Source organism: Heteronotia binoei, chromosome 4 (genome assembly GCF_032191835.1).
Source record: "Heteronotia binoei isolate CCM8104 ecotype False Entrance Well chromosome 4, APGP_CSIRO_Hbin_v1, whole genome shotgun sequence".
Classification (NCBI taxonomy): Eukaryota; Metazoa; Chordata; class Lepidosauria; order Squamata; family Gekkonidae; genus Heteronotia; species Heteronotia binoei.
In genome coordinates, this window is record NC_083226.1 from 53934320 (window position 1) to 54006408 (window position 72089).

At 45.2% G+C, this 72089-nt stretch overlaps 1 protein-coding gene across 1 annotated transcript; it reads right to left on the reverse strand.

The window, feature by feature from the left end:
- Nucleotides 1-22906: 22906 nt before the first annotated feature.
- Nucleotides 22907-39621, reverse strand: TYRP1 (tyrosinase related protein 1). The gene is made up of 7 exons (XM_060237316.1): nt 39204-39621; nt 34691-35013; nt 31162-31366; nt 29599-29766; nt 25872-26051; nt 24700-24846; nt 22907-23336 (listed from the first exon to the last, which is right to left on the reverse strand). The coding sequence occupies exons 1-7, from the start codon at nt 39565-39567 to the stop codon at nt 23131-23133; spliced, it is 1593 nt and encodes a 530-aa protein (XP_060093299.1). The 5' UTR covers nt 39568-39621; the 3' UTR covers nt 22907-23130.
- Nucleotides 39622-72089: the final 32468 nt, after the last annotated feature.

Sequence of the window (72089 nt, forward strand, 5' to 3'; positions counted from 1 at the left end):
ACCATATGGGTGGGCCCACCGGCTGAAATCATCTTTGGAGGTCCTTCTCCAGGATCTACCACTGCTAGGTGGGTGTCAAGTGGAGTACACACCCTTTGTATGTGAATTTGGTCAGCTGTAGAGTTTCAGGTGGGCAGCTGTGCTGGTCTGCTGAAGAAGAGCTAGATTACGGTCCAGTAGCACCTTTAGGGTGACCATAATGTCTGAAGGCCAGCCAGGGACACTGGGGGGGGGGAGGTAGGGGTGCGTGCGCGCGAAGCCGCCGGAAACAGGAAGTGACGTCACTTCCGGTGACTTCATGCCACCACCGGAAACAGGAAGTGGCATCACTTCCTGTGACATCATTTCCCCCGCGTCACCTGCCGGAAACGGGAAGTGACGTCACTTCCGGTGACTTCATGCCACCACCGGAAACAGGAAGTGGCATCACTTCCTGTGACATCATTTCCCCCACGTCACCTGCCGGAAACGGGAAGTGACATCACTTACGGTGACTTCATGCCACCACCGGAAACAGGAAGTGGCATCACTTCCTGTGACATCATTTCCCCCGCGTCACCTGCCGGAAACGGGAAGTGACATCACTTCCTGTGACATCATTTCCCCCAAATGACATCATTTCCCCCAAATGCCACTGCCGGAAACAGGAAGTGACTTCACAGCACTTCCTGTGACGTCCCCAAAAATCCCCCAAATATCACCGCCGGAAACAATTTTGTTCTCAAATCCTGTATATACTTCATCAGTATATGGGATAAGGCACTTTCTCAACTGTGCTGCATAATGCAGCCTATTTATTTTGTCCTGTTGGCTCTGTTGGCTCTATCTGCGCCACCTTAATCACTTTCGGGGTGTGGATCCCCCAGTGGGGTGGTCTCCCGACTCCCTCCGCTGACTGTTTCTGATAGCCCTGCGCCCCCTCTTTCATTTGATATGTGTCCCGTGCGGGTGCCACCCTCCCGCCGGGAGATGCCGCAAAATGAGCCCCCTTGAGGCTTATGGCGGAAGGGCTCGGGGGAAGCGAGCTAGACTGCTGTCCTTTTGAGGGGTTATAGAGTGTTTCGAGCCCGTCCCTGTGGCATTGGTCCCATCGTTGTGGGACCCAGGGGGCTGGCGCAGCGGCACGCCGAAGCAGCCTGTCACTAATAACACCGGTCGAGATGCAGGACAGGAACCCGGAAGTGACCGACAGGCTGCTTCAGCGTGCCGCTGCACCGGCCCCCTGGGCCCCACAATGATGGGACCGATGCCCCAGGGACGGGCTCGAAACACTCTATAACCCCTCAAAAGAACAGCAGTCTAGCTCGCTTCCCCCGAGCCCTGCCGCCATAAGCCTCAAGGGGGCTCATTTTGCGGCATTTCCCGGCGGGAGGGTGGCACCCACACGGGACACATATCAAATGAAAGAGGGGGCGCAGGGCTATCAGAAACAGCCGGCGGAGGGAGTCGGGAGACCACTCCACTGGGGGATCCACACCCCGAAAGTGATGAAGGTGGCGCAGATAGAGCCAACAGAGCCAACAGGACAAAATAAATAGGCTGCATTATGCAGCACAGTTGAGAAAGTGCCTTATCCCATATACTGATGAAGTAAATACAGGATCTGAGAACAAAATTGCACTAGAAGACACAAACACAAAGCTCCCTTACACTGAATCAGTGCTTGGGTCCACCAAAGTCAGTATTGTCTACTCCAGTCACAAACACAAAGCTCCCTTACACTGAATCAGTGCTTGGGTCCACCAAAGTCAGTACTGTCACATAAGAGAAGCCCTGTTGGATCAGGCCAGTGGCCCATCCAGTCCAACACTCTGCGTCACATAAGAACATAAGAGAAGCCCTGTTGGATCAGGCCAGTGGCCCATCCAGTCCAACACTCTGCATCACATAAGAACATAAGAGAAGCCCTGTTGGATCAGGCCAGTGGCCCATCCAGTCCAACACTCTGCGTCACATAAGAACATAAGAGAAGCCCTGTTGGATCAGGCCAGTGGCCCATCCAGTCCAACACTCTGCGTCACATAAGAACATAAGAGAAGCCCTGTTGGATCAGGCCAGTGGCCCATCCAGTCCAACACTCTGCGTCACATAAGAACATAAGAGAAGCCCTGTTGGATCAGGCCAGTGGCCCATCCAGTCCAACACTCTGCGTCACATAACAACATAAGAGAAGCCCTGTTGGATCAGGCCAGTGGCCCATCCAGTCCAACACTCTGCGTCACATAAGAACATAAGAGAAGCCCTGTTGGATCAGGCCAGTGGCCCATCCAGTCCAACACTCTGCGTCACATAAGAACATAAGAGAAGCCCTGTTGGATCAGGCCAGTGGCCCATCCAGTCCAACACTCTGCGTCACATAAGAACATAAGAGAAGCCCTGTTGGATCAGGCCAGTGGCCCATCTAGTCCAACACTCTGCGTCACATAACAACATAAGAGAAGCCCTGTTGGATCAGGCCAGTGGCCCATCCAGTCCAACACTCTGCGTCACATAAGAACATAAGAGAAGCCCTGTTGGATCAGGCCAGTGGCCCATCCAGTCCAACACTGCGTCACATAAGAACATAAGAGAAGCCCTGTTGGATCAGGCCAGTGGCCCATCCAGTCCAACACTCTGCGTCACATAAGAACACAAGAGAAGCCCTGTTGGATCAGGCCAGTGGCCCATCCAGTCCAACACTCTGCGTTACATAAGAACATAAGAGAAGCCCTGTTGGATCAGGCCAGTGGCCCATCCAGTCCAACACTCTGCGTCACATAACAACATAAGAGAAGCCCTGTTGGATCAGGCCAGTGGCCCATCCAGTCCAACACTCTGCGTCACATAAGAACATAAGAGAAGCCGTGTTGGATCAGGCCAGTGGCCCATCCAGTCCAACACTCTGGGTCACATAAGAACATAAGGAGGGAGGGAGGGAAGGAAGGAAGGAAGGAAGGAAGGAAGGAAGGAAGGAAGGAAGGAAGGAAGGAAGGAAGGAAGGAAGGAAGGAAAGAAGGAAGGAAGGGAAGAAGGGAGGGAAGAAGGGAAGAAAGGAAGGAGGGAGGGAGGGGGGGAGGGAGGAAGGAAGGAAGGAAGGAAGGAAGGAAGGAAGGAAGGAAGGAAGGAAGGAAGGAAGGAAGGAGGGAGGGAGGGAGGGAGGGAGGGAGGGAGGAAGGAAGGAAGGAAGGAAGGAAGGAAGGAAGGAAGGAAGGAAGGAAGGAAGGAAGGGAGGGAGGAGGGAGGGAGGAAGGAAGGAGGGAAGGCAGGAAGGAAGGAGGGAGGGAAGGAAGGCCACCCCCTCCCGCCAGCCGCCCCCCCGCTTTCGGCCCCCTTACCTACGGCGGCGGCGAGTCCAGCGGCGGCGGCGGCGAGTCCGGCGGCGGCGGAGAGGCCTTTCCGACGCCCTCCCGGGCCTCCGCCAGCACCGGGGTGGTGGTGGTAGAGGCCGGGGAAGCCTCGGAAAGGCCCGCGGTGGTCGCTGGAGGCCCTCCAGCGACCAGCGCGGGCCTTTCCGACGCCCTCCCGGGCGGAGGAGCATGGGGGGGGTGGTAGAGGCCGGGGAAGCCTCGGAAAGGCCCGCGGTGGTCGCTGGAGGCCCTCCAGCGACCAGCGCGGGCCTTTCTGACGCCCTCCCGGGCGGAGGAGCACCGGGGGGTGGTGGTAGAGGCCGGGAGGGCGTCGGAAAGGCCCGCGGTGATCGCTGGAGGCCCTCCAGCAACCAGCGCGGGCCTTTCCGACGCTTTCCCGGGCGGAGGAGCACCGGGGGGGGGTGGTAGAGGCCGGGAGGGCGTCGGAGAGGCCCGCGGTGGTCGCTGGAGGCCCTCCAGCGACCAGCGCGGGCCTTTCCGACGCCCTCCCGGGCGGAGGAGAACCGGGGGGGGGTGGTAGAGGCCGGGGAAGCCTCGGAAAGGCCCGCGGTGGTCGCTGGAGGCCCTCCAGCGACCAGCGCGGGCCTTTCCGACGCCCTCCCGTGCGGAGGAGCACCGGGGGGTGGTGGTAGAGGCCGGGAGGGCGTCGGAAAGGCCCGCGGTGGTCGCTGGAGGCCCTCCAGCGACCAGCGCGGGCCTTTCCGACGCCCTCCCGGGCGGAGGAGCACCGGGGGGGGGGTGGTAGAGCCCGGGAGGGCGTCGGAAAGGCCCGCGGTGGTCGCTGGAGGCCCTCCAGCGACCAGCGCGGGCCTTTCCGACGCCCTCCCGGGCGGAGGAGCACCGGGGGGGGGATGGTAGAGGCCGGGAGGGCATCGGAAAGGCCCGCGGTGGTCGCTGGAGGCCCTCCAGCGACCAGCGCGGGCCTTTCCGACGCCCTCCCGGGCGGAGGAGCACCGGGGGTGTGTGGTAGAGGCCGGGAGGGCGTTGGAAAGGCCCGCGGTGGTCGCTGGAGGCCCTCCAGCGACCAGCGCGGGCCTTTCCGACGCCCTCCCTGGCGGAGGAGCACCGGGGGGGGTGGTAGAGGCCGGGAGGGCGTCGGAAAGGCCCGCGCGGGCCTTTCCGATGCGGGCCTTTCCGACGCCCTCCCGGGCGGAGGAGCACCGAGGGGGGGTGTGGTAGAGGCCGGGAGGGCGTCGGAAAGGCCCGCGGTGGTCGCTGGAGGCCCTCCAGCGACCAGCGCGGGCCTTTCCGACGCCCTCCCGGGCGGAGGAGCACCGGGGGGGGGTGGTAGAGGCCGGGAGGGCGTCGGAAAGGCCCGCGGTGGTCGCTGGAGGCCCTCCAGCGACCACCGCGGGCCTTTCCGACGCCCTCCCGGGCCTCCGCCGCCACCGCCGGGCCCCGTGCACGGGCGGGGAAGGCAGCGAGTAAGGGAGGGAGCGTCCCTGCGCGTGCGCAGGGCGATCTGCGCATGCGCAGGGTCGCTCCCTCCCTCACTCGCCGCCTTCCCCGCCCGCGCGCGCGGCCCCCGGCTCTCTGGCTAGCTAAACCGGGACCTCTAATGGTCCCGGTATACCCAGCCCGGGAGCCGGGAATTGGGGGCCAGAACCGGGAAAGTCCCGGATGACCGGGACGGTCTGGCCACCCTAAGCACCTTAAAGGCCAACAAGATTTCCAGAATATAAACTTTTGCGACTCAAAGTTCCCTTTGTCAGCTACCTAAGGGTATGTTGGGAGCAACCGTTGTGTTGCCAGTGCCTCAGAAGCTTGCTTCAGATTGTTGAGTGGAGGATCAGCCCTGTGTGCCATGCAAAATTGGAATGGTGAGCCACTGTTTGCTTTAGACTGTTTTGTTTTTATGTACTATAAGTGGTCCATGATGGCAGAAAGACAGGACATAAATTTTTCAAATGAATGAATGAATAATAAATACGATACACCAGATGGTGGTGCTTATTCATTAGCAAGTCCCAATTTGTTGCTTGAAATGCTGATCTGTCCTGCTGAAGGTCTGCTACTGTTTCTCAGGTCCAGAACTGCTCTAGTTTAAGATGGCAGAATTGGATTACTTACTTGTGAGTTGTTCTATGGAGAGAAGGAATGCCTCATTCAGTCTGAAACCTTTCACAATCTGTAATTCAGCTTCATCGCATTATCACTGACTGGGAAGGATCTGCATCAGGCTGTTTCAGGACAGTTACTGGTCTGACTTCTTCTCAGACAACAATAATGGGGGAAGTGATATTGACTTTAATGAAGCACACTTTTGTCATTATCAGAACTGAAGCAAATAAGGCAAATAGGGCAAAAAACCCAAACAAACTTAAAACAATAATTAGGCGTTAAGGCCATTGCTCCAAATCTAGACCACGTTTGCACTCTTATCTCAGTAAGCTTCTTGATGGCCCTAAATGTTTTGACCTGCTGATGTGGTGAGTGGCTGGACTGTCATAATTTGCCAGGTGTTTAAAAGTGGCATCTGATTATCTCCCCTAATCCCAAATCTCCTACTAACCATCTGTGGTAAAGAAAAGCCTTTGTTTATTTGTCAAAATACTTATGCTCCATCTTTCTCATCATCTATCTGTGTGGTTACCAACTGTACTGCACAAAATACAAAAATGGCCCTAGAAATACATATATACAAAATGTGAAACTGCCTCTTACTGAATCAGACCATTATCCATCAAGGTCAGTATTGTCTACTCAGACTGTCAGTGATTTGCCAGGGGCCCACACAGAAGTCTTTCACATCACCTACCATCTGATCCTTTTAGGTAGAGATGCTGGGGATTGAACCTGGGACATTCTTCATATCAAGTGGCTGTTCTGCTCTTGAGCCACAGCCTCCATCATAGGTCCATTTGCACAGCAAGCTGTCAGCTGGGCAAATTACATGACATTTCAGTTTATTTGCCCTTAAAGCCCCCATTAAACAAGAAGATGGAACAATTTCTCTAAAATAGTATCAAACTCTTCTGTTCTGTGGGAGGCTGTGCCTTGGCCTAGTTCGGAGGAACTTGCCTTAAGTATGGCAGATGTAACAGACTTTAAGGGGCATTCAGGAGAAAGATTTGATCCAGGAGCGCACAGGTAACCAATGTAGATGGTATAATATTGGATTAATGTGGTCATACTTCCAAGCTGTAGTCACCAAATAAGCATCTGCATTTAGTACCAATTTTAACTTCTGGATGACCTTCAAGGGCAGCACCATGTAGAACACAATACAGTAATTCAGCTTTTAATGGATCAGTGTAGCCAGTCTAACAGAATCTAGGAAAGGAGTGATTTCCATAATTAAGTGCAGCTGGAAGAAAGCATTTCTTGCAATTGCATTGTACATATAACCAGTCTTTCATTTTGTTATTATACTTGTTCTAGGATTGATTCCTCACATTAGAACAGGCACTGGTTTAAATCCTGTTTCTTGCAAACTATTACATGATAGCTGTGAATATCTTTTTAAACATAATTCATTTGAAAACATGGAGTTTAATAAGAGTGTACAGGAACTCTTGGCCATAGATATGCTTTTATATTAGGCAGACCAAATGTCCTGTCAACTGCAGAACTCAAGGGGTGCTTCACCAAAGCTCCTTATTCTGACCAAACTGCTGCTGTGCATCTGAAGTAATAGAGACCATAGATCACCTGAACTTCTTCTGTGATCAATGCACATCACTCAAGAGATCTCTAGATTACAGCTATCCTGAGTAAATATTGGCTGGCAATCTGTCGACTCCCATGCAATCTCATTTTTGCTGGCAGGGACCAGCAGTCCAGAAATAATGTGTTCTGTTGCCAAATTTCTAGCAAATGGTTTCTCTCTGCCATTATAGAAATGGGTTTTAATTCACCATGTTGTATTTTAATGTTTACTGTTCTGTGTTTTATCTTATACAGAGTTTTAACGGCTCTCAGAGTTTTAACGGCTCTTCAGAGTTATACTTACTTTGACTTTGCTCAAGGCCTCGGTCAGTGTGTGTGTGTTAGGTGCCATCAAGGTGCTTCCAACTTATGGTGTCCCTAATGAATGAATGTCCTCCAGAACATTTGATCAGAGGAATAGGGATGCCAACCTCCAGGTGGGACTCAAGGATCCCCTGGAATTACAGCACATCAGCAGATTACAGAGATCAATTTCTGTGGAGAAAATGGATGCTTTGGAGGGTGGATTCTATGACTTTGTACCCCACTGAGGTCCCTGTCCTCCCCATGCTCCATCCCTAAATCTCCAAGAGTTTCCCAATTTGGATCTGGCAACTCCCCCCCCCCCCCCGCCATTGGTGGCCAGAGGAAACCTGGCAACCCAATCAAAGGAGTATACGAATAAAAGGAAAGTACACACAAGAATACCATACCTAATTTTGGCCCTGAATCTCTGTACCAATTATGTCCCTTCTTTTCATAGTGAAAATGTTTGTATTATGTATATCACCATGAATGTATATCTGAAGGAAGTGAGAACTTACTACTGTAAATATTGTGATGTACATATTGTGTACATATTGTGATGTGCATATTTCCTGTATACTCTGTGGGCTTTTATGTTTCCTGGGCAATTTGTAACACGAAGCTCAAGAGATGAATATCACATAATTGTGTTCAAGTTTTCATGTCCACTTTCCAAGAATGTGTAGGTTGGGAGACGGGTTAGATAGGCTCATCTATCATGAGACAAAGACCACAGCTGGCAAAACCTGTGGGTGCATGGATCAGACGTAAACCAAACTATAGACCACAAAGATAGAACATATGGATCAGTACAGGTGCAGAACACAGTTCTCTTCTTAGACAGGCACCGAGTTCATTATACAAGTATTGCTACTTTAACAACAAAAACAGAACAATGGGCATCAATGATGCCCATTTTTTTTTACAAACAGATTTAATAAGATGGCCACTTAAAAGAACTTTAAAAGACATGGATTTCAAGCCAAACCAAGGTGGTTTTGAAACCTGGTGCCATCCCAAGGGAAAGGCATGGGGATATGTTTGTTTGTCCCTGAGACTTCTTCTAACTAATTAGAAATAGATTGCAAATGTTTTTGAGCATAGCTGATGAATCAAAAGCGCACAAGTGACCAGCACACAACAGCTGTCATTGCTATAATTGAATTACTGATCCACTGTATTCTTCCAGGCCCACGGCTCTGTGTGGCATTAGAGACTGTGAGTGAGTATTGTATTTCTGTCACTTTTGACATATTACATCAAAAGTGCTTTCTCTGAGTTACCGCTCACATCCATTTCCTGCCCCAGTGGCAGAGGCTTCAGCATGAGAACAAAAGAGGTCCGTGTTCAGGGGCATGTATCAGTCAGATCCTTTTATTTGAGGTAGACTCACTTCAGTGTCATGAGTCTTCAAAGAATTGTCACATGAACAATGAGGGGGCTTCAGATTCAACTGTCAGAAAGGGACTCATGCTGTAATCTGAACAGAGAATTGAGGATTACTAATTCTCACACCCACTGAATTGATTAAGGGCAAGCAGGGGCACTCTGAGCTTTTATGTTTCCTGGGCAATTTGTTCCATTACACGTATAACAAATATCTGGCTTGCACAGATATTACACCAATTATGTGGCTCAGGCCTGTTTGGGAGGAGCATTTAAATGTATTTAAAGTCTCTATCTTTCTCCCAGCATAGTTGATTTCATTTGTCTCATGACTCTTGCCTGTTTGTTGTGTTTCAGAGAAATAGATGGTTATCATAAGTTCCACATCTCAGAAATGCATTTATTAAAGGGACATAGCTCTGTGTGATATTTTACCTTAACTGGATGATCAACTATACAGTTCTGAGATCTCAGTTCTTACTAAATTTTGACTACATTTCACCCACTACTAGAAAAAGTAGGTACTTGTATATAAAAATGAGTGTCATTGGAAAAACAAGAAATCTCCATGTCCAGAGGCAGTATACTTCTGCTAGGAACAACAAGAGAGCCTGGGAGGCTTTGGCCTTGATTACTGAATTGGAGGCCCTAACTCTTATCTCTGAAGAAGAAGAAGATTTTTTTAAAAAATACTGTGTGCCTTTTTCAAGGTGAGCTTTGTCTGGGTTCCATTTTGTGCAGTGGCAGAAGTCCTGTGGGCACATGACATGATGCACTGCTTCTTGGCCTTTTGGATTTACTTTCTGCCCAAACACTTGGGCTTTCTAACTGGTGCTGGTCCCTGGCTCAGCCTACAACCTAGTTGTAGATCTGTGTCTTGCTTTTCCTTTCTGTGTCTGTCGTCTTGCCTCCTGGCCTTAGTGAGGTAATATGCTTAGAGTTTGAGCATTCAAAGTAACTTACTATTCACTGGGTACTTAATGTGTTCTGAGTCTGGACAACTTGATATTATTTGATTTACAATTTGCTATCCCCTCTGTCTAGATATTTGTGTTCTTCCCCTCAATAAACCTGTATCCAGGTTTGAGCATTCCTTCCAGATTTGTAATTAACCTTCCCCTAGCCATAGGTCCCTGATTACTGGTATGAGGGTCATCTTGGTAGAACTGATATGTCTTTGATTTCTCTGAGATTAAAACCCAACTAGCAGATCCTAGACAAGGAAGGAGGGGTAGCAGATGGAAGGTTGTTTCCTTACACAATCCTATTTGGCACATGGGAAAGTGGGGCATAGTTACATGGTACAGGTGTGTTCTGACCAAATACAGAAATACCTCCACTGCCAAATCTGAACAAAAGTGATAAACAATCAGGTACTATGCCCTGTATAGTCTCTCTTTCAGACTAGGGCTGCCAACTTCCAGGTGGGGCCCAGAGTTCATCTAGAACTACAGCTGCTCTCCAGACTACAGATATCACTTTCCCTGGAGAATATGGCAATTTCGGAGGGCAGAGTCTGTGGTACACTACAGATTCTAGATGAAATCCCTCCCTAGCTTCCCTTCCCCAGGCAACACCCCAGAATTCCAGATTTCCCAGGCCAGAGCTGATAACCCTATTTCAGAATGATGAAAAGAGATGGTGTTATTAGGAAAACTCCATATAAGTAGTTGTCAGTTAAACCCATACATGTAGCCTGTCACTAGATCTGGCTGCTGTATCAAAAGACTGAAAAGAGTAGCAAATGTTATGCCAATTTTTAAAAAGTGTTCCAGAGAGGAACCAGAAAATCAGTCAGCCTAATGTCTGTCCCTGGCAAATTAGTAGAAACTATAATCAAAAATAGAATTATTAGGGTCACAGAGGGGAAAACAGCATGGCTTTTGTAAAGTGAAGGCCTGTCTCACAAACCTTTTGGAGTTCTTTGAGAAAGTGGACAAGCACTCAAATAATGATGACAAGGTACCTTACCAAAGACTCATAAGTAAACTTAGGAGTCATGGGAAAAGAGAAGTATTCCATGTGTAGTGTCCAGGCTTGCAGATGACGCAAAATTACTTAGAATGGTGAAAACCAAGAATCACTGTGAAGAGCTCTACAAGGATCTCCATAAATTAGGTGAGTGACAATGTGACAGACAAAGTTCAGTGTTGCTAAGTGTAAAGTGATGTACACTGGGAGAAAAAAATCCCAGCTTTCAGGTATAGACTAATGGGGGTCTGAATTTGCTGAGACATAAAAGATCTTGAGGTTGTAGTAGATAGCTCAATGAATTGAGCTAAATTCATCATATACTTTCCATTCTTCTGATCTTTATAAAACGTCAGTAACATTTTCCTGTCAGATGGTGACTCTCTTCTCCATTATCTGACCAGCTGTAACAATACAAAGATGGTCCAATATGATCAGTTTCTTAAATGCTCTGGATTTTGGCCAGTGGCTCTCCATGGGCCCACCAGTTGCAAAAGCTGAAATGTCTCTTTGAAAAACATCAGTCAAACATCTAGACAGCACAACATATAGCACTATGTGCCACATAAGCATTGGAGATGGTATTGAACCCTGGGGATATTTTTCTAAAATGGGACATGAAGAAGGTCATCCATTTCAGCTGCTCTTGCAAAACAAACAAACAAATGCTCACCCTCATCTCTACTGTGTTTCTGTGTGGGTGTTTGCAAAACAAATACAACTTTCCTTTTGTTCCCTCCAGCAAGATGTTGCATTGTGGATTTCAGAGGGAGTGATATTTGGGATACTATCTTAGTATATATTTTCAAAGTACCTAATAAAGATGTTATAAGAGAGTGGGGTATTTTACTAGTTAGTTGAGCTCATTTGGTCCCATGGATGATGGTGTTGGTTTGAGTCCAAGGTCTGGTGCATACAAGCTAGGGCTGCAAACCTCCAGGTGGTAGCTGGAAATCTCCTGGGATTACAATGTATCTTCAGGTGATGAAGGTCAGTTCTCCTGGAGAATATGGCCACTTTGGAAGGGGAACTCTATGGCATTAAATCCCATTGAAGTCCCTACCCTTCCCACCCTCTATGGCATTAAACCCCATTGAAGTCCTGCCCTCCTCAGGCTCCATCCCCCAAATCTCCAGGAATTTCCCAACCTGGATCTGGTAACCCTAATACAAGCATACATGGAACTTATGCTTAACTACTACATATACCAGGGGTGGCCAATGGTAGCTCTCCAGATGTTTTTTGCCTACAACTCCCATCAGCCCCAGCCAATGGCCATGCTGGCTGGGGCTGATGGGAGTTGTAGGCAAAAACATCTGGAGAGCTACTGTTGGCCACCCCTGACATATACCATGGATAAAATCCAAAGGTTCCATTCAGCTAACAGTGAATTCTTCATCCAACGCAAGGAGCATGTTTCTACCATTATAGTCATGAAATCTTGGGCTTGCCCATCATTAAAAGGTAAAGATAATCCTTTGTGCAAGCACCAGTTGTTTCTGACTCTGGGGTGACGTTGTTTTCACAATGTTTTCATGACAGACTTTTTATGGGGTGGTTTGCAATTGCCTTCCCCAGTCATCTACACTTTACCCCCAGCAAGCTGGGTACTCATTTTTCCGACCTCAGAAGGATGGAAGGCTGAGTCAACCTTGAGCCGGCTACTGAACCCAGCTTCCTCTGGGATTGAACTCAGGTTGTGAGCAGAACTTGGATGGCAGTACTGCAGCTTACCACTCTGCGCTATGGGGCTTCTTTTGCCCATCATTACTGTATTCATTTTATTTTAATCCTTTCATATGCTGCTTTGCAACCATTGTGCCTCTGTGACACATTTAATACTCATCTGTTATGTGTTCAAACTGACTCAGTGAGGTTTTAGGAAGAAATAGTTGTGTGGTTTTATCTGTGGTGTCCTGTTCACACACAAAGTGAGTCATCCCTTGAAAGTGTCATTCAATGGCAAACTTGCACCAGGTGATAAACAAGCACTGAAGCTTAACTGGATTGTTTATGGGTTAAGGGTTAAGCTTATGGGAAAGGGCAGAATAGAAATCTACCAAAATAAATAAAATAAATAAATTGTGAAAACAGCGACCAACCTCCCAGCAGAGGACCAGACTTTATTTTAAGAAGCTCTGAATCCCTGTCTCAAAGCTATAGCTTAGAATTCTTCCTTCACCATGGTATAGGCCTTAGACTTTTGTGATCTATAGAGAATTGGCCCTTTTCACCTCCAGCCGAAATTCAGACATATTTTCAGAGATAGCAGAGAGCTGACCCTCTTATCACCTGCTGTTGGCTAGCCATGAGTAAGACGTCTGGACTTCATAATCCTTGTAAGGCTGGGTCACTGTATTATAGGCCTGGGTTTTTCTTGAGATTCCCCAAAACAATTGTGATCAACATAACAATGTTTTGCAAGGAATTGACTTTTGGTGAAAGCTAATGCATTTCTTTCATCTCCTGATTGCAACAGGGTTGCTTTGTCTTTTTGTAGCCATATGTAGGCAGAAATCACAGAATAGGAGAATCTGTACCTGCTGATCTCTCTCTCCATCTCAGTTGTATAGTGAATTTTCAGAGGCAGTCGATTGTTGGCACTGGTTATACATGCACCCGTTTTGTGTTAGCACTCAATGTCTTTTCAGCTTTGGGTGTTTGCTATGTGATTTTCTGGAAATTGTCAACAGTGACTTCAGGGATGACTGAATAAGACGGAAGAATGCAAAGGCATTCCAGTTCTATATTTTATGAGTTCTTTCTGTGTTCTGCAACATAGCAACTCACTGTCCATTATTTCCTTTGAGCTGCTTAAGAAACATATGTGTGAGGGAACCCATGGTCAGATGTGTTTCTTTCCCACATGGATGGTGCAGTGTGGGAAGCGGTTCCCATACCAAAATAGCAATGTGCAAATTATCCTTCAGCCATTACATTGTGCACTGCAAGCTGATCTCTTTTTTGGACCGATTATGGCTTCAGCTGTCTTGACTGGGTACATATAGTTTTTCAGAGGTATGAAGGCAGTATATTCCCCACAAAAAACCCTAAACCACAAATCATCCCTTCCTTTTTAGATGTAATGACAGTCACCAGCTATTTTTGATGGGTATCTCAAAATATGTGTAATCATAGCACAGTCTGTGAAGTACAGAAGATACACTCATCTGAAGTACAAATTAAATGTGTCTAGTTAATGCACTTGAATGGTTGGTGAATATGATACATTTTCGTGGTTCTCTCAGGAACTGAAAATTAAAAACTGAAGATTGTATATACTGAAGAAAAAAAAAACCCTCATCTGTGTCTTTCCAGTCCTGGTTTGGATAAATGCCCAGGTTCTCAGATGCATATGCATACCAAGCCAAATCAATCTCTGTGGTATAAAGTCCTTTGACCTTATGTGAGTTACATCATCAATCAGTTTGGAGTCTGGTGCCTGTAGGTTTTGATAGAAAGCCCCCTGGGTAGAAATGGCCCTTTAAAAACTTCCTATATTAGTATGCTCTTGCAGTGTGTGGAATGGTTCCCACTGTATGTCAAGCCAGTGTCTAGCTTTGGCTGGCTTCTAAGAAGTATGCAGAACAGAGTGGAGGGAGGGAACAGACAGAGAGCAAAGGAAAAAGGCATCCTGTTAAGTGTTTGTTATTTGATTAATAGAAAATAGATTTGTGGATTGATTATGGTTTCCTTTGAAAAAAAAAACTGGAAAGGGCTCAGTGAACACTGGAATGGACCCAATGGCTTTGTAGGCCAAGCAGCGGCGTCACTGGGGCGGGGCCAAGGGGGCCATCGGCCTTCCCCCAGAGCATTTTCATTGGCCCCCTCTCCGCCTTGCGCAAGCGTTGATGGCCGCCTCTAGTTGCTGCCCGCCCGGAGCCCGTGCCTGGAGCAGTGAGTCACCCATGGAGTCGGAGGAGAGGGGGATGGCGCTGGGACGCGGCTGAGTCAAGGCCTGATGCATGGTGGTTGGCTGGCGGGCGGCTCCTCCCGGGTGCTGGCAGGCCTGTGAAGGGAAGGGGGCTTCGCGGCGTCTACCGACCGGGGCACATCCGCCCGCTCTGCCCCAGGCGCAGGCTCTGGGCAGGCAGCAACTAGAGGCGGCCGTCGATGCTTGCGCAAGGCGGAGAGGGCGCAGCTCCCTCCAAAACACGGGCGGGGAGAGAGAGGGGCTTCCTGCCTTCCCACGCTTTTGCGCAGCCAGCAGGGCGCACTTGGCCCCAGGGTGCAACCCACCCTAGTGACGCCTCTGAGGCCAAGGAGGATCAGTACCAGTTAATGCATATATTGGTTTATCTGTGTTTTCTATCATACACACTTGTATTAAGCTGCTATTATTTGTACTTGCTAAATAGGCCAAATTAGTATTTTAGTACTATGAGAGATGCTTGAGGGAGTAATCATTTTACACCCTGTAAACATATAATTTCCATAACTGATTTCAGTATCATTGTAGAACTTGTCCACCTTTGAAAGCTTCTGAATTATATGTTTTGTTCATTGCTCTTAAAATGAAGCCTGGTATACATTTATACAAATTATATGCCTTAGGATGTTGGAAGGATATGCTTTTGAAGTCTTAGGCTCAAACTACGTGTGATGGCACTAGCCTCATTTGTTTAAACTAGGGCAAACCCCAGTCTTGCATCCAGCAGTCTTTGTGTCTATGTGTCTACTATAGATTTGAGAACAAAACGTGTTATAGGTGAATGCCCAACCCCATGCCTGCAGCTCCTCATAGCCTTCCCTTGGAACTTTTCTTCTAGCTCTTTTTCTTATTCCTTGTTTCAAAGCCAGAGAAAAGTGGCACTAAGGGAAAGGCCACAGAGAGGTCAGAGAGCCAAGGACAAGGAGAGGAGAGTCTTTGGCACCCTTCCTATTCAAGCACTTTTTTGGCATATAAGATCAACAATTTAACCCTAGGCTTGTCAGAGGGGGAAGCCCTACCCTAACAGCTACAATGTGCCTTTCCACCTCACAAGACTTAGAAGAAGCTTGGAAACTTGGAAGGTGTGTGTGCCTTTAAATCTCAATAGGAGCAAAGTAAATGGGGGCAGGGCAAACTGGCAGAGCCACATGGCTGTTTTTGGTGAGCCTGTGAAGCTGTGAGAAAGGAAGAGAAGCCAGCACAGTCCTATTTGTTTTACATTTTGTTCAGATGTTATTTGCATAGTAAAATAGACAGTAAAGAGTAAACTAGAACCTTTTATTTTCCTGTGTTAGTCTGAAGAATTTGGTTGAAATACAGCAGATTACATTCAGCAACCCCTGTGACGAAAGTGCCCCAGTGAGATCACAAAAATGTATGCTTGCAGACTGGATTTATTTTAGCTACTTTGTGAGTGTGTATGTGTGTGTTCACTTTCATTTACTGAGAGTGCAGCAGCTGGGAGATGAGGAAATCAAGACTGTATTCAGGGGAACAGCACTGTTGTATTTTAAATTTTTTATTTTAGGGAATGGGAAAGTCTCTTGGCTCCACCCCCAAAGTCTCCAGGCTCCACCTCTAAGGTCCGCAGGTATTTTCTGAGTTGGACCTGGCAACCCTGTTCAACCCCTTATTTGTTCAGCAGTAGTGTAGATCTAAGTTCAAAGTAATGGCTCTACTGCAGTCACGGATCATTGTAAGCCACAAAACCACTGATAGGCAGAGTCAAAACAGTTGTCATTTTGTCATATCCATCAGTCAAGGCATGCAATCATATACCATATCAAGTAGGTGTCCTGTATATATAAAAGCACAAACATGTTGGTACTTTCCAATTCTCCCATTGACCTGTGATGCATACCACATCAGCCATTGGCCTGTCAACCACCACTCAAGTGTACTTATGTCCCGTTAGCAAGGTCCACTCCTCTCCCCTGCTCACTGTCGTCCCGGCCATGTCTTCCCTGGCCAAAAAAACCCCTGTTTGTCTCTCATTAGGTATGTCAGGTGGCAGGTGGCAACAGTCATCTGGAGGAGGCCTTGGCAACAGGCTGCTCCTTCTCCTTTCTGCTCCTTCTCCTGCTTGGCTACTGGGCAGCTGACTGGCTACTGAGGTGAGTGAACAGGCAGGAAAGCCTTTTCTTCTCATCCTCATGACAGAACAGATGAGAACTGAGCCACTGGGGAATCTGCCTTTGTGTCCTATTGGTTCAACCTGCCAGGTCTTCCATTTTCCCTCAGTGGCTATTGTCAGGCAACTGTAGTATTCCAAGCTTGGTTCTGTCAGTAAATGCCAGGGGTGGGGGAGGGAGGCCCTTTCCAGGCCTATTTTGGCCTTTAAGGGAGAACTCATTGGGGCCAATCCTGACTAGGGTTGCCAGCTCTGGGTGACTTGATGCCATCTGATTGGCATGGCTTAACTAGGCCTAGCTGCAGCCCCCCATGACAGGCAATGTGATGTAGCAGTTAGCACTTCAGATCAGGGTCTGCCAGACCCAGGTTCTTGCTGTGGAAGCTTACTGGGTGATTTCAGACCGCACATAGTCTTTCAGTCTTAAGTCTAACCTACCTGATGGGGTTGTTGTGCAGATCAAAATGGAGAGAGGAGAATGACGTAAGCTGCTTTGGACTTCACTGCTGAGAAAGACTGTACTTTTCCTAGGTAGAGGGCTGCAGGGAGGCGGAGGAGATGAAATGCTGAAGTCAGAGGGGAAGATAAAAGTAGGCTGATGGTTGACTGAGAAGGAGATAGGTTGGCAACTCCAGGTTGGGAAATTCCTGGAGATCTGAGGAGTGGAGTCTGGAGAGGATGGGGTTTGAAAAAAGGTGCGGTCTCAGTCAGGTAGAATGCCATACACTCCACCCTCCAAACCAGCCATTTCCTCCTGAGGAACCATTGCTGCCGATCTCTAGGTGAGGGCTGGGGATCACTCAACATTACAGCTGCTCTCCAGATGGCAGAGATAATTTCCCCTGGAGAAAATTGCTGCTTTGCAATTTTGCAACTCTGTGTCATTATACCTACTGAGGTTGCTTCCCTCCTGCTTTAGTCTCCACTGTGCAGAAAGACTGTACTTTTCCTACGTAGAGGCTACCAGGAGGGGAGGGGGGAGATGGAAAGCTGAAGTCAGATCAGTTCCCCTACAGAAAATGGCTGTCTTAAGGCACATATTCTATGGTGAAGCATAACACAATAATGCCAGGCCCCAAACCTCAGATCACGCCACAAGCTCATGCTGATGCTAAGCACTACAAGGCTGAATATGACAGGAAAAGGCAGCAGCAATGCATTGCAAACAAAAGGAATGTTGAGCTTCAGGATCTGTGTGACTGTCGCCATGCCCCCCCCCCCCCTTAATTATTCTTCCTTATCTCCATTCTGGGCCTCTTTCAGAGCTTTCAGCCACCACAGACATGGGGACACACACATGGAGGGGGGAACAAGCACCAGTTTCAGCTGCATGGTGGGTGGGAAGACAGCAAGGATGGGGGTGTGAATGAAAGCCAAGGGTTGGCTGAGTGGGTCGAAAGACAGCAGGGGTGTGTGTGTGAGTGAATATAATGGGTGTGGGGAGTAGCCAAGTGCCAAATGTGCAGCGGTAGTTGAGAGGAAGAGGTGTTTGGTGGGTGGGTGGTAGTTGGAAGGGGATGGGATTTTTTTTTGGGGGGGGGGTAGGTGGGAAGACACCAAGTGTGGGGGAAGTGAATGCTTTCACTTGGGTGGATGGGTGGGAAGACAGCAAGGGTGAGGAGCACTTGCCCAGAGCCTCTTTCTAGAGCCCTTTGCATTTTTCTTCACAACAGGCCTTATTCCTAGTACACTGATAAACTCTTATTTCAGTCCATCAGTAATGGCACTGCAAAGGGTATGACTGTCTAGGTGGGGGAATTAAAGGAGGTGTAGATTCTCTCCTGTTGCATGCTACACTTGCTGAAAAATATCTCTCATATACATAAAAAGAATTCTGTTTGATCAGCCCAGTGTTCCATCTAATCCTGCATCCTGTTTCACACTATGGCAAACCAAGTGCCTTGGATGGCCAACAAACAGGGCATACAGTGGGAAACCATTATGTAATCCTTAAAAGCCCAGACTTTTTATGACAGGTTGACTGCTGATCCACAAAGTTCCAGGCATTTATTTTATTAAACGCTATAGAGGGTGATTCTTCTAAACAAGGGTTAGCTTGAAACACATATATTAAAAGTGCCCCCGAGCAGAATACCTGAGGTGCCAGTCTATGAGCAAAACACTGCTGAGTTTGGAGACTTTTGGTCAAAGATGTTACAGCAGGTCAAGTGGGAGATTTGGCCCTTAAGCCTCAACTCCATTCAAGGTGGTCCTCTAAAAATAGTCACTCATCAGATTCTTATACTTAGTCTGTGGGCTGTAGTACATTTGTGATCATCATACCCTGTTGTCACTCATGCCAGTTTTCAACATTTGACATGTTTCTGTAGGATCAGATTTATTTTTAGTAGCTTATCCAACACCATTCTATCCTTTTGTTCATAGTGTTTAAAGTGGAAAATATCAGTAAACCTTATTAGGATAGCTATGGATGGCTGTTGAATGTGACCATTGTTCTGTGTTAATTGCTGGGAGGGTTGGAAGGGGTTTGAAGATAAGGAAGATGGTTGTTGATTGTGCTGATTGTTCTGTGGAATTTGCTGGTTGTTCTGAGACTTTCTGCAATTTATAAGCCAGTTTCCTTATCACTACCCTTCCAGGAAGCCCCACCAAACAATGGGCACATCCACAAACCAACTGCCCTTTCATCACACCCCCTCCAGCCTAGAAATAGCAGCTCTCCAGCAGCCCTGGCTCCACTCAATGCACAGCAGCCAAGAAGGTCTGAGCGCCTGCTCCGGCTGCAACGCCATTGAGGATGTTCTCCGCAGCTGAGAACGAAATGTCTGGAAGGAAAACTTTCTCCAGTAGAACACGGCACTTGATCCCGAAAGATTCTACAAACCCTAATGATGTTACCAGCCGTGAAAACCTGAAATCTTTTAATATTTTATTGTTTTAAAAATACATGTTTTAAGCACTTACTTTTCCAGGACTGGGGGGAACTATGCTCTCAATTTAAATTTTTAGCTTACTCACTGTTGGAGACTCACACAGTGTGTAACAATTATGCTATAATAATTAGAACTTTATCAAATTTTTGCCTGAAAAATATTTCATATGAAATTTGGAAGGGGCTCCAACTGGAAGAACTCCACTATTTCTGCTCACTACCCTTCTAAAATTGCTGTTTGCCACCTCAGAGTCTTCTCTGCTGCTGCTTCTGTGCTATTATCCCAGCAATCAAAGATCACATAGTGAGAAAGATGACAATGAAGTGTGGAATAGCCCATTAGGTTTTGCTCTACAGCTCCCTCAATGAGAGCAGATGAGGCAGCATTGCCCACACAGAGTCAGGGACTTGTCTTCGGCCTCTTGATTTCCTCTGTTGTGCTGCAGTGGTCAACTGATGTCCTCCCCTCTTGCACAGCAGCATGGGAAGTAACACCTGGCACTTTTAGCAACACTAATCTTATAACTCCTGCCTGCCCCCGCCCCAGAAAAGCACTTTTGTCTAGTTGAGTTCTCCTCCAACCCCCACCAACGTTGAAGGATCTGTCAGTTTTCATGTTGTGAAAGATTTCATGACAAGTGCTCTTTCACATCACCCACTACCAGAGTCTTTTCACTGGAGAAGCTGGGGCCTCCTGCATGCAAAGCTGATGGTCTGCCACTGAGCCGCAACCTGGCCTTCATTAAGCAGGTGTGCCACAGTGGGGCTTTTTTTGGGGCGGGGGGAATCAAGATTTTATTCCGTTAATTTATTTACTTCATTTATACCCCACTCAGGCCTGTAGCTATGGAGGGGCGGGGGGGGGGCTGGCTGCTCTGTTAAAAAAACCCTTCCCTCTGTAGGCCCCCTCCATTGGAGGGCATCCAGGACCCCAGGAAAAGAGAGGGGGAGATAAGCTCCGTGGCATTCTGGCGTGCCTGTCGTAACTGATAGGAAATTAAAGGCTGCTTTTAATTGCTGCTTTTTAGCTGGCTGGGTGTTTCACGTGCCAAAATGACAAGGAGCATGAATCCCTTCGCATTCTGGTCACCAAGACCACCCCACTGACAGGATGCATGAAAAAGAGGCTGTGGCTGCTGCTTCCCTTCTGGCATCTTGTGCTCAGGTCTCCGTGGCGCAGTACCCTGGCATGCTTCAGTGCTGCCATCAACTCCCCAGCAACTGCACTAAGAAAGCTCGGGGAAGGGGGAAGGCACTGGGGCCAGGCGGGCTGGCTGCTGGAGGGAAAAAATAGCCAAGCCTCACAACCCCCCACCAATTTTTTTTCTTCCAGGACCACTCCACCCCAAATTTTCTGGCTATGGGGCAGATCCCACTTTTCTCCCAGGTGGGGCCCATAGGCAACTTACATTGTTCTCTTCTCTGGTCTATCCTCACAGTAATTACGCTAGCCCAGCAAACTTCAGCAGCAGAGTGAGGATTTGAACCTGGGTTTCTCCAGACCCTGGTCAGATGCTAACCATGACTCCACCCTGGCTCACAGTAGGCCATGGGTGAGACGACATGTGTGAGGAGCCTAAGAAATCATAATGAGGCACAAAAGTGAGCACCGTTAGGAGAGGAGTCATAGCTCAGCAGTAGAATATCTCCCTTGCATGCAACTGGTAGTCCCAGATTCAGTCCCTGATATCTCCAGTTAGAATGAACTCACGGGGTGATGTGGAAGAAGTTAGAGATATTCTGCCTGTCAGAGAAGACAATACGATCTTGATAGATCCACTCTGTCTATGAGTGCTATTAACTCCAAATATAAAGCATGACAGGAGGGCATCATAGCCAGGAATCTGTAACAGTAATACTTATGATGGAGCAATGCAAAGATTTAAAAAAATCTTTATTCTATGTTAGACCAAGATTTGCCTTTTTTTGTTTCTTTCTTCTTACATTCTGCTCTTTAGAGTTAAGATTTAAAGATACAAAGGAATGGAGGACAGAGCTCAAAAATGACAGTGGCATGATATTTACAAGATGGTTACGTATAACCCACTTCCCACTGGATGGCATTGACTTTAAGTACAATTGACTTTAAATGCAATGGAGACTGCTACATGATGCTTTTAGAATGACTGATTTATAATTTTGACATGATATTACAATTCTTTCTTTGCTACAATGTATTTCTTCTATCTGCAAATGGAGGCAGATATTTTAATGAGATCCTCCACATCCTCCTGCCCTCTACTAAATCCTTCTACCCAACTGATTTGCAAGGAAAGGATTTGGTTGGTTTCCAGAAACACAGTTCAACTGCTCACTGTACTGCCATCTTGTGGCAGTTTTATAGAACTGTTCCTGAATTTTTAAAACAAGAACAGGGACCAGGAAAAGCACTGGGCATGCATATTTTGATTTTGTATATGTGAACCATTGAATGCCATGACTGAATTATTTTTCCAGAAGAGTATTTTGCTAAACATGTTATTCATGCATGGAGGTGCATGGCTAACATCAACTGCACGAGGAACAAACACTAGAGAAAAATGACAGCTTAAACACTGAATGTCAAAGAGAACTTGTGTGCTTGGGAAGGGTGGCATCTTTGCTATGGCACCATTGAATAGCCACCCATTTTGATTTTCAAGTTGAAAGCTGTACTTTGGGGGCAGGCAGAAGTATTTATGTTAACCCCCTTAAATATTCAAATGACCATCTTTTAAAAAGTAGTAGTACAATAATACCTTTTTATCAGGAGCAGCAAAAATATCACAAACCAATGCATTTTCAAGAAGTCTTCATGGGCTAGATGTCTGGTACAAAAAACTCCAAACAACATAAAAGAAGGGGAGAAATATCAGGGACTAATGGCCCTGTTTGTGTTTGAATAGCTTGCTGTAGTCTGTTGTGGGAAACACTTTTTTGAAATGCTTCTTGCTATTCTGTCTGCTGCTTTGGTGCTATTTTTTCAGGTTAGGAATTCTTTTGTGTTCTTAGATTTCAGTACAGTGCTACATATCCAGTTGAATCTGGCAAACAGCTGATTCCACTGGAAGCAACCAAAGTCAATGTAAACTTAAAGCAGTACTTGCTAGATTGGTGACATGGGCTCAGCCCATCAAGGGCAAAAATGATGGTGAGTGAAGGCAATAATTCTTACAATCAGTTACTTGGAGATTTCACCCCAAAAGACACTTTTTGATTAAACCCTAATATTTCCATAAATCTAGATAAAAACTGGAAAAGAAAACTGAACAGGAAATGCTGCACTTAATAATTAACCATTAAAAATGACCTCCCAACACTCTGATATGTTCAGGACATTTTCTTTATACTATGGATAAATAGCTAAGCAGTGAAGCAGGTGAAAGCACATCATGTACATGAATGGAGAGTTCCTTGGTGATAAGAGAAAGAATTCTAACAAGAGGTCTTCTTATTACTCTTAGCATTCTTCATTGTAAAGCAGAAGAGTTTCTGCAAAAAGAGCAGCACCGCAGATGCCGGTCAGTCAGCTGACCCTTCATACCACTGATTGGCTTGGGGTTGGTATGCTGTCATAATCATCTGAATAAGTCTGGTACTGGGCGGTGAGAAGAGGCTGATGCAGTTCATCCTTGTTTCTCCGGGCATGAACGATACATGTGGCACCAGCAAAAATAATTGCAACCAGAATCAGTGCAGTGACAATGGCAATAGTTATGACTTCGGTGACTTGGAGAGTCCGAGCTAGGATGAAGCAGAAAACAGGGGCAGAGGTGGTTACAGGAGATAAGAGGCTGCATTCCCCTGAATATATTGTATTAGAGATTATGAAAGACTTGAAGTTCTAGTCAGTTCAGTCTCCCATTGATTGGAGTTATTAAGATACCTGAGTTCCACAATGATAGTTTGACTAGTCTTTCTTAGAATTGTGTTGTGGTGTCTTCCTGGCACTTTCTGCCCCCCCCCCCTCACCCAATGCTTGCCTGAGACATTTAGAAATGCTTACCTGCTGCTGTGTTTTTATTGGGTCCCCCTGTTTTTGATTATGTGATACTGTGTTATACACCACCCTGCCGCCGCCCCCTGCCACTGCCCCCCTGCCGCACTGAAATGCAGCTTCACACTCCGTTGCACTCCCCTGAGCGCACCACGCCTCTGTGCGGTGACTGCCCACATGCCTCTTCCCTCTCTTCTCCCCTTCCCGTCACCTCCCCCCCTGAGTGATCAGAGCGCTCCATGCCTGGGCTGTACCAGCCACAACACAGCATGTATCTTTATCTTTCAAAGAACGTGCTGGAGGCTTCTCCCCTCTCCGGAAGGAGGGGGAGCTAAGCCTCCTCCAGTGCGTTCTTTGAAAGATAAGATGCATGCTGCATTGCAACCAGCAGGGCTCAGGTGCGGCACACTCTGATTGCACTGGGAAGCGGTATGCAAAGGGAAGGGAAATGAGAGGGCAGGTGGTGGTGGCAGCCAGTGGGCTGGGGAGGCAGGCAAACTAGGCACTTGCCTGGGGTACTGGGAGGAGGGAACCCAATTTGTCACCCCCAGCCTCCTAGGGCCCTAGGCAAGTGCCTAGTTTGCCTCATGGGCGAGCTGACCTTGCCTTCTGGGGAGGGTGGTTTAAAATTGAATGTAATACATACTAAATAAGTAATAATGTAACTTTGAGTAGAAGCATTTGCCTAATGCAACCTGAATGGTTTTCTCTGTATGCTGGAACAAGGAAATGTTCAATTTTCCTCAGTTGTCCTCAGGAAGCTCAGGTAACATATTCTTTGCTGACCTTCTTTAGAAAGGCCTTATAGATACCTGGGGCCATAAGTCAAAGCACAGGGTTACCAATCACAAGACAGACAATAAAAGCACTGAGCCCACATCATCATGGGCTATACTTTTGCACTAAGTGGAGGGACTGCCCTTTGTTTTTTGCCTGTGTGATCACATATTTTTCATCACTTAAATTTAAGGATTGCCCTTTTCATATTTTGATGCTGAAAATTAGCATTTTCCCTTCTGTTTTCAGCACATGGGAGCCCCAAAAGGAGCCATAGAACAAAAAACCAGCATTTTGAGGGGTTCCATTTAAAAATAAAGTTGAGTAACTTACTTGGCCACTGAACTTCATAATTGTAGCCCAGATTTTCAGGTGCTGTAACAAACATCTCATCGTTGGTCACAGGGGGCCAAAACGGGACCATGTTGTATCGTCTGTTGTGTCCAATGGGGGCATTCTCTAGGGGGTAGATGGAGATGTCTAATTGGGTAAAAAAGAAAATTAATTCAATTTTAAGAAGTTGCCATACATAAGAATATATTAAACATGTGTCCCAGATCCTCAGACTCTGAGCCTTCAGCGATAAGCAGCGAGGAATTAATTCTTACAAAGAATAATTTCCATGTTGCCCCATGAAAAATAAATGCACATCCATGCTGACCACTGCTCTACTGCTTTTCATTGCAGGAGAAGTTCACTAAAGGCAGGCTGATTTTTACTTGCTACCATTGCTGTTCTTCTTACCAAGGAACCCCAGATCATCTTCTAAAGATCCTCAAATTCCCCAGAATACAGAATACCACATTCTTCAAGTGTGCTCTGAAGCTTATGTGTCTTTCCCACTCCATTTTTTAAATCTGCATTAGCCCAGATCCACAAAGAGACTGGCTGCCTCCTGCCACACCATCTGCTTTTGTTTTGTGTTTGTTAGGGGATCATGACATGGACTTATGTGATTTTCTTGCAATAACAAACAACTCTTGGGACCTGCCAAAACTGGCACCTGCATGGCTCTAAAAATCCATGGCTGTATCCTTTTTGGGGCTGCCTTCAAAGATGTAGCAATTCTGTGTTGTTTTGCCTTTTTTTTTGATGGATCAAGAAAAACCGGGCCTTGTCTACATTTCTGAAGTTATGAAAAGGGAACAGAGATTGCATATGTTTTTATCTTGCTATGATCCGATGACGTGGTTAACACCCCTTAGTCTTGTGATCCCTTTCTGTTACTTACTCAGCATCAACAACAGATACAATAACTCCTCCTTTAGCTGCATTCTATTCTTGCTTCCAAAGACTTGAGAAGACGAATTCAATGTGTGACCCTGAATCTTAACTGAAAGGCCTTACTATTTCAACAGGATCATAACATTCCTTGGTGCAGACAGAGATGGGAGCTTGGATAATTTCTCTCAAGCACAATTGGAGGGGAATCGGGTACATATGTCATAATGGGTAACACCCCTTGCTGGGATGTGGTAGAATAACACAAGCAGAAACCAGCTCACCAGAGTTGTGTCTCCTCAGCCATTCATCAAAGAGAGCATCAGTGAATGTGTGCAGGAGGACAAAAATGGGGTCATTTGGGGACAAATGGGTTTGCCCTCCAGTGCCATTCAGAAAGAGATGGGCCAGATTGTGAAGACTCCGCACTGCTGGATCATATTTTCCTGAAGGTTCGCTGTATCCTGTACACCAGAAACAAGACACATAGGTTTGAAATAACAGTGAGAAACTTACACAAAAGCACCAATTCAAAGCTGAATACAGGCTTGGATCCCACCTAGAATTTCTGTGTATATGTGTGCATTTGAGGTGTGTGTGATGATTTTTGCCAATTCCTCCTTCTTACAGGAGACCTTTGATTCCTCCCTCAGCTATTCTTGGGGATCCTCCTTCTCTCAGGAGCAGCATTTTGGGTATTGTTTATGTCAAGATGTCCCCAAATGCCTTAACAACAGGCAAGATGTCTCTTCAAGTCCCCACATGTCTTTTCCTGAATGGCTGTTCACAGGGGTCATTTTGTAGAAAAATAGGTGGTGGAGCTCATCCAGGGATTGTTATGCAACTGCACATACTATTCAATGGACAAAGAGGTGGAACTCTCAGAAGGGGGAGGTGGAACTCTCAGAAAGGTTCAGGAGCTGTGTTCCTGTGAGCTCCCACTGAATCTGAGGCTTGGCTGTTGGTGGGCTGGTTTTAGAAAGGTACATTTCCTTGTGCTGGTTCTCCAGCACCATAACATGTATTCCTGATATTTTTTCAACATAAAATAAAATTCCAGGAGTCACCTTGGAGCATCCTGCCAATGTGAAAAGCACCATAGTCTTCAGATGTTTAGAAGACTGTTACAAAAACAAGCAACTTCCTTGGCTACTTTATCAAGTGAGGCCAAAATGTTTGACATAGTAGGAACTGAACATTAAATCCCCAGTGGTTGTATATTTCACTAAGCCATACAAAATTATTTTCCATATATCCTTATGGAAAAGCATGGAGCCCAAACAACATCATCTTCATCTGATCAAAACTCATGATCCTTGAATGTCTCTGCCCTTTGATCTTGCTGTTTTTTATGCCTGCTACTCCCTCCTAAACATGTGAGAAGCTCTCCATTTTGTTTTTCCTTCAGTTCATTTAGCAAAGAGGACCTTTTCCATGAAGGCTATGGTGTAAGCCTTTTGTCCTGACTTCAGTTGTAACCTAACTGTAGCCAATCTCAAGTAGATGAAATAGTATTTCATCCCTTGGTAGGTCTCCCTTTTCTCTTCCTCTTGTGCCTCTCTCATATCTCTGTCATCTTGTTCACTGGCAACATTAAAATGATGATGCTTCAGGGCACATGTTGGGTTTTTTCCTTGTTTTGTTAATGCAGCTTTGTAAAAGTTCCTCCTGCAAAACTGGGACTAAAATTGTAAATGAGAAAATCTGAATACTTGAAAATTTCATTTTTGCCAACTTTGGCACTGCCAGATTAAACTGAGTGAACATTAAAACTGTACAGTATTCTTAAGTAAATGGCAGCAATTGTAACACACATCTTGTTAATATCAGGGATTGTAAACATATCCCAACTGTATTATAGCCAATTGTGTGATATAGTATAAATAAGAGTATAGTGTTTTAATATTTGTTTATCTTACAGTTGTGCTCTGACTTAGCTCTGAGAGAAAATAGCTTGCCTATTTCAGTTTGGACAAAAACTGAAACAAAAAAGAAATGACACTCCCCCCGCCCCACCCACCCACCCCACCCCGCTGCCAGCATGTCAGACACTGTGCAGCAAGGATGATTGATGCTTATGTATGCCAGCGTTTCCTGTAGCAGCCATGATAAGCATGCTCAATATACTGATAATATTTAACAGATCCAAGTGAATGCATTCAGGGTTCACAGATGGGTACATTGACATAATGTAGGTATAGTCTCAGCACTTTATGACCATATTTTGGAAGCTATCAGTGTACTTGTAGCAGTCTGGTTTGCTGTATAAAGTGAAGAGCTAGCAAAAAATGTTGACAATGTACAACTTTTCTGAGGGGGATAATATTTGCAGCTGAACCCAGAAATGTTGCTAACCATGCAATTTTTTATTATTTTTTTGCAGCAAATCAGAATTTCAATATGAAAAGTGTGATATGCTATGAAGTAGAGGTGTTGAACTCATTTGTTATGAGGGCTGGATCTGACACAAATGTCACTTTGTTGGACTGAGCCATAGGTGCTATAAAATGTAACATGATGTACCAGAGATATAAACTTTATAAAGGTGACTGCAGATGTCAAATGGTCATAGCAAGTGAATGACAATAACAGTCTTGATTGGATTATGTGTGATGTACAGAGAGGTAGTAGGTGTGGAGATATCAGCATTGGTAATGAGACAGAAAACTTAGGTCTCAATTCCATCCAGGAGGATTCATTCCAGGAGGATGCAAAGAATAAGTGGACATAAGTCTAACATTCAGTTACTGACCTAAAAGGAGCAATGCTCTTATAAAGAAATGTCAAAGAGATTAGAAAGAGAGACTGCTGAATTGCAACTGATAATGAAGCTCAAGACAATGCATCCTCCAGGACTGAACTGAGAGCTAGTTTTCCTGTCTCATTACCAATGTGTGCTGTTATCATTTGGCATCTGAAAGCACTCCGCTCTCCAAGATATAAGGACCAATCTAAGAGTTCTAATTCCTAACCAGGGTCTTTTTGAAAGATAATAAAGCCAGATAGGAACAGAGAAATCCAATCTTTTTTTAACCCAACTTTTCAGAATTACCCAAAGTAATTTCCTCAATGTACTTTATACTTGTCAGAGGAATCCAGCCACCCTCTCACCCACCCTCCCAAGAAGTGTGTTTGCATGGAAAAGCTTATACCTGGAGTAAAACATTGTTGGTCTTACAGCTGTGATGAGACTCCAACTTTGTTTTCTCTCTCTCTCTTTCCTCCCCCTCCCTTCCACTCCAAAAGAGGAAGAGCAGCCCTGGAGAAGGAAGCAGAAGCTCTCTCTGTGTGTGCATGTGTGCGAGAGAGAGGAAGGCTTATCTTTTTATTTCTTTCGCACAAAGCAGGAAGCAGCCAGGGAGCTCTCTGTGTGTCATTGTGTGTGTGTGTGAGGAAGAGAGAGAGAGGGAGAGGAGAGGGATGCAAGAGGTAGAAAGCAGAAAGCAAAGCGTCACTGAGGAAGCTGGGAAGAAAGCGAGCTATGGTGTGACGGCAGCTGCCACCATGGAAAAGGAAGCAGAAGAAGCAAGTTGCTTGGAGGACAGATTTGAGCCCTGCATGGGCCACATTCGCCACCCCCTCCAGCTGCATGTTTAGCACCCCTGCTATAAAGGAACATTTCCCTAATGGAAATTAGTATTTTGAAATACTGAGAAGATGACACTTTCTTTGCCTTGATTTTTTTGCTTGGAATTAATTGAGAAGGTATGTGATATAAATTGGTTTACATTTTTTCACATATTACTCTTTTAAAAAAAAAACAAAACGAAAGAATGTCACTTCATTTCCATTTGGGAAAGCTTTATGATTAGAATGAAGGTATTCCAAAGACACATGCAATTCACCACATAGTGATGGGATTAAAAGAAAAAGAGAGATTCTCTGTGTGATTCGCTACTACCCCCCCCCCCCCCCCCAATTTGTCCTGTTTCACTCAGTATGTGATAAATGTGGCAGATTTCATCCCCTCTCCCATTCTTCTCTAGGGCCATTTGCCTGACAATTACTTGCCTTCCAATGTGTTACGAAAACTGTCTGTTGAATTCGAATAGAATGGAGGTGTGTCAAATAATCCGACTTCTAAGCAAAGAGCAACATCCTGTGGTTCAGGAAGGCGCTGCACCATTGGGCGGGCAACATTTCCAGCAGGATTTCGTCGAATTGGACCACTTTCTGTGCCTGGTGTAGGAAAGAGGGGTGGGGGAAGAAGGTGAAGTTCTAGACATTTCTAAGATGATCATTAAACCTATAACTACAGTGGTAGACCAGGCTTACAGAAAATAGGCAATGTTTGGGTCTAGTTGAAGGCAGTTCCAAATTATTGTTATTGCATACGTTTAAAGTATTCTAATACACAATAATGCATGATATTCCAGATGAGACCACACTAGGTAATTTGCTCCAGCATAGATTCTATCTGCTCACTCATGTATTCCTGAACATCCTGATCACACCATGCCATTGCATCCCTGTGTTTTCCTTATTACCATGTCCCTTTACCCTCTTAAGACATTTATTACTTCCCAGGTGGCTCACCTGGGACAGAGAAGTGATTGAAGATGGTGTTGGTGACTATCAGTGCAATCCGAAAAACACTTTCCTGGAAGTAAGCCCCATTGAATAAACCTGATAGCTCTCTGTATGTCATTTCACCTGCTGCCATTTTTTAAACATTCTCTAGCTGCTAGTGGGAAGACCCTGATCAAACTGACAAGCCTTGTCAGTTTCATGGACCTTTTCCAAATTCAAAACTGAGCTGGGGACAGAGTTTAGTAATTTCTACCAGAAATGCACATAATGTTAAAAGTATCAGCAAAAGTGACACCCTCCTCCTGGTCTGCAAGAATACTCCAGTACCCAGTTGAAACTAATAAAGCTTGTCAGTTTCAGGCTTTTCTGGACTTGGTTATGAAGTGTGATTAAAAATTTGCAGGGGGGGCATAGCAGTGGCAGGGGATGGAGGGAGGGTATTGCTGAAGTTCAAAGGACATTTCATAGAAACTGGTTAATATATATTCACCACTGCAGGGTGGTGAATAGCATTATATATAGCATTAGGTTGTTTTTTTAAACTACTAAGTTTTCTTTTGTCTTCTGGAAGCATCTTCTGGCAAGTGTCTTTTCAGTGGTAAAAGTACAATATTTGACACACAAAGAAAGTAAACGGGAGGGATATAGTTTGGCAACTGCTGTGAAGAAACTCTCGCTGGAAACAAGCAGAAAAGAGCTACATTTGTTCACTTTTTTTTTTAAATCAACTTTAGATTTAAGACTGGAGTTCAAACTTGATAAGATGGAGAATAACCATGATCATATAGTTGGAAAAAAAGCCCTCACGAACAGCCAAAGAAATAGGCACACATATCATTTTCCCAGTTTAAATCCCCCAAGATCTGAAAGTAAAGTATTACTTATTTTTCTAGCAACTGGAGGGCAGAATGTCTAAGATAAGGATTAAAGACAGGAGATTTTGTATCACAGCCAAGCAGAAAATGTAATGTCTTGGAATGTGTTAAATTAACCATTCAGGAGAGGGAGGCAACAACCAAATATAGGCAAAGAATCTCAGCTTACTGTTGCAAACAGTTCCCAAAGTATCATAGTCTTCAAGATTGTCACATAAAACTCGCCATTGTGAGAAGATAGAATTTTGGCTTATAAGAGAGGGATCAAAGTTGCTTCTAGCTCCCATCAGGTCATCTGTACAGATGTCACAGGTGTTTCTACCAGTTGCAAAGTTCCAATAGGGAAGTGCAAAAAAGGGATCCTGTAGCATGTCCTGATGGAGAGAATACAGGGGTTAATGGTGAACTTCACTGTGGTGGAAATAGGTCTATCTAATCAATTCATCTTATCACACTACAGCTCTTGTCTGCAGCTTGTTCTCTTGCCTTGGTTTGAATGAGGAATCAATGAGATGGTGCTTTCCCCAGATGCTTTGCCAAGAAGAAACCACATCATCTGCCTTGTCCACTTAGTTTGCTAGTCTTATACTTGGAAGGGGTGTCTCATGATGCTGGTTGCTTCATAGAGGAGTACTGCTGAATTCTCACTGACTTAAAAAACCTATGGAAGGATAGTTCTAGGGATGCCAGCCTCCAGGGAGGACCTGGGATCCCCTGGAATAACAGCTCATCTGCAGACAACAGAGATCAGTTCTCCTGGAGAAAATAGATGTTTTGGAGGGTGGACTCTTTGGTACTATACCCCACTGAGGTCCCTATCCTCCCCAGGCTCCACCCAACTATCCAACCTTGCTCCCCATCACCAGCTGGTGTCCAGGGGGACCTAGCAACCATAGATGGTTCATACAAGAGGTGTGGACAGACTGCTTAATTGGGAATTAGGCCAGTGGTGTGGAGGGGCAGTATCTAGGTGGGAGGAACTGCTGGCTTGTTCACTGCTTGTTGCAGTACAGTCTATGACTGATCACACTTAGCTTCCTCCTGGAGCACTGAAGGCAAGTCAGACCAAAGCTGAGTGGCTGGCTTCCCCAGGCTATAGAAGAATTGGTGGGCAGGTCACCCATTGCTTCAGACTTTGCCTGCTTTGCTTTAATGGCCACTAGCAGAACAGAGAGGAGAAGAGCAGAACAGGTGTGGCACAGTTCATACATGTACCTGGAGTCTGTTTCTGTCAATAGGAGCCTCATCAAAGAGATGGAATATCCATTTTGTGTTGCTTTGCAAGGGGATTTTGCATGTTTATGCTGTGCCTTCTAACACTAAGTTGTTGAGAAACCTTTTTTTTTTTTTGAAGATATAGAGAGATACTCCCTCCTTTTGGAAGCTCTGAATTAGAAGTAAATCCCTTTTTAAACTGGTTTTTCTTATTTTCCACAGAAAGTTATGTCACACATGAATGTTATGCCACTGAGACCTCCCCCCCCCCCCCAATTTCTGCACTGCCAGCCTGCAAAGCAGCAGTACAGAATGGGGGGGGCAATGTCAGGAGGTCTCCCACTATAGCAGGAGGCCTGCCCTCCACATGGTATGTACTATCCTTCCGGGAACCTCCTGCCTGTCCAAATGGGCAGCTCACTCATTAAAAGTTATGAGGACTGAATATTTGGAGAAAACCAGCAACATCTTGTGAATATGAGGGAAGGAGAATTTTTTTAAAAAATGCATAGAAAACAGAAGACGAAACATCTGGTCCATGGCCTTATGGAAATGTGCCCTTTGACCTGCTAAGTTTTGCCCTTCAATCTGATCAGCTACATGCACAAGGCCCTGACCCAAATAGCCCAGGCTAGCCCCATCTTGTCATATCATACAAGCTAAGAGGGTCAGCCCTGGCTAGTATTTGAATGAGGTTCTCCAAGAAATACCAAGGTTGCAATACAGAGATGGGCAGTGGCAAAACATTTCTGAATATCTCTTGCCTTGAAAACCCTATAGGGTCACCATAACTTGATGATAAAAAGGTGTGTGTGTGTGTGTGTGGAACATACACAGGGCTACTTTAACTGTATTGTTAAGGCTGAGCGGGCTGAAATTGAATCCGGCGAAGACAGAGGTCCTTTGCCTGGGTTGGGGCACTCTAGGAGGGGATATATCTCTTCCGGTCTTTGATGGGGTGCCGCTGAAAGCGGCGCACCGGGTTAGAAGCCTGGGAGTTCTACTGGAGCCTTCATTATCAATGGAGGCCCAGATAGCAGCCGCTGCCAAGTTAGCCTTTTTTCATCTGAGGCGGGCAAGGCAGTTGGCCCCCTTCCTGGAGCGTCGGGACCTGGCAACAGTGATCCACGCAACGGTCACCTCGAGACTGGATTACTGTAATGCCCTCTACATGGGGCTGCCTTTGTGCCGAACCCAGAAGCTGCAGCTAGTGCAGAACGCGGCTGCCAGACTGTTGCTGGGGCTCCCAAAGCGGGAGCACATACAGCCGGGGCTGCGTGAACTGCACTGGCTGCCAGTTGTATACCGGATTCGCTACAAAGTGCTGGTTATTACCTTTAAAGCCCTATATGGCCGAGGACCTGCCTACCTTAGGGACTGCCTCTCCCCGTATGAACCCCAGAGAGCACTGAGGTCAGCAGGGAAGAACCTGCTGACTATCCCTGGCCCAAAGGAGGTAAGACTCCAGAGTACCCGTACTCGGACCTTCTCAGTTTTGGCCCCACAGCTGTGGAATCAACTCCCAGAGGAAATGCGGGCCCTGCGGGACATTGAACAATTCCGCAGGGCCTGCAAAACCATCCTGTTCCAAATGGCCTTCACCAGCTGATACTACTAAATTGCCAAGTAAACTTGCCGATGAATAGCACTAAATGTATTAATGTTTTTAGAATTTTATGGATTTTAATTTGTCTTCAAATGTTATTTATTATATAATGTATGTATTGAATTTTATGCTGTTAGCTGCCCTGAGCCGCTTGGTCGGGGAGGGTGGGATACAAATAAAATGTGACTGACTGACTGACTATTGTGATCCCCTTTGCACATGCCTGTATATCTCTGTACATTACATACAGTATAACTGATACCACTGCGGAAACTGTGTTCATTATCTATATCTGGTTATAACAAAGTTCCATTTGTGATGGTTCATTATGCAGCCCATTACTTGATGCTTCATTTATCCAAAGAAAAGTGTGCATGTGTGAATTGACCCATAGAGAACATTAAATGTTGGGATGAAAAAGGGATGGTGATGAAAATATTAGGAGGGAGACAGTAGTAGATTTTTAGGGATGGAATACTGAAAGGAAAGTGACTTTAGCAGTATTTTTGTTTCTGGTTTGACAAGTTAGAACTCCTGAACAAAGGAATGCTTTCTACCAGTTTTAAAAACCAGTTTCCCCAGACCTACTCGCAAAAGACGATTTTGAATGGAAGTTTCTTGAATGGCTTGTTTTACTTTCCCTAAACCAAGTATATATATTTCACAGAACTTTAGGAACCACCATAAACTGTTATATATCCCAAATATTTTAAAAATGAATTCCAAGCAAGATTCAATATTATTCAAAAACTAACATTCTATGATGTTAACAGGTTGCTGCAGGTCCTACAATTGTATTCTGGACCGGGGAGAGACGTTTTGAAACCTGCAAGTTCTTGAATTTGAGAATACAGGATATGTAGAACAGAAATATCACCTGAATGTCTCTCTCTAGCTGCAGTAGATGATATCTGTGCCATGTAAGAAATGCTGGTCCTTCATGAGAGAAGTCTATGCCACCAAAACTCAGCTGCCCAGGTCCAAGGAATGTCTTTCTGACAGAGTAATAATGGGACCACACAAAGTAGTTATAAATGGTCACATTTTCAAATTGTGGTGTATTGCCATCAGGGCCCATAATCTCTTCCCGTCTCCTTGTGGCTATCATTATAGTGGGATGTACTGTATTTTTAGCTTGCTGCAGAGCACTTATATAACGATTTGTTTCTTCTCTAGTCAGATCCAAAATGTTTCTTCTGACTAAGGATTAAAAAAGAGAGATTGTTCTAAATATAAATACAGCAACTATATAAATATAAGTACGATATCTAGGTTAATTAAACAAAAGCTCTCCAAAAGAGAAATGCATCCCCCCTGTCCCTACATAGTATAACTATGATATTTACAGTAAGGACAGGGGGAATGAATTTCTCAAACCTTGGATTATATTTATACTCCCATCTCATTTTCTTCTATAGTACATAGTGCTACCTTAGTCTTGCAGTGTGGCCATTTCACTGCATGGGCATGAGAATACACTTTCAATATAAGTTATAGAATACTACAATTTGAACACCTCTCTATAGCATTTGGTGGAACCTGCCCATACTGCTATCAATATTTACAAGTTAGAGTTATATTCCTATCTAAGAATCACCTCAAACTTCTGAAGTTAGGTGTTTGGCATGCACAGAACATTTGTTCAATACACAAACACATGCATGATTCTCTGCTTATTGGGGAAATGCCATGGCAGATCCTGAAAGGCATCTTCTGCATATGTAGTTTTCTTACACTGTTTTTTTTTAAACACTGACAATTCAACCAATGGACACAAATGTAGGCAAGGATCACTGAGACAATGTACATGCAATGGCACCAACATACATGGGTATGACTATGAATATGGACATTCAGTATGATCCCAGTTGTCCCTTCACAGTGCAAATAGAAGCATGCATGTCCACCTAATCCTTTGACATCTGGACATCTCAACATCTATTTGAGGCCAATACAATCATTTTGTCAAAAGAATACCAGTCAATTTATATATCATTAATATATTTTTTTAAAGTAGCTCAAATAGCATGGGGCACTGCAGCTTTGATTTTTTTTGGATAGTTGTGGCCAACATATAACTAAACTTAATTTAAATTAATAATAATTAGCAGTGACAAATCATTGTATGGGCTCTAGCTCAGCTAAACTGAAGTTGTAATAATAGAAATATTTTGAATATTTTGGTCCCAAAGACAAATGAGACCTGTGTCTCTGAAGTTATTTGCAGGTGTTGCAACTACTTCACAATCTGGAAATGTGCATTCCTGCCACCAATTAATTTAATCTCTTACTCACAATATCTATATCTTGGTTTCTGCCCAATCAGGACCCCCAAGATCAAGTATAATAAAAACACGTAAAAAACAATTAAAAGCAAAACAAAATACATATGTAAGACCCAAAACAGCAAATTAAAATAGAAAGCAGAAAGGATCTGTGATAAAACCTTAAAGGTGGTGAAACTTCTGAACCTGATTCACATATGCCAGTTCCTGTGCTCAAATAATCTTTCTTGGAGTGCACATGTGAAAGACAGTTTTAAATACATGAGTATATGGTTTCTGATGCATGAAAATCAATTTGTGCATGCATCAATTTTCTGCATTGCTTCATGTCCATGTAAGAAGGTCAATTACAAGGCACATTTCTAGGTGCTTTTCAGTGCACAAGTGATTTCAGTCCTAAATTCTTATCAATGAATTGCCATTTATCTTTTTTTTTTTGTATTTTTGATGATATTTAAAAAGCAATTAAATAAAATAAATGCAAGGCTTTTTTTGAGCAGGAATGCATGGGAATGCAAGCGCCAGCTGACTTGGCATGGTGGGGTCTAATATGCAAATGAGTTCCTGCTGGGCTTTTTCTACAAAAAGCCCTGTGTGAAACAGTGGTGATATCAGAGGTGTGGCCCAATATGCAAATGAGTTCCTGCTGGGGTTTTTCCCTACAAAAAAGCCCTGAATAAATGAGAGGGGGAAATGCTGCTTTAAAAGCGCTAACCTTTAAAAATATTAACAAGAAACTCCCAAGAAAATGAAATAGAGACAACTGCCTCTATTCCTATTGGCCAGTCCATTATAAATGTACAATAAGACTCTCCTAACCAAACAGGAAAGATGTCATCTTTGATTTGAGCCCCATTACCAGTGATTGCTATATTACTGATACCATTCAGAATTAGAAAATACAGAAGATGTTCATTAATGAACAGTTTAGATGCAGAAATTAAGTAAGTCTGCGAAGGATTGCAGTGCAAGAGGTTACATTCATTTTCTACTAAAGGTAGCATACATACAAGGCCATATATGGCCTAGAAACTTAGTAAAGGGATCAGACTAATTCATTTAGCACATAAGCGCATTGAAACTGTTACCTTCTGCTTGTATGATAGAGTCTTCCAGCCAATGATGGTTCCCAGCCATTGCACAGGTGGTAGGGGGTAATTGTGGAGGTGAAAACAAGCTTTTTGAGCTGCCTGTCCCACTCATAGTGCTAGAATAAAGATCTGTGCCTCAAGAGGTTATCTTTGCTGCATAAATTTAGTGAAATGAAAAGTAAATCCATAAATTTAGAAATCCGTTGTGTAGTTATGCCTTGGACATCCAAGTTTAGTTTAAACCCATGATGTACATAATAGATATCAAAATGAGTAACAACTTGGAACCAATGTTGGAGCTCATGCACCATTTATCATGTTGTGTTGTGAAAGGATGAACAAACTAACCCAATTTTACATTTATACCTACTAATGATTTTATAGATTTCACTATTTTTTTCTTTTCTGCACTGAAGATTCCTTATTTTGTAAACATTCCTTCTATGAGTGGATTGGTATCCTTCTAGTCATCTTTCTTTTTGTCTGTCTTCATTTCATTTTTTTTAAAAAAAACACTGATCTAAGCTGCATACATTATTCAACATGTGAATCCACTATTGATATATATATTAGCATCATTATTATTTAAATAGTAACACCATTATGATTTCTATGTTATTTTCTATGCCTATTCAAAGAAATGCTAAAATTGGGTTGCCTTTTCTTGGTACTTACAAGGATGCTGAATTGATACCTTCAACAATGACACTAAGATATCTTTCTGTATCTGTTATCCTCTAACCAAATAAATGAGCTGCATGTTTCTTAAACATCCTGAATCTCCTCCCAGCTCACCTGTAAATATCTCCTTGTATATGTATAGCCACATACATACAGGATGTAGATTTGAAAACTGTAGTGTCAATCCAGCACTAACATTAATAGAAAACAGGGTATTTCAATGTGCACGCATAGTTTCAGTTAAAACAGCTGGCAGCTTTTGCTTCCTTTCTCTTAAGATTGGAATGGGCTTCAGTCAACCCTACAAATGAGAATTCTCATTGAAGATTCTCTGCTAGAGATGGTTCAGTTACCTCAGCCATACAATTCCACTTTTAATCTCTCAATTTTATACTGCACCTTCACGTGTGCCCCTCCACAGTTTGCTAATAAAGAAAGAAGGTGGGACTTTAACATGCTGAAGCAAAGCAGTGAAAATCTTGGGCACGTTCCTGGAGAGGTGGCATACAAATGCACTAAACAACAACAAGTTGCCGCTTCTACCATTACAGTGCATATATTTCCAAAAGGTTCTTATTTATTTGTAACACTTCAATCTTGATTTTCTTGCTCCTATGGAGATTCAAAGTAGCTATAAAAGTATTTAGGGAAAAGGTGTCAATACACATAGTGCTAGGCAGGCCTCATTTTGGGCAGGAGCTCACTGGAGCAGAGCTCCAGAACCTCTAAATTTCATTGTGCTCTAGCTTTCTTATCCCACCCCCCAAACTCACTTCTGAACTCCATTGTTCAAACCCCCTGTGAGAATTTTGCTGAAGATTTGACAAATTTTCTAATATTTTCCCCACAAAAAAAGGGAAATAACCAAAACATATAAAGCAGACAGATGGAATCCATCATTCCACTGTGGCCACATAGGAGAAAGTAATTTTAAAAGTATGATGGGAGTAAGGTATTATAATAGCAATTATAATTTAAGAAGCATTTTAAGGCAGATGCTGAACTGATATAATTTAGTACACCTTCCGGTGATGTCAGGGATGTGTGGCATATGCAAATGAGTTATGCAAATGAGCTCCAACACCTCTTTTTCTATGAAATGAACCAAGGTGCTAGGCACTTAGGATGACTCTGCATCTGAACTTCATTGATTGGCAAGTAAATGCCCAGGTGTTCTGAAAATTGAAATGTCATGACATTTTGAGGTTTCGTTGGAGACATGCTTGCATGAATAATTAGCAATGCTGAATTTAAAATAATAAAAAAGAGTAGTTCTGTGATAAACATCATAATTGTTTGGATACGTTTCCCCCCCTCTATTTATTGCCCTTACCTATGTTTGTTGGTTGGTTGCATGCTGGTCCACTCCAACCAGGTTGACAGGACCCACAGTTGTACCCAGCGTAGTTTCCATTGCATCGGCAGGTTCGGTTGAAGAAGCGAAGTGGCCATTGCTCGCGGTCATCCCGGCCGTCATGCATGTACTGTGGCCCATGGGGTCGCAAGTCCGCTGTCACTTGTACACACTGCCCCCTCCCAGAAGATGAGCCACAGCGGTCTGAACCAGGAACCACCACTGGAGATAGATCAGGACAGCATTCACCTCTTCTTAGTGCATTAATTGTGGTACATTGCCGGGGGAATTGTGCACTAATTTCACTGAACAGGGTGAGGAGCAACAGTGTAACTAGCTGCATAATAACAGTCCAGATGCTATAACAATAAAGATCTGGTGCTATGTTACTTCTTGTGAGTCAGTATCCAAAAATCCGATGTCTTCCTCAGGCACTGTTGAAATGAGAGAAGAGAAATGAGGAAGAAATAAAACTGATGTAGAAGACCCAATAAGATACTGCTTCATTAAAGGGAAGAAATCTTCTCATCTGCTTTAAGCTATTCTTAATTTCAGAAGGACAGCTTAATGCAAGTGATCCTTGATGTTGCTCTACCATCAACCTCAACAGCAATCTTTTAGTGTCAGCACTTGGGAGCACATAGGGCAGTTCCTGTCCCAGTGAATGTACAATCTGAAGTGCAGAAAAGGCAGCAGCAGGCATATGCAAGCAAAATGAATATGAAGCAATGAAACCAAAGTGCTTAAATTACAAGAAATGGAAGCACCCTTTCTTGAGAAGTCATTTCTTGAAAAGCTTGTAAATCCATGCATTATAGTTGAGATATTGCTGTCCCATCCCTCCCATCACATTCCTGGACAGAAACAATCAGGATTGCATTTTTGTACAAGATCTTCAGACTTTCACGGACATTAAATAGGAAATCTTTCTAGCCTTTTAACTATGGTTGTCCTGGCAGGTAGTTTTGTGCTATAAAATACTTTGGAAGATGTATCCCCAAAGTGCTATCAATCCTAAATCCAAAAATATTGAATTTGACTGTTTCAGGCATTAGCATTGTACTTTCTGTTGTAAATGAAAGTTACTAACACAGCAAAAGCTATTTTTAAAAGAATCTCTGCTTTGTACCTTTTTTTTTTTGCAGTATTCTTGAGTGGTTCTTGAATAAGTTCTTGGGCGTCTTTACGGTCGTTCGCACCCTGAACACAGCAATGCTAATTTGTTTTGGATTTCTGTCTGTTTTCTAATCCTGGTCTTGCCAACAATTTGGTTTGGCATGACTCTCTCTGTCTCTCGTTCTCTCTGCATCTCCCCCCACTAAACCCCTTTCTACTTCAGTGAGTTTTCCTGGATAAGTACTCCGACAGCACATGATTTCTTTCACGCTGATCTCCTTGTGATTTTACAAGTTTTAGCAAAGGTCAGATGCAAGTAATTGTAAGGAAAACAGAGAACTCTGAATGAAAAGACTTTTTATTCTGAATGTAAAATGAACTCCCTAAAGAAGGAGAGAGAGAAAATGGAGCAAATGTTGTGTAGAACCTAGAGGTGCAATACATTAAAAAGGGGTTCCAATGTTAGACTATGAGTTCCAGGCCATTAGCATGTAGCAAATGGGTCACAGGCAATTATAGATCAAGTATGTTGGATAATGTCAGTGGCCATGCATTAATTTCCATTAGTTTGACCCACAAACTCAAATGTTTAAATATTTCTATAGTCTTTGGGTATCATCCATTTGAAAATTCTCCATGGACAAATCACCTTGAAATGAACAGGTGACTATGCAACAACAATATGGCTATGCTTATTGCTCTGCTTACAACACAGGAAATAGATTACAGCAGGGAGTCTGTACCACACTACACTGTGGTAGTGATTTGCATCACTGTTGAATGGTGAGTTCTTATGCCTAGACTGAGACCTTCCAAGAAAATATTGCATTCTCCTGGCTTTAGCTCATCCAGCTTAGTGCCACCCTCTGTAGCAACAATCCCCTTAGGATAGAAAAGTGGATCCCTGGGTAGGAGCTGTTAAATGACCTTTGTGGCACTCTTTTTTGTTGCAGAGTGAAGAGAGCAGAGTTCTATTCATGTGGTTCAATGTGGTCTTAGCCTTACTCTTATTATTAAGTTTTAAGAAATTAGTGTATTGTGCTCTTACTTTCTTCCTACTAAAAAGTAAAGGTAGTCCCCTGTGCAAGTACCAGTCATTTCCAACTCTGGGATGATGTTTTCACATCGTTTTCACGGCAGACTTTTTACGGGGTGGTTTGCCATTGCCTTCCCCAGTCATCTACACTTTCCCCCCAGCAAGCTGGGTACTCATTTTACTGACCTCAAAAGGATGGAAGACTGAGTCAACCTGAGCCAGCTACCTGAAACCTGCTTCTGCTGGGATCGAACTCAGGTCATGAGCAGAGAGTACTGCAGCTTTACCACTCTGCGCCATGGGCCAGTAATTATCACACATCCTGTCTGACTGCACTTGGCTACAGAGCATCAGAATTAATTCAGACAGGTCCAGCACTGCCTTTAGACAAATGTTCACTAGCTGACAAAAAAAAGTCAAGACTACTTTCAGTTTCATGGTATCTTCTCACTGCTTCTACATTGACAGGGTGTAAGTGTCTTTCTAGGTGAGATATTTTTCCCATAAGCATGACATTTGCAGTAGTTACTCAGTTGCTGTGTACAAAACCATATAACATTCTTCTCCTTCCCAGTAATGGAATGCTGAGGTCTTGAAGGACATTGTGCTTCTCACATTTGATGGGGTTCAGCTGATCCTCAGAGCCTAGGGATTACACTAAAACCAGCATTACTGATGGAGAAGCAAGCTAATTTAGTCACAAAAAAACTTTCTTTCATATTCATTTAGCCCACAAGAAGTCTCTCCCTTGGCTTGGCCAGCCTGGCCACATGGATCTATGCCATGGTGACCTCAAGGCTAGACTACTGTCTAATGCTCTCTACATGTGACTGCCCTTGAAGTCAACTTGAAAACTTAGTTACTATTGGGAACTGGGGAGAATATGTATATTGTAGATCCAAGTGGATAGCTGTGTTGGTCTGAAGCAACAGAATAAAGTAAAAGTCCAGTAGCACTTTTAAGACCAACAAAGTTTTATTCAAGGTATAAACTGTTTTGTGTTAGATCAGATGTACCTGAAGAAGTGTGTGTAGCACATGGAAGTTTATACCTTGAATAAAACTTTGTTGTTCTTAAAGGTACTACTGGACTCTTTGTTTATTCTATTCAAATTACTGATATTCTGCAGTCACTTCAATGGTTTCTTATGGTCACTGTGTTCAATTCAAGGCACTGGTTATCACATGCAAAGCCTTCATGGACTTGGACACTCACCTTTAAGATCACCTCTCCTCCTTTGCTCCTCCGCAACAGTTTTGTTTATCTGAGCAAATCTGTTGGATATGTCATCCTGCCAATGGATACAATTAATAGATACCTGTATAGACGTATTCTCTGTTGTGGTCCCCTCATTCCAGAATGGCCTGCTTGAAGAAGCCAGGAAGGCTTCCACATTCTATTATACTGCAGACTATGCAATACAGAATAGTTCAAGAGGGCATTTTTATAAAAGAAACAGGACTTTAGTATACTAGAATGTGCTCAGAAAGACATGTTTCAAAAGGAACAGGATTACAATGTTCATTCTTCTGGCTTCTCCTGTTCATTGTAATCTTTAATCCTGATTTTACTGCATTGTTTTCTACTTTTGTGATTTCATTTTTGCATTGTTTGACACGTCTTATACTTTTTTATATTATTTCTAATTTTACATCATGCAATCTAACCTGAATCTCAGTGAGAAAGGCAGGTTATAAATAAAATAAAGTGACTAAAAACTGTATTTCCTCAGTCATTGTATTGAGAATGCTGTATATGATTTAAACATCTGATAATGTGACTATTGCACACAGGGCTGGCTCTAGACCATCTGACACACTAGGCAAAGCTATCTTCTGGTGCCCCCTCCGCACTGATAACAGCACCAAATCACATGGGGGGTGTGTGTGCTCAATTTGGTGCCCCGGGAAATTGTCTAGTTTGCCTAGTGGCAAAACCGGCCCTGACTGCACATAAAATGCTGTGCTGACATTACTTGTTCTTGTGTCATCAGCACCTATTGGTTGGTGCCTGCAATATCATCATTTCCTCCTTGTACTGGTGCCACATTAGCACCTCCCTCCTCTCATTTTTTTGATATGTAGTATCTGCCCCTTGTCTTTTTACTGCAATCTTTCACAGTTTTTTAAACAATGTGACCCCCCCCTCCATGTAGTTTATGACTAATGATCAGTAGCAAAGCAGAACATTTCCAGGATTTTCAGTTGCTCAGGCAGCAGATAGCTTGAAAAGTCCCTTCTTTCCCTGAGATTCTAGACAGCCAATGACAGTCAGAGCCAGAACTAGATGTATCAATGATTTGGCTGGGTATGAAGAAGCCCCATTAGCACTAGGTTAATACTGGGATGATAATACGGCATGACTGGTACCACTGTAGTTTCAGCTGCAGGAGAGGAGAGCCTCTCCTAAATTGTCTGGAAATACTCTAATATGTAAGAATTGGAGTTTTCAAAGCATGTAACTGTTCCAATCTTCAATGAAGGCGGAAAGTTCCTGACTCTCTTTGGTTTGTCTGAAAATTCTAGCTTTAAAGGGTGGGTAGGTGGGTGGGTTTCAAGTGCTATCAAGTCACATGACTTATGGTAACTCCAGCAAGGGACTTTCAAGGTAAATAAGAAGTAGGTGTGGTTTGCCTTTCTCTGTGGAATCTTAGTAGTCTCCCATCCAAGTAGTGATCCTGCTTAGTTTCTGAGATCTAATGAGACTGAGCTTCCCTCTTGCTTTAAAGGGAGACTGCAAGACCTACACTCATTCACAATGCCCTAGTTTTCAAACAAAGACTTCATTTAGAATAAGAGAGGAAAAGGCATTTTCTTTCTGGTTAGGTGATCCACTGTGGACAAGAGCTGGAAGGTTTGCTAGCAATCAGCATGAGTCTGAATTTTCACCAACTTGATTACAGCCAACTGATACTTTCAATTGTTTTGACTATTAGTTTGGATTTGGCCTGCCCAGGCAAGTTTCAAGGCTATTGTCCATTTATTTGTGAGCTCATTGCACCCATTTCCCTTCAGTTTAGGCTTTCCCTTCACAATAAAAGTCTGTTATACAATTACTCTATATTGCTTCTATTAGTATATCTAGCTATGTAAGAAAGCAAAGTGCTCTGAGATCCAGGTGTAGACAGGAAATGTCCAAGATCACAATGATGTGGCAGCTCCCAAACACTCTAAGACTCTGCATATATTGAAATGCTGTTATATTTGGTAATATTCACCACAAGAGAAAGTACAAAAAAAACCTGGGCAAATACAAACAATGCAATAATACCCCTTTCCCCCCACTTCTCAGAGTTCCAAAAGACTATGACCGATTTCGCACTCACCCTATGCCACTTTCACATTTGTCTTCTCAGCGTGACATCCTTCCGATATCCCACTATCTGCCCTGACTGCAGCAAAGATTGGTATTTAAGTGCAGTAAACAGAAACTGGTTTTTAACTGGTTTTTTTAAGTGGAAAATCGCAAGGATGCCACGCTGAGAAGATGAACATGAGTGGCATAAGGTGAGTGCAAAATCGGTCTCAGTTAGAAAACACAACTATCAACCATTATTGCAATGTTTTATCCTTTTGCTGCCTATCTTCTTCCTTCTTTCCTGTATTTCTCCATTTCAAGATCACCTTAGGCTTTTGGTTGAGTAGGCACAGTATATCAGTAGTACTATTATTTTTGAGGTCTAATCTCTCCATGCATAATGTAATTCTGTAGACAAGTTATTAATGTTAAATGTTCCATTTTATTGTAACTCTAGGCCTTCCTTGACATATTGACCAATGTGTGTCCTTAATTGACCTTTCTATACATTTTGCAAGCCAGGATAACAATACCACATTCATCCTTCCCATTCCACCAGACTATGAAATAATCATTTCAGGACAGATTTAGGAGCGACAGAAGGGAATGCTAAATTATCCAATGAGTTATTAAAATATGGAATTAACTACCAAAGGATGGAGTGATGGCCAGAAGCACAGATAGCTCTGAATTCATGGAGGATAGAACTGTCAGTGGCTAATTAGTATGGAGACTAAAGGGAATTGTCACAATTAGAGACGGTGAAAATCTGTACTGAGAGGCAACATTGTGGGAAGGCTTTGGCCTCTATGACCTGTAGCTGCCCCTTCAGAATAACTGGTTGACCACTGTGTGAGACAAGAGTAGGGATGGGCATGAACTACATTTTTGCAGTTTGGATTGTGGTTCATGGCTAAACCACAAACTGAGCCATGGACCCATATGAACCGGGAGGTTGTTTCATGAAGTGAACCAGTTCATATGAACCGAACATTTAAAATTTAACCCCCTGCTTTCTGCTCCCTGAGAAAAGTGGCAGGAAGCAGTAAGTGGGGTGTTAAATGACTCAGAGCAATTTAAACCAAACAGCTGAGTGGCAGAGAGCCATTTCACTCCTAGCTTTCCGCTCACTGCAGCTTTTGGCAGTGAGCAAAAAGCAGGGGGTGAAACAAACACATGAAACTGAATCAGACCCTTGGTCCATCAAAAGTCAGTATTGTCTACTCAAACAAGCTGCATCTCTTCAAGGTCTCAGGCAGAGGTCTTTCACATCACCCGCTGCCAGATATTTTAACTAAAGATACCAGGGATTGAACCTGGGATATTCTGCATACCAAGCAGATGCTCTACCACAGAACCAAAGCCCCTTCTAGATTTCTGTTAGTCATGAAAAGCTGTGGCCAGCAGACATCTGGGCTTCAAACATGGTTAAAGTGAATACTCTTTGATAAAAAGAACCGGTGTGATATAGTGGTGACAGCATTGGACCTGTTCTGCTACTGGCTGGCTTTGGGCCAGTTAGACTCACTCAGCCTAACTTACCTCACGAGGTCGTTGTAAGAATAAGGTGAAGAAAAGGACAACTATCTACAGTGCCCTGAGCTCCGTTTTCTAGTAACCTTGTACAATAAACCAGAGCACTTCCAATTTCAAATAATCCAAAAACTTATCATTTCCAATTGAACAACTAATCTCCATCCTTAATGATAAAAATGTCTTACCTATTTATAAACAAAAAATAAATAACACCTAGTGTTTGTGGATGTGTGGCTGTTAGTTCAGCATTTAGAATTTAAGAACTGGTGAGAACTGACATCATGCTAATAGGAACCTCCAGGGGGAAATGGTGACAGCTGTTATTTTGGAACCATTTCAAAGTGTCTACACCTGACACTTGCTTTTAATTTACACCTAGCTGCTATGTTCTTTCTGGTCTCCCTCAAGCCTCAGCAGGCACCAGTTTGTCACCTATCATACATCATTTTGAAAGTCCAGATACATCTCAAGCCATTAATACTCTGTTTGGAGAAGGCAATCATGGATCCAGTCGGTTACACTGAGGAGATTAACTCAGGCATGAAACCAATGATCCAGCATGGAGTAACTGCAAAACTGTGCAAGTCCCAGGAGCACCACCATTCCTATCCAGCTCCAGGTCACACATTGGCAGGGAGCCAGTTTATGTTAGCAACTGATATGTGACCCAAATCTGAGTAGATTTCAGACTAATTCTTATTTATTGGAAGTAGGTCCCATTGCTTTTAAAGAGACTTTGGAATACAGTATTTACTTTTGGTATGGATCTTGAATCAGAGAATCAGGGACGAGTATGGGACAAGTCTCTAGAGAGGCAGCATATACGTTTTCTAAATAAATAAAGGAACCTCGGCATTCACTTCCAAACAATGGAATTATCCTCAGCTGAGCTCAAAAACTGATTTCCTCCTCATTTAATATTTACCCAGGTTTGCCTTTAGGATGAGAAAATCATTAGTAGCTTAAAATGTCAGAGTATGTTTGTCTTAATGGCCATTTCTGTATAATTCTCAATTTTAATAACGTCATAACACTTTTATCATGTTTTTACAGATAGTTCTTATGGATATGTATAGATATTTTTTTTGTTTAGGATGCTGGCTTTTGCCATAAATAAATATCTACTACTACCCAGGTTTGAATTCCCACTCTGCCAAAGAAGTCTGCTAGTGACCCTGGGCCAGTCATACACTCTCAGCCTAACCTGGTGAGTTGTTGCAGTGAGGATAGAATGGAGGACTGGAGAATGATGTCTGTTGTTCTGAGTTCCCATTGGGGAGAACAGTAGGGAATAGATGAAATAAATAAATAAATACACATTTATCTATACAATGCCTTCAGGGAACTAGGTGCTGTGCCAAGATTTGGGACATCAAAAAGCATTGCTTTGATCTTAAATTTCATGACACATATCAGAAAACACAGGAGAAGAAGGTGATTGGGCATTAGGCAGATGTTTTGAGTGTGTTTTTCAGAAGCCAAAATGCAACTTCACTCGGTAGTAGTATTGCAGCCAACTGGGGAAATTATGGCAGTCCTTTACTCTGTACATGCTTGCAGCAGGCAATGGTAATAAAGAAGCAAGCCAAAGGGAGATAAATTTCTAACCACTGCTATCCCTGAGGTTCTTGATGAGTTCAGCTGCCAACAAAAATGGAGTGTAATATAGTGCAATATTCTAAAGAACTTTTAATTCTAAAATATGTGAAACATTTACTTTAAGTTAAAGGACCCAAGAAGAAGGTAATCTGACTTGAATCAGTTGATCCAAAGATGCAATTTTGGGGAATTAACAGAATAAGAAACAAAAAGGTTTATGAAAGGTTTTTAGAAGGTGAAAAATTCTAGAAAACAACACTCAAGCTTTGCAAAGCAAAATAAATTTCACTATCTACTGCACAAAACAGTTGAAAAACACTTGATACCGGCCTGATGGAACTCTCTGCCTAGTTTAGGGATACCAGTCCCCAGGTGGGGGTGGGGAATTCCCTAATTTTGAAGGCTCCTGGTGGAGGAAGCATCGTCCCAAAAGTGACCATCAGTGGCCACCCCTCTCCCTCCCCTCTTGCATTATTTAAAGGCCTTTCCAGCTGATTCATGGCAGCACATGGTTTACCAATAACAACTGGAGGGCACTTTAAATCTTGCTGGAGGGGAGGGAGACGGGCAGCCACCAGCCACATGCATGATCTCAAAGTGAGAAATTCACCACTCGAAGTTCATGACCCCTGCCCCCCCCCCCAGCTTCTTGTCAAAAGCATTTAAAGGGACCCTTTAAATGCTTTTTGCAAGAATCAGGGGTGTGTTTGTGTGTGCCTTCAAGTGGCAAATTGTGCCAAATTGTGTGTGCCTTCAAGTGGCAAATTGCTCATGGAGTGCAAGCATGCAGGGACCTTGTCCCCAATATGATGATGTCATTTCTGATGATGTCATCATATTGGGGACATCCCTGCCCACTCCAGAAATGCCCTCCAAAGTCCCCCAATAGGGACAAAAAATGACCAGGCAACCCTAGCCTAGTGACATCCATACCCTGTGGGAGCTGGGTATAATTTTGGCTGCACATTATTTCAGTCACACACGATTTTTTTATATTAATAAATCTTCAAAGGGATTGAAACAAAAAGAATTTAAAACAGCTAATCTGCCTGAAACTTCCTTGAACCATGAAGAAAGGTTGCATGTAAATGCTTCAATCGATCAATAAATTTAATAAATAAATGAAAATGAATCCCTCTGCGGATAGTAACTTACAGTGTCATTCTAAGTAGACTTATACCCTTCAAAGCCCACTGAGCTCCATGAATTTAGAAGGGTATAACTGTGCTTAGGATGGCAGTGTAGAGAAGAATAAAGCTGAATTCTTTTTTAATGTTATGATATGCTCTATTTTTAGAAGTTGAGGTGTGAAACATTCACAGCCTGCTTCTCACAGCAGTCTGCATGCATGTCCTCTCATTGTTCATTAGTTCCAACATGAAAACAATGTTCCTCCTGTCCTTGTTGCTGCATGGAAACCCTACTGAGAAAGCTTGGGAGCAGACAAGACAGTGGGAAGAATGTACAGGAGCACCTGATATACAAAAATAGCAGCTTGCAAAATGTTCAGAAAGAAGTGTGAATTTTAAATTGCTTTAAACATACAACTTATTTTAAGAAAATCCTTGTACTGTGGAAGAAATTCTTTTAAAAGTGCCATTTATGTACACTTTGTAATTACAAAAACAGCTGAAACAACTAAATTTTATTTTCAGCCAAAAATAACTGCTTTCAAGATTTTATACACATACACACACACACATGCAAGCACATATGTAAATCTAATCTTCAGGTTACCAGCATTCTCCTTTTCGCATCCAGACTTAAACATATATTAACTGCTCGTATAGTTCAGCCTGCAACAAACACTTTGTGCCTAGGGCAGCCAACTCCGGGTTGGGAAATTCCTGGAGATTTGGGGCTGGAGGCTGGGGAAGCCCAAGTTTAGGGAGGGAGGACCTCAGTGGGCTACAGTGCCATAGAGCCTCCAAAACAGCCATTTCCTCCACGGGAACTGATTGATGTAATCTGGAGACCAACTGTACTTCTAGGAAATCTCCAGATCCCACCTTGAGGCTGGAAGCTTTATAGGAAATGAGCACATTTTTTTTAAAGAATATAAATTATTGTATTGTGTGAGCAACTTAAAAATGGACACTTCTATTATTAACAATAAATTATTAATCAAAGAAACAACCCACAAGATTCAGTCCAAAGTCTCAATATGGAAAGAAAAAAAAAATACTTATCTCCAGAATTACTTGGGGCCTAGCACAGGTTACAAAGGCTTGTAGTACTCTGGTTGAAATAATAATAATTACAAAAGATCTTTCTACAGAGTCACAATGTTCATTTTCAGTCTTCAGTTCAGTCCCACATTGGGGACAGTGTATGAGCAAGCCTGCTGATGGAGGGAATTTTTTAGCTTCTTAGGAGTAGAAAGGGTGCCCTGCCCCTTGGTGCATACTCAAAGTGACTCAGAGAAATTTATTGCATATGGCCATTGGCCATCACAATACAAGTTTAAACACTGTATCATAAAAAAAATGGTTGTACCAAAATAGAAAATGGTGTTCCCACCAAAACTGTGCCAAGGACAAGGGGTGCCATTTTCCCACAGTTCTTCTTTTTGCCATTGAGCTGAGAAGATCTTCTAGCTTTGTTCCGTCTACTAGTCACTCTTTTAGTCAACTTCTTGCTTTTCTTCAAGAGATTGCTGATTCCTTGCATGAACCTACCTCAGGGCTGAATCTATAAGCTCACCCAGGATCCACATCACCATCAGTCACATCCTCTGGAACCACTGAAGGCTCAATGGAGCTCATTTGAGCCCTCAGTGAAGAAGTCATGCTAGAAATCCAAACAGTCCTTCAAGGCTTCAGTTCTGAGCCACTCTAAGCGATCAGAAAGACCCTCCAGGACTCTGGCCGATGAACCTCCATAACTGATACTTCTGGAAAACGTTGCTTCTCCAAATCCCCGCATGCCCTCATCACACTATGGCCTTTTCTACACAGACTCCTACTCCATATCAGGTCAGGATTGTGCCCCTGATCAAATATTTGCTCCTTCTTTTCTGCCTCTACCGCGGATTTTTCTGTCACCTGATTTTTGCGACATCACCTTGTTTGCTCCTTCTTTAAAACCACGGCTGTGTGTGCGGAAATCACACATTCGGGAGAAGATTGCCCGCCCCTTGGCAGATATTCACGCCCACCATTCTCCCTTGTAATGATGCATATGGTGATGCTGCGAATGCTTTTCTCACTACATCCCGCAATGGCGCCTCGGGCCTCTTTTTTAAAAAACCTGCATACCGTTTGCATTACAATGAAATTTCGGGCCATCTCTGAAGCATCATTCCAATTAAATGCCATGTTACTGAGAAATCGCTTGCTGCTCATTGCCCCCCCAGACAGAAGGAAGAGTCGGACACAAGGGTTTGGGTAACTAAAGGACCACTTTCTTTATTTATTACATTAACACAAGGGCTATAACATAACAGGCAGCATGGCAGGGCCAGGGGACGAAATACCCCTCCCCTGCCGCATGATGGGCGAGCCACCCTGCCCCTAGGTCTGGCCAAAATACACAGCTCATACCCAGGCGGCCTAGCAAAGGTTATGCCCTGGAGCTGCAACCCCCAGCCGCATGGCTAATGGGCGAATCAATCCTTGCAAACCCAAGGCAGTCTGCTTCATCACTCAACCATCCTGCACGGTCCAGGAATGATTTAGCAAGACCCCGTACCCCAAAACTGGGGTGCTATAGGTGCTCACCGAGCTGCATTACGGAAGTTTAGGCCAAAACCCAGCCACTGCAAGGCCAAGTCTCTGCTTAGGCAGCCATGCCCACTAAACGCCTAACACTTCCTGAAGCCCAGGTTTCAAATCCTCTAAAAAGGCATCATTACCCTTGTCCGACAGATGTACGCCATCGCTCCTGTATAAATTTGCGCAATCAGCTCAGATCCAAGGGTGAGGAAGAAAGTGGCCCAACCTCCCCCTCGAGGGCTCTTTTAAGTTCTAAATTGGCTTTGCGGCAAGTGTTCTCAATCGCTCGTGGGTCCCAAGCCACACACCATACCTGGCATGGGATCATGGCTGACCACACGATCAAAGCCTGCAGCCGCCTCTTGATAACTCTAACGTCATCTTTGGCTTGCAACACAAGGGCTTTTCCCTTGAGCAGGCCTAAATCATTACCATCCAGATGTATCACCACAACATGTGGTGGCAACACATGCATATCTTCAAACAAGAGGGGCAACAGGCTCGACCAATGGAGACCCCGCCGTCCACGCCATTCAATGGTGGTGCACTTGCTGAGCCCCAGCTGTGACCTGGCCGAAGTCCTCCTGGCCCAATGGGCAGCCCAAAACACGAAGCTGTGTCCGGATATGAGGATGCGTCATCTCTTTCCATGGACCACATTACCTGAGAAAAGAAGAAACGATGAATAACATGGCCCCTTAATAACATGGTGCCAATTACTGCAGTGCAAGAGGGCGAACATAGCCCTTATAGGCCGAGGAACGCCACCTACCCAGCTTCTGAATGGAAGGTGGGTAATACCCTGGGGCAGCCGCAGTAGATGCTGCTCCTATACGGAAGGAATGGGTGCCGAACTTAACCCCTGACAGGCCCAGCATAGCAAGGGCCTTGCACATCACAGTCCAAAACTGATGCTTCGTTAAGGGACTGTAGTGCGTTAAAGCCACTACAGGACAGATCTCGACATCAGAACAGGAACCCAAAATAATAGTATTCCCCTGTTGCAGCTGACTGGTCTTGGAATGATTAACTGTAACATATACAGATCCGCCAGCCAGACAAATGTCATGCGCCATGAAGGCCCTCCCCAACATGTTTCTTTTGGACTGAGCCACCTGCTCACTCACCCAAAGAGCCCTGAAAAATGCCACAAGAGAGGTAGCTTGAAAGAGCAGCATTTCATACTCCAACACGCACACCTGGCCCCAAACCAATCATAAACCTCTAAAAACTGCAGAAGAAAAATGATTCCCCAGAATCCCGGCAGGGCCCAACTTCTCTAGACTAACCTTCCAACCTTTTCTTAATGCAGAAGTTACCAGTATTCTCCTGGAAACCCAAAGCCACACTAACAAAGGCCAATGCAGACAGCCAGCCCCGAATAGATCGTACTGCTAACGCCCTGCACCTTAAAAATACACTATAGTGGAGTAATTGCTCCACCAGAAGGGGTCACCCCTTTTGTAACCAACTCTGCTCCCAAAACTTTGTTGTATGATTCTCTGGTACTAGGAGCAATGGCGAGACTTATTGCTCTGCCGGCCTCGACCCGCCAATCATCCATATCCCAGGGAGCATCATGGTCAGGAGATCTGCATCTAGGGCCAGCTGGCGAAACCTCTGCATTTGTTTGCGAAAGAGAACGTCAGCCTCCCCATTAGCCACCCCAGGCACATGCCTGGCAAAAAATAAAATATTAAGCCTCAGGCAATGGAAAGTGAAGGCCCGCACCAGCCTCATCACCTTGTGGGATTTGGAAATGAGAAAACTGATAACATGCACAACGGCTAAGTTGTCACACCAAAAGTGGACTGTGTGGTTTGCCAACTTGTTCCCACACAACCAAGCAGCTACCAAGATTGGGAAGAACTCCAAGAAAGTCAAATCTCTGTTCCACCCCGTATCTACCCATTCCTAGGCCATACCTCTGCGCACCAGTGTCTGCTAAAGAAAACGCCAAACCCAAGGGACCCAGCTGCGTCTGATGCTATTTGCGGCTCAGCCTCCAGTTGTAACTCAGCCCTCCAAAAGGAGACACCATTAAAGGAGGTTAAAAAACTCCCTCCATAGTACAAGGTCCTCCCGCATGCTACCTCAAAAGATGTGTACTGCACAGTACACAAATTCTCTGGTATGGCGTCATTCACCGATTCCCCATGGGGATAAGATAAACGGTGAATCAATCTGAATTCTCCTGGGGCTTTCTTAGGCACAATGCCCAATGTGGAAACCCTCAAGGTACTCCCAGGGGGTGTGGAAAATGGGCCTATCACCCTACCCTCGGCTAATTTCTTCCCAATCTTCTGAAGAACTATGTGCTCCATCCCTATAACTGACTTCCAGTTATTGGCCATAAATGGTTTTCTGGGGCCCTGAAAAGGAATTCCAAACCCGAATCTAAAACCATTTAACAAATAAAGCCGATCTTCATCCTTTGGATAATCACGGAGCTATTCATCAAGCACTGTCGCCCTTATTGGGCTGGGACCCTTTACCAAATGGCTTATCTGCACTGCCCGGGCCCTGCTTGCGCTGTCCTCGCCTGAAACTACCCCTGGAACAATTCGTGTAGGAATGAGACCCCCCGCAAAGAGGGCACTCATGTTTGTATGGGCAGTTCTTTTTACCACACACCCCCTGGGACCCAAACTCCCAACAAAGCAGGCGGGGTTGAACCACCTGCCTGCAGTGCTGCGGTTGCCAGAAGCAGTGGCTGTGCGGTGCACAACATGCCCACTGTCTGACCTATCACCCAGGTTAGGTCGTGCTGGAGACATAACCTGCAACCACAGCTGTGATTGAATCTGATCCCACTGAAGGGCTGGGTTCAAAGCCGCCCTCATTCTGAACACCTCGTCATACTGAAGCCAGGCCGGGCCAGTAAATGATGTCAAAATACCGAAAAAGGGAAGTGGCCCTCCATGGCTGTGACCGGACAATAATTCCAGCATAAATAATGAACCCGGGCACCCAGTTCACCCATGTCCTATCCACTTTATGCCTCTTAATTTTCTCCTTTTCCTGGTCGTCCAAATCCTCTTTGTCCTTTTTCTCCAGCTCCCTATAGAGCAGAGAAAATAGGTCCATGAATTCCTATTTCAATATCTTATCCTTGGTAGCTGGCAACAAGTGATCACCAAGAGGTAAGGCCAGATCACCAAAAGGTAAAGCCTTAGCAGGCACAGCAGAGTATGATGGACCCCAAGGATAAGAAACCCCTCAGCCACCATATGGTGCCCCAGACGCTCCCGGGAACTGGCTGGGCAGGCCTCCCCAAGGACCCCAAGGGTTAGCCAGGTTAAGACCCCAAGCCCAAGGCTGGGGATTATTAAAAGCTGCAGGCTGGCTATTAACAATCGGCCCGAAGGTGGCAGACTGCCCCCATGGCCCCCAGAGCCAAGCTGTGGTAGTGTGTTGTGCAAACTCACCTTTACCCAACTGCAAATTCTGCATGGCATCCACAGCGGGCACCTCCGCTGGAAGAGGTGACACCCCCTCCGTTTTGTCCACAGAAGACCTGCTTTCAAGGGAAGACAAGCGATTAAGGATTTCCTCCTGGAAGCGCTTCTTGGCAGCCCGCTTATCTGCCTTAGAAGCCAATACAACCGTCTGCCTCCTACATAAACCCCCCAAGGTGGCTATTCTGTCTAAAACAGACTGCTCAAAAGAGCCATCCTCCTCATCAGACGATGAAGGCAAAGGTGCTTAGCGCTTAGGAACAGGCCGCTGCGGTCTCGGCGCAGGGTCTTTGCCCTTGGATTTGCCCTGTCTTTTAGGCATGGCTACTCAAAAATGCTGTAATCTTCATCCAATGACGAGGGTTGTGGTGCAGGGCACTTAGGAGGTGCAGGCCACCTGGGCTGTTTAGGAGCAGGGGCCTTGCCCTTTGACTTTCCTTTTAGGCATGTCTAACAATACACGAATAAAAGCCCTTAAAATGGCCACCTACAATAAAATTACAAAAATGGCTGATTTTCTGCTCTAGCAACAGTGGGCGGAAGAGCTAACAAGCACAGAAATAGCCTTCAAAATGGCTGCCTGAAAGAAAACTACAAAAATGGCTGATTTTCTGCCCTAGCAACAGTGGGCAGAAGAGCTAACAAGCACAGAAAAAGCCTTTACAATGGCTGCCTGCAAGCTCCACAATAGGCTTCCCAATCCCCAGGTCCCAGTGGGGGATCCTCTGGTTTTACAGGCTTCCTTCCTCCCCCAGCCAGCTGGCCGGCGGGGGAAGCCCCACCCCCACAGCCATTATGCACCTCCCTGAACAATTCCCATAAGGAATGATGGGGAATTGATCCACGGGTATCGGGGGCTCTGGAGGGGGCTGTTTTTTGAGGTAGAGGTGCCAAATTTTCAGTATAGCATCTAGGGCCTCTCCCCAAAATACCCCTCAAGTTTCAAAAGTATTGGACCAGGAGGTCCTATTCTACGAGCCCCAAAAGAAGGTGCCCCTATCCTTCATTATTTTCTATGGAAGGAAGGCATTTTAAAAGGTGTGCTGTCCCTTTAAATGTGATGGCCAGAACTCCCTTGGAGTTCAATTCTGCTTGTCACATCCTTGCTCCTGGCTCTGCCCCAATATCTCCTGGCCCCACCCCCAAAGTCTCCTGGCCCCACCCCCAAAGTCCCCAGATATTTCTTGAATTGGACTTGGCAACCCTACTCCACAAAATAGCCACTGATCATTTCCAGCAACAGCAGGCAGAAAGACAGATAGCCCAGAGCAAATACACCCTAGGGGCGAGGAGGAGGAGTGGAGGGGAGAGTGTGGAAAAGATGGTAACCCTCATCAAAACCTAAAGCAGCAGCCCCCTAAAAAAGCCCCCTCCACGCCAAGTAATAAGATGTGTGAAGGGGTCCCAAGGAGCACTTTCAATCTGCGCCACAAAGCACAGTGCCGCCTTTATCTAAACCCTTCCACAAAAAGGGGGGAAGGAAAACACTGGCCACACACAACTGCAGAGGCTGGCTGCAAACCACTGCGTCTCAGTGATGCTCCGCCATCCATGCTGAGGTCCCCCGATGCTCCACACACCGCTACACATCCACGGCTCCCACGCTGCTATGATTGCAAGCGAGGAACAAGGCAGGTGATCCACAGCCTCTAGCTGGGGAGAAGCTGCAATGAGCTCCTTCCAACCCGAGCACGAGGCGAAGACTGAGAGGAGGGAGCGGAGCCTGCCTCTAGGCGTGCCTGCTCTGCTCCCACCTCTGATGCTGCCCTGTCTGCTCCTCCTCCTTGCGAGGAGGCAAAACGGCCCTCAGAAGCAAAGCTGTGCAACCTGCTTCTAGATGGGAGCTGCATTACTGCTGAGCCACAATGGTGCCTCACGATTTTTTTAAAAAAAGACTGCAGACCTTTTGCATTGCAACATAATTTTGGGCCATCGCCCGCCGCTTCTGCAGTATCATTTTGATATATGCTATTTTGAAATCGATTCCTGCTCATTGCTGCTGAGCCTCTGCATCGCCCTGTGAATGTTTTAAAATAATTTTAATCTTGCTTATTTCAATGTTTTGACTCATCCAACCGTGCATGGAGCACACACATTGCTGTCCAGCTTCTTGTTTCACCCTCAAAATTCCTCCTTTTTATTGGGCTCTACAAATTTTGGTGTGTCGTGCTTTGTTAACGTTTCCCTGCATTCTGCCCCCGCCAGTTCATTAGCAATCACAGCATCTCTTTCCAGCCAGAGCGTGCCATCTCCTGCGCTTGTGACATGAGAAGATTAGCTTGTTGGTCAACAAAAACACTGTCTTCATTGAAGAGGAGGAATGCAGATTCCGGCCATGGAGTTTTTGTCCTTGGAGAGTGTGCAAGGAAGTAATCATCACAGAGATTGTTGAAGACAGAGAAATTGCCATTATTCCAAAAAGTGTGCCTACTGCTCCAAGCACCCTCCGACATCTGTTTGTGAGCATGCTTGAGATAAAAAGTAAAGAAAATATGGTGTTCCCTGAGCTTTGTTTCTTCAGAATCCCCACCCCCCACAAATTCAAGCAATGGCGGCCAAATACTGATGACCAATAAGAATGCAGACAAAGATCGAAGCACCTGTTGGTTACGCTATAACGTAACCACGCGAGCAACCAAAAAAAAAAAGAAAGGGGTGGAGTCAGATGCCCAGAAAAAGGGGAAAAGGAGCAAAATTTGAGAAGGATTAGTCAATGTGGAACCATTTGCTCCAGATAATACACCAAAGTTGAGGCGGTAGTGTAAGCCAAAATGCCATCAAAAGAGGTTGGGAAATTGACAGGTGGGCACCTTTGGCTTAAAAAGGATCTAGAATCTATGTATACAGGATTACACTTCCAGAAATTATTGCTAAATTTACCAAGGACACTACATAAGTAAAGCAATTATGATTTTATTACAGAAAAATATAGAACACACACATACAAGATAATAAACTCATATAACATACATACAGACCTAATAAAAATAGAGAGAAATGCATAGAGGTAACCTAAGGATGGACAAACAGGGTGATAATTGCTGATCGTAGTCTTCAAGGAAGGCTCCAACAGCGACAAACGAGGACAATGGGGAAGGGGTCCCTCAACTGGCCAAAAATCGGGGATGTATCTAAACAGCAGGAATGGGATACTGCTAGATACTGCTGTGGGAAATTGGCACCATCCTTTGTCTTGGGTTCCGTTGGACAAAGGCTTTAGGCAGTCTGACAGGATCCATGCCTAAGATAAGCTTGATTGCCTTATGCATAGGTGACATCTGTTGAGTACGTGAGCCTCCTGCTTCGCTGTCATGGAGTCTGGCACTGCAGGAAGATAGTTGCTGGTGATGTTAGCCTACCAATATGGATTCTATGGTCAAGGCTGCAATCCACTTGCCCGGACAGTTCCTGGCGGTGCAACTTCTTCCGTTGCAGCGGGTGAGATGGTGCACGCATGTAGCGGCTGGAAACCCATCTGTCCTCCTGGTTAGCACTCTTCCAAATATACCGAGTGCTGCTGCAACGTTGTGGCTGTTAGTACTCACATAAGTCCCTTACAGTCTGGTAGACAAAACCATGTTTTCCTGGCAGATGTGTGTGAGTTGAGTCTCCAGGCACCCTGGCAACCAAACGGGTGATTACGATGTTCTGAAATTAGGGGTCTTTTTTTCACAGTAGTGCTGAAACAAAATTTGATCTGGGGGAAAATAGACCCGCGGCACACGAAAAGCAAACAGACCAGTGCGGAAAAAGCCTTTAGGGCTCTTACAGCCTCAGACTTGGTTGAACCTATCTTATTTCAGAAAGGAATTGGTGCAAGTGGACAAGCCTTCTCCACCTCTGCAGCCATTGGGTGCACCACAGTGGGACAAGCACAGCCCTTTCTTTCACAGGGTGTCCTCACAGCCCTTTCTTTCACAGGGTGGACCCTGGCAGTTTCCTAACCAGCAGGGCTCTTGGCCACCTTACCCTGCATGCCTGCATTGAAATTCCCACTTAACCATCACGTGACGACCTTAGGGTAGTCACTCTTTCTCAACCTAACCTACTTGATAGAGTTGTGAGTACACATTGGAATATCTACTGAGCTCTAAGCTCTTTCTGTTAAATTGTGCTGTGAGGGTATCACAAGCACTTTTGTGACAGCAAAAATTCTAGAAAGAAAAACAAGTAGAGTTAATGGAAGCTCATGAATTATTGAGAGACTCCTAAAACAAGTTTAAGCCGAAGTTTCATTTTTTTATTTAATCAATTTCTCTTAAAGGGAAACTAATAAACAGTCAAGCAACAACCATTATGAAAACATGGCCCACTATCTTGCATAGATTTAGGTGCACTTAAAACCATTGATTTTAGTTGGTATAAACATCCTTAACTCTGTGTTAGATTGTGACTCATTTAATTACAACCTTTACAAATGACTTTGAGGTGCTTCTAGAGGGAGGATTTCAACATTAGTCTGCCACAGGCCTCAGATTCAGCAGGAGCTCAGAGAAGCACAGCTCCTGAACCTTTCTGAGCATTCCCTCTCTTCCTCCCCACCTACCTTGTCCATTGAATAGTAGGTGGATTAGGAGAGCAGGAAGGCAGCCAGCCACCAGGGGCTTTGCCACACCCCCAGTAGCCCTCATTAACCCCTGCACCACCCTTTCTCCACTTCTTATGTGATTTTGGGCAGCGGATGGCTTCCTAGCCTTTTGACTGGGGTGGTGGTGGTGGCCCAGGAGACCCCCCCCCCAGGCAAGCAAGGCCTGGTTGGGCTGGCTGGATCTCTAGCCATCCCAAATAGGCCTCACTCTCCCAGAACTCTCCTTTCTTGCATTGGGTTGCTTTTAGCTGGGGGGAGGGGGTGGCATATGCTAATGAGTTATGCTAATAAGCTCCACCACCTATTTTTCTACAAAATGATCCCTGGTCTGCCACATTAAGCCAGTACACATGACACCTGGATATTGCTAATTCTCACTAGTGGAGGATTTACTTGGGAAGCATCATCTAGATCAGGGATGGCCAACGGTAGCTCTCCAGATGTTTTTTGCCTACAACTCCCATCAGCCCCAGCCAGCATGGCCAATGGCTAGGGCTGATGGGAGTTGTAGGCAAAAAACATCTGGAGAGCTACTGTTGGCCACCCCTGATCTAGATCTATAACTGTGACACTATCTTCTTGTATTTTTGGTTTGTCTTCAGAGAGTAACATTTCCCTCTACTTCCTGTTTATCCTATAGTTGTTAGAGGAAATGGTCATCCTGCCTCAGAGTGGAGATAGTCTTCTTGTTGTATGCTTCAGGCTCTTAAACCCTGTAGATAGAAATCACAGATGTAACAGACTGTTTTGTCAGTCAAAGTTTGCCTATTTGGAAATGCAACATTTGCCCTGAATTTATTTAGTTGATAGTAAATTTTTAAAATGAATATTGGATACTAAAGAAATAAAACTCAGTAATGATGATCTGAAATATTTAGGTTCGATGCGGAAGGTTTCTCAGCGGCATCTCGGCATGATACAAAAGTGCCTGGTTGCTTCTTGCCTTTCTTCTGATGGTCCCATTAATAGCAGTTTGAAACTATCAGGCAGAGAATCATTAACATAAACGTCTGGGAGCTTGGTTTTGCTGTGAGCTCTCAGTAAGTCATTTTTCCTCATCTAGCAAAGAGAAATGTATTAACAAACACCAAATTCAGATTTATAAGCTGCAGTCATGGACATTAAAGGATAGAAACTGACTTGCAGAAAGTGTCTTGTGAAACTACCTTTGCATAAATCAGAAGTGAATGACCCATTGATCTATGTTGTAATAATCATGAAAGGGCAGCTGACTTGGCTAAGTGATGCCCCAAATACATGTGTCTATCCCCAAGCAAATTCCCTTGAACAAGCTTTTATTTTATTCTCAGTCATATGCTTATGCATTATTCCATTTTTGTCAACTTGGTAATGACTTTGAGACTGTTCATGAATTTCAGAGACAAAGAAATAGTCAGAGCTTTATAATACTGCACACTGTAGCTATATACTGTAAAATATACAGAAACATTTTAAATAAAAATGTAAGAATCATAGAGTTGCAAGGGACCTCCAGGGTCATCTAGTCCAATAACTTGCACAATGCAGGAAATTCACAAGTGCCTCCCACCAACACCCCCCCCCCCCAGTGACCCCTGCTCCAAGCCCAGAGGATGGCAAAAAAAAAACCCCCAAGAAAAAAAACCTTTCCAGGATCCCTGGCAAAACTGTCCTGGAGAAAAATTGCTACCTGACCACAAAGTTCCCTGGGCATGTAAAAGGGGACTTGAGAACTAAGCACTGATGCAGCCCTTCCTGTCCTCCAGACGACCATTTAGCTCTGTTTAAAAACCTCAAAGGAAGGAGAGCCTACCACCTCCCGAGGAAGCCTGTTCCACTGAGGAACCATGCTGTTAGGAAGTTCTTCCTAATGTTTAGCTGAAAACTTTTTTTTATTTCAACCTTCTGGGGCAACAGAAAACAACTCTGCACCATTCTCTGTATAACAGCCCTTCAGGTACTTGAAGATGGTTATCATAGCACCTCTCAGTTGTCTCCTCTCCAGGCTAAACATGCCCAACTCCTTCAACCTTTCTTCATAGGACTTGGTCTCCAGACCTCTCACCATCTTTGTTGCCCTCCTCTGGACACATTCCAGCTTGTCTATATCCTTCTTAAATCATGGTGCCCAAAATTAAACATAAGAACCTCAGTATTAACAGCTGTGGATTAAACTTTATATCAGAGCTGCATCATAGGTGAATTGTTATTTCTGTTGCTCTGTTATTATATAGGTTGCTGATCAAAGCATGGATCAGCTAAACCAATTGCTTCTCAACTGTTTTGGGGGTTCCTGTGATTACCTGGGATCACTCCAAAGATCAGAAATGAAGAATAAGCTCTCTGAGTCCACTATCAGTCCTCTCATAATGCTGCATGAGATAGTGGATTGCATTCTATGTGGCAGTCTGTATGCAAGTGCGGTAGGGTTGCCAAGTCTAACTCAGATAATATCTGGGGACTTTGGGGATGAGAATAGGAGACTTTGGGAGGTGGAGCCAGGGGACTTTCCCTAAAATAAATAAAAACACAGCATGTCAGTTCCCCTGAATACAGTCTTCATTTCCTTACCCAAGCAGCTGCAAATACTCTCTCTCTCTCTTGTACACACACACACTCTCGCAGAGAGAGGTCTCACTGGAGCAATTTACTCATGAGTTGTTGAACTTCCAATAATATAGGGAACCCAAAGGTTCAAGTTTACCCTTTACTAAGCAAACGACCTCTGAAAAGCTTGTAAAACAAACTAAGGTTCACAATTAAAGGGAGCAGCCACGTTGTTCTGCCTGCTCACCCCGCTCCCATTCAGCCTTAAAGACACAGACACACCATAAAAAAAAGGTAGCCTTTGCAAGCTTTCTCCAAGTGTTTCTGAAGGGGAAAGACACATGGTAGCTATAGGGGCAGAGCTTTCCACTGCTGGCCAACTGACTAGGGGTGGGAAGGAACCTGGGAAAGCAGAAGAACCCCTGCTGGGACCTGGGGATTGGCAAGCCTAAATTGTGGTGACAGCAAGACTTGGATAGTTCTCTAAGGGTTACTTAAATCTGCTTTCTAGAATACTTCCCAGAATACTTTGCATGATGTGCATATCCCCTGAAGACATTTAGCCTTTCTTAGCAGACAATGTGAAAACATCAAGGGCAGAAAGCTGATCTAGTCTAATCTGCCAGTATTTGGATGACTGGGTAGCTAGTATAATACAGGTCACTGTAGAAATAGTAAGCCATCTATTTTTTTTTTTAAAAGGCTTTGCCATGCATGGAACCTTTGTAATGACTAAATACACTTGAAGTCCAGTGTAAATGTGTCAGGAGAAAATGATAAAAGGTCATCTCAGTTTTTAAAAAGAGTATATAGCAATAATGAAGTCTCCAGTTTGGATCAGGGCCATGGCACAGGGGAGGAAGAGGTTTTAACTCTTTCTTCTCACACCCTTGTCCTGACCTTCTTTGGCCCTCATAGAGTTGCTAACTGCTATTTGATCCATGACCTCTCAAACTGGTTCAGCCCCATGACCTTCATTGAGAAAGCAGAACTGTAAATAATCAACTGTCAGGCAGGTATCATGTGCTGTCTGTTTCTCTTCAAACTGCAGCACTGAACTATTGATATACCAACTGATATACAATGTATTAAGAATCTCCAGCTGGGCAATCAATCCCTATGGCCTGTGCAGTGCATTTAGTAGTTGCTGTTCTAGCTTTCAAGCTCCTTAATTCATGTAAAAGATGAAAAAATCACTCCTGGAAAAGTGGTGTTAATGGGCTGCCTTGTAACCAGGGACTCCTGACAACCTGCTTTTGAAATCAAAATCTTCTAATCCATATTACAAATCAATTAGACTTTTTTTTAAAATGAAGGTTGTGAAGAAACTAGAAGCGACTGGAAGCTCCAGTAGCCTCTCTTCACACAACTCTTTTGCATATTGATTGAACATTCAGAGAACCAGAGTGCATTCAAGTGTGCTCGCTCTACCCCCCCACCCCTCCCAGTGCAATCTCTGAATGCTGGACTATGCATTGAGGAAGTGCTTAAGATCTGGCACTTGTACAGAGGCAGGCGAGTGGGCCCAGTGTTCTTGTGCCCACTCCTGCTGTTTTGTATGTGAACTAATAGTATGTATTAATAGGTTCCTGCCTGGCTCATTGGAGCCTGAAGGACTGAGCTTGGGAACTCAGACACAATGGGCAGTAGGATCCAAATCCCTACTGCCCTGCTCCAATCACGGCCCTCCTGCTGGTTTGAATGGTCCAATGGCATCCTAGCACGGGAACCTTTAAGTGTATATAGTTGGCCCCATTGGCCCAGTTCCTTGGTCTTGATTTCAGCCACTGGGGATCGTGCGGATGAAGGCTCTTGCCCACAGCTATGTTTGGTGGCCTGGGATCAATGATGCTATTGAGTCTTGGGTAGCCTGTTGCCAACCCTGCCAGAAAACCCAACCGGAGCCACCTCGAACCCCAGTTCAACATTGGGAGTCCACCTGCAACACTTGGTGTTGCCTGCATCTACATTTTGCAGGGCCCTTCCAGGGACAAACTTTCTTTGTGGACTCCAAGTGGCTGGAAGTAGTCCCTGTGGCATCCACCTACAGCCTGCTGGATACCCTCATTTTGAACAAAGGGATGGCTTTCACTTTGGTTGAGTTCCAAGACTTCCGTGCCCGAAACCTGATCAGACACATCAGGTTAGCCCCCTTCCACCCAGCCATGAATGGCCAGGCAGAAAGGATGGTGCAGATAACCAAAGAATCGCTATATCATCCATAGGGAGGCCCACCTTGCCAAATTCCTCTTGGCCCAGCATTCCATTCCAAAACAAATCCACTGTGTATACACAAAATAAATTAACATTAATAGAATAAAATGTCCAAATATTTATACAGATACCCCAAATACACAGGAAGTATTTTTCATGAGGGGATGGATTCCACAATAATTTTCAAGAAGATTCCTTGGAGAATGCAAAAGGTCCATTCAAAAGGCTTCCCCTGGAAATTCAATCATAGTCAATTTCACAAGGTGTCAATCCAATCTCCCAAAATGAAGGCTCCAAAGGTACAAAGTTCCCTTTACGTGTTTGTCAACTTTATATTCCACGTTTCGCAAACAAGCTTCTTCCAAGAGCCATCCTGTTCATATAAAATGCAACACTTGAAGTATATTAAAATTGAAAACAATAACTAGATACAAAGTACAACAAAAAATGCAACCTTGCCTGTAAACTCACAACAATGACATCAAACTAAGACATATTCAGTTTCCAAAAGGCACCAGCTCATAAAAATCCATTTAAAACAGCAACCTTTTAAAGAGACCAACAGGTGTTGCATCATCTCCTTAAAAGTACCATAACAAAGTTAAACAAAAATAAAGAAACATTCTGAAACATGAAAAAAGCTTGCACTACATGAACTATAGATCATAAAAAACAGGAATAATCATTATTCACATTAAGACCATTGGGTTGCAAAGTATTGAGGCAATGTATCCATCTGGCCTCCATTTGTAATAAGGTATTGTGTTCCCCCCTTTATTGACAAAGGTGCCCAGTTTCTGTATAACAAAAAACCTGTGAAGAAACGTTATGGCCAGTTTCCCTGAAATGACTCACTAATGGGGCCCCTCCCATATTAGCATGAATCCTAGAAATGTGTTCCAAAATCCTAGACTTTACAGATCTTATTGTACATCCAATGTATAATCTGGAACATTCACATTTTAAAACATAGACAGCATAACGAGACCAACAGGATGTGAAAAAAGTCAATTTCACTTCAACCCCAGTAAACAGGTCAGTGTACTCAGAAACCTTTAAAGAATACTGGCATGCCTTGCAATGTCCTCATGCAAATGTCCTGTTGGTCCACTAGATGGCGCTGTTGGTGTTGGTAACTCTGTTTTCACTAACATATTGCCTAAGTTTTTTGTTCTCTGGAAACCCACCGTAAGGGGGGGGGGGGTCTACACAACTGGGAATATCAGAAACAATGTTCCAGTGATGTTTAATGATATTTTTGATGGCTAGTGCCTGTGAAGAATATTGCAAAGATCATATAAAATTGTTCCTATCTTCCTTATGTTTGTACTTTAAGAGATTACCCCTCTCTCTGATATCTGCCTGCATTCTAGCTTTTTTTATTACATGTTTCGGGTAGCCGCGTTCCAAAACCTGTTCTGATAAGGACTGGCTAGCCTGAAGATAATCATTCTCCAATGTGCTGTTCCTCTTCGACCGAAGAAACTGATCAAATGGGAGATTGTTGCAGAGATGGGGGCAGTGATGGTGGTGGTGGAAGGAACGGTAGTGAAGGAAACTGTTCTAAGCTATGGGCTTTCTACAGTTTTTAACAGCTATAGTATTGTGACTGATTCTAAAAATCACTGTATCCAGGAAAACAACCATATCTTTATCACAATTATGAGAAAACTGGATACTCGTATGACAAGAGTTCATCCACGCTGCCACTCTTTCAGCCATGCCTTTTCCTTTTACAAACAACAGAACATCATCCACAAAATGATAATACAAGGAAATGTGATCAAAAATGGGTTGACAGTAGGATTACAGTAATAATTAGATTCCAAAACAGACATGAATAAAGAGGCAGTGGAGGGAGCAAAGGCAGATCCCATAGCCACACCCTTTCTTTGTATATAAAAGTTGTTGCCAAAACGAAAATAATAAGTCCATCAAAAAATAAGTGTGTATGTGTGTGGGTGGGGGGTCCAAACATTTCCTATGTTCAAAAAAGGTTTGTGCAGTCTTTCTCAAATCATCAAAAGGTATATTGGTGTACAAAGAGTATACATCCATGGTGACTAAGTAAATATCGGCAGTTAATGCAAACTCTTCAACCATTGAGATAAGGTCAGTGGTGTCCTTAAGAAAGCTGGGAATCTCAAAGGCAAATAGCTTTAGATGAAAATCAATGTATTTGGACAGAGGTTCTAGGAGGGACCCCATCCCAGAGACAATAGGACGTCCTAGGAATCCATCCCCTCATGTAAAATACTTCCTGTGTATTTGGGGTATCTGTATAAATTATTTGGACACTTTATTCTATTATTGTTGAGTCATTTTGTGTATACATTCTTTATTCTATTATTCTTTATTCTATTATTGTTGAGTCATTTTGTGTATACATTCTTTATTCTATTATTCTTTATTCTATTATTGTTGAGTCATTTTGTGTATAATTGCTTTGATCTATTTACTGTGTAGCCACTTTGTTTACTGGCCAAAGTCCGGCAGAGCTCTTAATGGGCCGGCAGGTATCCACCCTATTGGACCGGTTACATCCAGACCAAGCCCTGGACTTACAAGAGTTTCCAGAGGTGATCTTGGCACCCATGGGTTTGATACAGGGGACTTGGTTTACACCAAGAATTTTGGGGGAGACCCAGCCTGGATTCAGGCCAGGGTTGCCAGGGTTTTACAGTCAGTCTCCTACAAGATGACCACAGAGGGTGGGTCCACACTTAGGTGGCACATCAACCAGCGGAGGTCCCGGTGTTGTGTCCTAGGCTCAAATGGGAGAACTGTTACTTTTGGAGGGAACTGTTACTTTTGGAGGGAAGCTGAACAAGCCAAAGCTTGTACTCCACACCAGGGTTCCAGAGAAGGCCTAAGCGTGCCCAATCAGGGGAAGGATTGAAACATAAGTAGCCAATCAACATCTAGGCTCATACTGTACCCTGGTAGGCCCTTAGGGCCCTGTAAATAGCCAATCCATGTACATAGTTAAGGACCAATCAGAAGGGGGCAAGAATTGTATAAAGGAGCGGGAAGTTTGAATAGAGCTCAGTCTGTGTGTGTGTTCCTGAAGTAAAGCTTGCTGAAATCACTCTCCGACTCTGGTCTCTTACTGCGCCGACCCCAGTACTTTACACTGGCGACGAAGGTGGGATGCCAGTAAGAACCAGCAACAGAACCAGGAACACGGAAAGGTGGCTAAATCCAAGCCATCTGGGTACGCACCTCCGCTCTGCGCACACCCCAGCTCGCAAGCCGCCCAGACACGCTGCCAAGAATGGAGGCTCCAGCCAACCTCCTACAGCCCTTTAGCATCGATCGCCCCGAGCTGTGGGACTCGTGGGTCGAAGGCTTCCAGTCATACCTGACCTTCCGGAAGATTACAGAGACTACCATGCAGAGAGCTCTGCTTATCAGTACGTGTGGCACGGAGACCGTGGACTTAGCCAGGGCTCTTCTCCAACCCAGGAAGCTCTCAGAGACGCCGGTGGACAACATCATCAATGCTCTGGAGAAGTATTTCCAGCCCCAGCCAACCAAGCTCACCCAGCACTGGGACTTCCGACAAAGGACACAGAAGGCAGGCGAAACCACGATGGCGTTGACAAGCCTGCGCCGGGTGGCAAGCCGATGCAGTTTCGCAGACCTCAACGAAGCCCTTCTCGACCAGTTTGTATGGGGCTTGAGGGACGAAAAACTAGTACAGAAACTCCTGTCCCTCTCCGAGTGTGACCTAACAAAGGCAATCGATGTGGCCACCAGCTGGGAGAAGGGCAGATCAGCAGAGCCACGGCTGACAAGACAGGCTGCGGCACACCAGATCAACCCTGAACCATCTACAGAGGACTCAGACAAGGACAAAGCTCTACAAACCGGCTATCGTTCAGCAGGAAGGAAGACCACCCATGCCCCACAGGGCATGAGACACAAGACACCACCTGCATGTGCAAGCTGCGGGGGCCAGCACGAGCGAAAGACCTGCCGATTCCGGAATGCCACCTGTCGACTCTGCAACAAGGAAGGCCGCATCGCCTGTGCCTGCAGATCCACATCCCGAGCACGCGTCCCGCAAAGATCTGCGCACTCCGAAGGCCAGCCAGACTTCGAGACCGATGCTCTCCACGCCCACCCATACCCGGTACAGTACCTACCCTCGCCAGTCAGGCCCTCCAAAATCCGGGTCAATGTAGGGATCGGGGGGGGGGGGGTGCCCTGCCAAATGGAGGTGGACTCATCTATCATCTATTATAGCGGCAGAGACATTTTTTAAAATCCCCACCAGGCTGAGGCCTCGTCTCAGGGACCCGGGGTTTACCTTAGTGGACTTCCAGAAGAATAAGGTGCCTATCTTGGGAGTGGGCCCGGTCCCAGTCCAATACAAGGGGTTCAAGGGCCAGCTACAAGTGCTAGTGGTCAAGAACCACCTTACAAACCTTTTGGGTCTCGACTGGTTCAAGCCCCTGGGAATAGAGATCAGGGGGGTCAATAAGACTGTCGGAGTGGACTTTAACAAGGTTTGCAAAGAGTTCCCGGCCGTTTTCAATGGCACCTTGGGCTGCTACACGGGTCCCCCGGTTACACTACACCTCGACCCCACAGTGCGGCCTATTAGGCTTAAAGCGCGGCGAGTTTCATTCGCGCTCAAGCCTAAAATTGAGGAGGAACTGGATAAACTGATTGCACAGGGAATACTAGAGCCTGTCACCCACGCAACCTGGGAAACTCCCATCGTGACTCCAGTCAATCCCAGTGGGGAAGTGCGGATTTGTGCAGACTATAAGTGCACCCTCAACAAGGCTCTTCAGGCCCACGCATACCCTGTGCCCATCGTCAGCCACGTTTTAGCCACCCTAGCCGGCGCAAAAATTTTTGGCAAGTTGGACTTGGCCCAAGCTTACCAACAGCTGCCGGTGGATGAGGCCACGGCCAACACCCAAACAACTGTGACCCCCCGGGGGGCCTTTAGAGTAAAGCGGTTGCAATTTGGCGTGAGTGTGGCTCTGGGGTTGTTCCAGGAACTCATGGACTCTCTTTTAAAAGGACTTCCCGGAGTCACTCCATTCTTCGATGATGTGCTGATCGCGGCAGCCTCGCCTGAAGAATTCGCCGCCCGCCTTAGAGGAGTCCTACAACGTTTTGAAACAGCCGGCCTCAAGGTCAAACGGGAGAAGTGCCTCCTGGGCGTGGATCGGGTGGAATTCCTGGGGTTCTCCATCGATGCCCAGGGGGTCCACCCCTCCGACGCCAAGCTGCGTGCCATCAGAGATGCTCCAGCGCCCACCAACAAGCAAGAACTCCAGGCCTTCCTCGGCCTCCTAAACTTTTATCATGCTTTTCTCCCCCACAAGGCAGCGGTGGCCGAACCCCTGCACCGGCTTCTAGACAAGAACCGACCCTGGGCGTGGGGCCGCCAGCACGCTAAAGCCTTCCAGGATATCAAGGGCCTCCTGATGTCCAACTCCGTCCTTGCCCATTTCGACGAGACCTTGCCCTTGGTCCTTGCATGCGACACATCCCCTTATGGCGTGGGGGCAGTTCTGGGCCACCAACTCCCTGATGGGACCGAAGTCCCTATCGTGTACTACTCGCGGACCCTCTTGTCGGCGGAGCGGAACTACGCCCAAATCGACAAAGAAGGGTTGGCAGTCGTGGCCAGCGTCAAAAAATTTCATGATTACATCTACAGCCGGCCCTTTACCCTCTATACAGACCACAAACCCCTCTTGCATCGGACCGGCAGACCCCTCTGGTGTTGTCCCCACGGGTCCGCCGTTGGTCCATTTTTCTAGCCGGCTGCACCTACACCCTAGTGCATCGCCCGGGCAAGGCAATGGGCCATGCTGACGCCCTGAGCCGCTTGCCCTTGCCTGACGTGGATCCTGATCCAGCCCCGGCTCATCAGATCCTACTGATGGACATGCTTCCGGACAGGCCATTGCTCGCCCGCGACGTTGCTGCCCGCTCCGCTCGTGATCCAGTCCTCTCCCGTGTCTTGGACTGGGTGGGGAGGGGGTGGCCCAAGGGCTCGACTGGGCCAGAATTTACTCCATTTGCAGCCCGGAAAGACGAACTATCCACCCACAAAGGCTGCCTACTATGGGGCCACAGAGTCGTCATCCCCAAACCCTTGCAAGACCAAGTGCTGAGAGCCCTGCACGAGGCACACCCGGGCATAGTCTGCATGAAGGCTCTCGCACGGAGCTATGTCTGGTGGTCCGGCCTCGATGCAGAAATTGAGGCTTGGGTTAAAAGGTGCCCGACATGCCAGGTGTCAAGGCCTGACCCCCCACGTGGCCCAGTGCAATCATGGGAATCCACCAAAACCCCCTGGTCAAGACTGCATATGGACTTTGCTGGCCCCTTCCATGGGCGGACTCTACTCATACTAGTGGATTCATACTCCAAGTGGTTGGAGGTGGTCCAGGTGCCCTCGCCATCATCGCAGGCGACCATCACAGCTCTGAGGGCCATCTTTGCAACCCACGGGTTGCCGGAGACCATCGTCACCGACAACGGCACAGCATTCACGTCCGCAGTGTTCCAGGACTTCTTGGCCAGGAACCTCATCAGACACATTCGCTCTGCCCCGTTTCATCCAGCCACCAACTGCCAGGCAGAGCGGATGGTGCGCACGGCAAAGGAGGCCGTGAACAGTCTGGGCCCCTCAGACTGGCCAAAAGACATGGTGTGTTTCCTAATGGCCTACCGGACCACACCCACCGCCTCCACAGGTCGCAGTCCAGCCGAACTCCTCATGGGCCGCCGCATCACCACCCTGCTGGACAAGCTGCACCCTGACCGAGCCCCAGACAGGCGACCGGCGCCGGAACACCTTAAAGCCCCCAGAGGGTTCTACCCAGGTGAGACAGTGTGGGCACGGAACTATGCCACCACTGGCCCCGCCTGGCTCCCTGGAAAGGTGGACCATGTCACCGGACCGGTCTCCTATGCAGTGGCCTTGGAGGGTGGACATCTCCTGAGGCGACACATCGACCAACTCCGAGGTCGCTTGCCTGCCGGGGAGCCAAGGTCAGAGGCTCCAGATCCGGACAACATAAGTCCCCGAGAGTCTGACACAGAACAGGGTTCCGTAGAGCCTGCTTCGGCCCAGCAGGAGGAGACCCCCAACCGCGCAGCTGAACCCAGGTCTCCCGAGGCCGCCGTCCCAGATGTCTCCAGCTCTGCAGCCGCGGAACCACCAACCGAGTCGGAATGCCCAGTCCCCACGAGACCGCCGCCCTCCGGCATATCTCCAGGACTATGTCACCTGATAGCTGGAACTATGGGGGGAGGGGTGTTGTGTCCTAGGCTCAAATGGGAGAACTGTTACTTTTGGAGGGAACTGTTACTTTTGGAGGGAAGCTGAACAAGCCAAAGCTTGTACTCCACACCAGGGTTCCAGAGAAGGCCTAAGCGTGCCCAATCAGGGGAAGGATTGAAACATAAGCAGCCAATCAACATCTAGGCTCATACTGTACCCTGATAAGCCCTTAGGGCCCTGTAAATAGCCAATCCATGTACATAGTTAAGGACCAATCAGAAGGGGGCAAGAATTGTATAAAGGAGCGGGAAGTTTGAATAGAGCTCAGTCTGTGTGTGTGTTCCTGAAGTAAAGCTTGCTGAAATCACTCTCCGACTCTGGTCTCTTACTGCGCCGACCCCAGTACTTTACACAGGCAACTGTAGAATCAAGACTGATGAAGATAGCCCTGATGACCAACCTACAGCTTCCACCCTCCTGACCAAGTGGACAAACCCAAGCCCCTCGTCACTGGCTCAGGGGCT

Bases quoted from the DNA above. Each gene is read 5' to 3' on its own strand.
- TYRP1 (XM_060237316.1), bottom strand. From the start codon at position 39,567: ATGCAGCTAGTTACACTGTTGCTCCTCACCCTGTTCAGTGAAATTAGT. The intron at 29,767-31,161 runs GTAAGCTGAGAT...TTCCTACACCAG, and splicing joins TTTGGGAACTGTTTGCAACA to GCACAGAAAGTGGTCCAATT. The intron at 23,337-24,699 runs GTAAGTTACTCA...GCTTCATCCTAG, and splicing joins TTATGAAGTTCAGTGGCCAA to CTCGGACTCTCCAAGTCACC.